This window comes from Furipterus horrens, unplaced genomic scaffold (assembly GCF_987537825.1).
Source record: "Furipterus horrens unplaced genomic scaffold, mFurHor1.1.pri manual_scaffold_1, whole genome shotgun sequence".
NCBI classification, from domain to species: domain Eukaryota; kingdom Metazoa; phylum Chordata; class Mammalia; order Chiroptera; family Furipteridae; genus Furipterus; species Furipterus horrens.
In genome coordinates, this window is record NW_028327171.1 from 12,643,815 (window position 1) to 12,715,903 (window position 72,089).

Consider the following 72,089-nt stretch of genomic DNA (forward strand, 5'->3'; position numbering starts at 1 on the left):
CTTCATACTGACAGGTTCCCTCTGTTAATACCCCTGTTTCCTTCATTTGATTTCTGTTGTTGCTGTTGTTGTTAAAGAAAGACATCTCATAAGCAAATAGATGAATAAAAATAATGACCTCTTTGCTTCATGCTTGGGCAGAAATAAGTCAGCATCTGAGTTGCATTAAAAACAGGCTAAAGATTATATAGTTAATTGTGTTTAGTAATTCACAACCAACTATTGGAAATTAATTCTCAAGCCATGAGTTAAAAGAATTCTTTCAGATGCCATTCAACAGTCACCTGAAACATCTGGGCCCAAACTGACCTGTGCCTCGAAAGGACTGATTACCTTTGTGGGCAGATGCAGTGAGGGAGGACTCCTTTCAGAGGATGATTTTGAACATCAGCTTGACTTTCATGAGAGAGAACCACAACCTTGTGCTTTCCTACCCACCTCTGTTGTCAAAAGAATTTGAAGCCACTCCCCTACCCCTCTTCATATCCCATGCCTGAAGGAAAAGGGGAATCTCGCTTCATAGCTAACACAGACTGGAAAGGGTGTGATGGCTTGGAAGAGTTTTCTGAAATGAGAAAAAGAGAGGCATGAAATCGAGAGTAGCTTTGGGGCAGAACGGGAAGAAAATATGAGCCATGATTAGTTCCTTGGACTGTAAATCAATCAAACTCCACTTCCTACTTGCTTCCTGCTGCCTCAAGCTCATCTGCCTTTATCTTCAAAGGTCAGAGGTGGCAACCTTGTCTGGCCTCTGGGGCATTTGAGCTAGTGGAAAGGGGAGAGTTCGGGTCTGGCCAGCTGGCAAGGGAAAAGGGGTCAGGAGGTTATTGTGACTGTCACACAGGGGTTCCTTCCTGAGCCTTCGGGTGGAACCTTCATTCATTCAGTCCCTAAGGTGGCCTTATCAGTTCCTGTTTTCAACATGATTCAGGGGTTGGGAAGAGGAGTATAGGAAGAGTGACATATCCTAAATAAAAGCAAAAACTGCAATGCCTTGACCTGAGACTCCATCCTCTTGTAGGATCATAACCTGAATGACTGCTTTTCCACCTGCATGTACCTCACTAGGAAGCTGTGTATTAAAGAGGTATAACCATCCAGGAGCAGTCATGAAAAAAGGACGCTATATCTCTTTTTTGTAAAACCATGCAACCAACTTTCAGTGACCCTGGTATCATGAGTGGGAGGCCACTTTATTGATTACGCTGCTATTGTTTCTATTTTCTTACCGGCCAGCGTGAGTGAGGAGTAACCAATAATGTTACTTCACTAATCAGCATAAGGCAAATGCAGTTCGTTGGGAGAGATTGGATTGTCTCCAGAAAGATTGTGATACTCCAAAGTTGAAAAGCTAATTGCAGAGCTGTGTTACAGCTCTTACCTGCTACAGTGGAAACTACAACTCCTAGTCATTCAGTAATCTGAAATCTTTCCTTGAATCTGCCATTATGTAGGAAAAAAATAACAACCTCAAATGTTTCAAATTATTCTAGGCTGGAAATTCCTGATTTTCCATGTGTTTCCAGTAAGGTTTGATTTTGAGATGGTTTCCGAAAAACAGGGGGAAAAGCAGAACTCGGGTCACTCATAAAAGCAAATAATATGCACATAATTGTGTAAGAAAAGCTAAAACAACATTTCACAGCTGCTCAGCATAAAACTGACTTGTTGGTTTCACTTTACCAATAGCACCTGTATGTCTTAAATAATGCACATGTACATTACTCATTTGAAGACTTTTAAGACAGTAGAAAACTCCTGTGTATAAGGAAAATGAAAATGTAGCTTTTCTGAACATTTATTTTCTTATAATATGAAATAAAACTGATTCTGAAGCATATGTTATCCTTCACCACAGATAGACTGTTCTGTAATATGTCCTAAGCAGAGAGCAGGGAAAATGTTCCGAGTTTTATCAGGAATGCAGAAAATGCCCCTGACAAAATAAAATCTCCACGCTGCAGGTCCCAAGAAAGTTTTCTTTGCAAGGAGCAAGGTGTAATTGGTAAGATCCCCTGTCCTGTTACCTCAGCTTTGATCAGGGTCTTCTATCCACCAGTCAGTACAGTGCATGGGGGAAACTGAGTTGGGGCGAGTGTGTGTGTGGGGGGGGGGGCACATGCACACTGATATATGCCTTGTGTGTCTAATGTGTGCGAGCAGGATCGCTCATGTGCACTGATGTGTCAAGATGCATGTTAGACCACTGTGGAACATAGGAGGAGACAGAGAGGGGGGTAAAGGGCTGGAAAAGGAGAAAGACTGTTCAGGTATAGTTCTGTCCCCTAAAAATTCAGGATTCATATCAAAGCTAGCATAGTTATCTATTCCTTTCCCTATTTCTAATGTGTTATCTTGGGCTTAGTTTGGTTTTGTGGTAAGCACATTTAACATGGAATCTACCCTCGACTGTGTTTGAAGCGTAGAATAAAGTATTGTTAACTGCGGGCATGATGTTGCACAGAGGATCTCTGCAGGTTATTCTTCTGGCAAAACTGAAAGTTCATGCTTATTGAATAACAGCTCCCCATTTTCCTGCCCCTGGCCCCTGGCCCCTGGCAACCATCATTCTACTCTCTGCTTCTGTGAGTTTGACTATTTTATGTGTGCTGACATGGTGAAGCTGAAAGATATTATGCTTCCTGAAGTACAAGCCAGCCACAGGAGAACAAATACAGCATGATTGCATTTATATGAGGTGCCTAAAATAACCTTTGGTTTTGAACAAAGCCTTCCAAGAGCTACAATTTGCAAAGCTGGGTGATACTGGAGGAAAAGGCTGACCCGGGGACTCTCAGGCAGCATTCAGGGCTCAAGCAGTAGTGGAGTGTTCAACCCCCAGCAGTCACCATCCTGCCACTGAAGAAGATGATGTTAAGGGAGCTCAAAATACTGCAAGGCCCAGGGTAGGGGCCTTGATGTGAGAGAGAAACACTACACAGCATTGAGACACTGCAATTCTCCTACACAGGAGGTAAGAAGTAGGTGTCTGCTTGGAGGGAAATATTTTATTGTCATTTACTTCCTCATTCCTACCAGTAAAATCATAGATTGGCAAATGGAAATTCCAGAAAATACAACTCACAAGGATGCACAAATCCTATGGGGTGAAGCTGTAGTGGAAATACACATCTTGGAGAACCTGCAGAAGCTATTCACTTGCCTTTTCCCCCTCAATACTTGCATTTTCCAGCTTGTAGTCCAAGTATCTCTTGGTACAGTTGGCTCCATCTCTGAACTGTGAGCTTCTCTGAACATTAATCATGGCTTATTCATCTTTATACGCCTTCAGAGAACCTCACTGAGCACTTTGCAGTGGTCCCTCAACAGATATTTGTTAAACTGGATAGATTTTAAGAAGTTTTGTAGATTGAATACCATTCAAGGGAGTAAAGGATTTAGGTTTTGGGAGAACTGGCCCCTGGTGTACATTTTAACCACAGGCAAGTCCCTTCAGTCTCTATTCTCAGTTTCTCATGAGTAAAGGGAGGGAGTTGCCTTAAATGACCTCCGAGATAACTTCCAACTATAATAGTCTGCAGTAAAAAGTCTCTCTGGCCCTGGCTGAGTAGCTCAGTTGGTTAGAGCATCAAATCAATATGCCAAGGTTGTGGGTTCAATCCCTGGTCAGAGCACGCAAAGAATGAACTAATGAATGCATAAATAAGTGGAACAACAAATCCATGTTTCCTTTTCTTTGTTTCTCTCTCCCACCCCCTCTCCAAAAATCAATAAATCAAAATATTTTTTCTAAACTCTCTTTTTGGAAAATATAAAAGTATATTATCAGATTTGATCATACAATCTGTAAATGCAGTGGAAATTCCTCATTAAATATGCACTAATAAAACTATTACCTGGAATAATAAAATAATAAAGTAGCAATCAGTTCACTTAAACATGGTTGCTAATGTATTTTATCTTTCTACTGTAAAAAAATTAAATATGAACTACTTTCATCCAATGCAAATTTCTTCTTTGGACTGACAGATATTAATTATTTCAGAACATAGCAGTTCATGCTAATCCACTAAGGTAATATTTTTAAAGTATCACCAAATGTACTTCATAAAGTATCCAAATTACCTTCACAAAAATAAAAGTTATATCCAAGTAGAAATTTTCTGAATATGTAAGGATTTACTCATTATATTTATAAGCAATATTGTGAATATATGACTCTAATAAATATTTAGTACTTGATATTCACATTTCAAGTTCTATCTGCTTTTCTCCTTTTCTTTGTTGTATTTCTAAACATTTAAATAATTGATCTAAGTATAAATGTCATTATTTAATTAAACTTAAAATTAAGCATAAAAGTCAGAGACCTGGTTCATGTGAGAAATGTAGCATTTTAGAAAGAAGAGAAAATTTTTCACTAAGAAGAATATTCAGTTGAAATTTCTTTCCATGCTAAATAAGAAATCTCTGGTCTGTCAATGCAAACAATTGTAATCAGTAAATTTAAACTACTGTCATCTAAAATGCCTATCATCAAAATGACCTTTTGAGATTAATAATGATGAAATGTTAAATTACTGAATCAAAATTGTTTTAGAGATGGTGTTTAGTGCCAAATATTGGACTATTTTTCATTGAAATTGTTAGGGGAAAAATGCTTTCTATGGGCACAAGGACCACAACACCTGAAGACTATGTGAGGAACAGAGATAAGGCTGTAACCTAGGTTCTTCTTTCTAGCCTGATCGTGAACATCTTTGGTTCCTCGGAATATTCAGCTGGTAGTATTGGTGGTGAGGTAACTAACAACTGAGAGACTGAGGGGTTGAGGAATTACAAGGCAATGGCCTTTAGCAATAGGAACTTCCTCCCAAGTCTGGAAGTATTTCAGAATCCAGTAGAGGGTGTTGAGTGGACAAGGAACCCAGTGATCACTTCATTTATAAAATGTGAACGAAATCTCAGGACACGTTTCACTCCCAGATGACTCCAGAGGGTGCACGGGGCATCGGCAAAGGTAATCCTTGCTGGGCAATTCTGGGATTCCAGCCTGGGGCTCATTATCACTCTGAGGACCTCCCATCAGTCCAAGACCCTCGTGATGTCTCCCTGAAAAAGTAATCAGATCTCTTAGCAAGGATCTGGGAAAAGCAGCAGCAGCTTAGGGTCCACCGAGGCCTCCACATCCCTGTAAGTTAAACAAACGTGGAAAAACAGAAATGTGCTAATTATACCAGATTCATTTTTCACTGATATATGTATTGATTCTCCTAAAGAATGAGGAGGAGGATGTTCCTGCCCCTGCAGTTGACCTTCTAACCATTACCAGATAATGGTTACAAACTCATCGGGTTTTCTTCCTTCTCTGATAAAGTTGGCAATTAGAAGAAGGAGAAGCCAAGGCACAGTGATGATGCCACTCATACTAATAAGCACTAACCTGCATCATCCCATCCCTCACCCCAAAACATTTTTTTCTAAACGGAATTTCCTAAACAGAATTAAGTCAGGCCCTAGAGCCGTAAGTGGTTGTTTTAAGAGAGATAAATACAAATATTAGTATCTATCATTTAATTATCACTGAAGACTCAGGAAGAAAAGTGTAGGTACAATTGTTTTTTTAATGAGCGCAACTTCCTTCAAGAGTTAACTCCTTCAAGCCCAGTCTTCAGAAAGCAAAGCGAAGGAAGTTTCAGTCGTCCAGGAATAAGTGACAGATTGTGGGCACTGATGCAACGCAAGCTAGGAAAAGGGGGGGAGTCGAGGCCCCAGCTCGCACACAAAGACGCGGAGTTCCCAGGTGGCGGGCGGCCCTGCTGGGGGCACTCTGGGTGCAGCTACGCGCCAGGAAGCGCCCGCAGCCCTCTGGCTGCCCAGCCCCTCTGCTGGTGGCTGGGAGAAGTTAGTCACCCGGAGCTCTAACCCTGCGAGAGCATCGGAGCACCAAGACCCGGGAATGGGGAGGGAAGAAACTCGGTACCGGGACGGCCGGGAGGAGGAGAGAAGAGCGCAGAACGAGGGGGGCTCCAGGGAAGCCGAAAGCCCTTTGCTGGTGGATGGAGTTGCAAGGTTTACGAGGCCGGAGCGCACGGGCATGCAAAAGGGAAAAACTTGCAGCAGGAACTTCCTACCGAGGGAAAGAAAAGCAGGAGAAAAGGAGTCAGGGAGAGACTTGAAATGTCCCAGTAACTTTAAAAACACACCAAACAGCCCTTCAGAAGATGAGGTAAGCCGAGGTTAACCAACCCCGATTCGTTGTGAAATATCAAACAAATCCGGAGTGGCTGTGGCTTTAAATGAGGCCAAGTGAATCTGTTTTTCTTACCCCAATACTTTTTTTCCCCCTTGTCCTTGCTCCCTCCCTCGTCCCTCCTTCCACCTCGCCGGGTCCCTTCCTCCTTTCTGGTCACCCCTTTCCTCGATCACCTCCCCCCGCGTCCGCCCTCCCCCATCTGATTAGGCGCGGACCGGGAAGGGTGGGAGTGGTGGGGGAAGCTCTCCCTTTAAGAGGCAGCTTGCAGTGACGAATTGTTGAAATTGCCATTGCAGGATGGCATGCCGCTATAAATTCATTGTTCCACCTCCTCGCATCTTCACAGCGCTCGCGCTGCTCTCTGCGCTCGCCACGGCAGACTGGGGATGACCGCGGGCAGGAAGACGCTGCACCCGAGGGGACACGGACGCGCCGCTTCACCGGCTCGCTGCAGGCCGCCCATTGCATTTTTGTTTTAATTTTTATGGCTTTTCTCTCTTTCTCTTTATTCTCTTCCTCTTGGTTTCACTAGAGTCAAGGAAACCCACAAAATAAAAAGAACGTGGGCTCCGGAGCTTGGAATCCCCGCTGCCAACGGGTCCCGGGCAGCAAGGGGGCGGGAGACCGTGCGCACTAGTTGCCCGCCTGGTGCGCCGCACCTTCTTTACTCTGCTGGGTACAGCTATAGCAGCTGCATTTGGGAAGGATTTAGGTTTTTCTCCCCCTTTCTCGTATTTGCTGAATCTCTCCAATTCGGCTTTTCTCCTTTTTAATTTTTTTCCTCTTTCCGGAGCACGAATCCAAACATTTTCCAAACCGACAAAGAAAAGTTCGCACGCTGGCACCGCGGCCCGGAGGGGCTGGCGTTGCTGCTGGGTACCCCTCCCTCAGACTCTTGACTCCACTTGCAAGTGTGTGTGTGCCCCCACCTCCCGCGCGGGTAACTTCCATAGCGAGTAACGAATACCCATAAAGTCCCCGCAGCGCAGCCCCTCCCCGCGGGCAGCGCACTATGCTGCTCGGGTGGGCGTCCCTGCTGCTGTGCGCGCTCCGCCTGCCCTTGCTTGCTGCCGGCCCCGCCGCAGCACCTGCCCAGGATAAACCCGGGGAGCCCCCGGCTGCTGCAGCGGCCGCCCAGCCCCGCCGGCGGCAGGGGGAGGAGGCGCAGGAGCGGGCCGAGGCTCCGGGCCATCCGCACGCCCTGGCGCCCCAGCGCAGGAGCGGCGGGCTCGTGCAGAACATCGACCAGATCTACTCCGGCGGCGGCAAGGTGGGCTACCTCGTCTACGCGGGCGGCCGGAGGTTCCTCCTGGACCTGGAGCGGGATGGTTCGGTGGGCGCCGCTGGCTTTGTGCCCGCAGGAGGCGGGCGGAACGGGACCCGGCGCCACCGGGGCCACTGCTTCTACCGGGGCACAGTGGACGGCAGCCCCAGATCCCTGGCTGTCTTTGACCTCTGCGGTGGTCTGGACGGCTTCTTCGCCGTGAAGCACGCGCGCTACACCCTGAAGCCACTGCTGCGCGGGCCCTGGGCCGAGGCTGAGGCCGGGCGCGTGTACGGAGACGGGTCCGCGCGGATCCTGCACGCCTACACCCGCGAGGGATTCAGCTTTGAGGCCTTGCCACCGCGCACCAGCTGCGAGACCCCCGCGTCGCCGCCAGGGCCCCGTGAACGCCACCCGCGGCACAGCAGCCCTGACCGACGCTGGACGCTGGCTCCGCAGTTCCTGGACCAGTCGGCTCCCTCGTCGGATGGGGGTCAGGGACCCCAGACCTGGTGGCGACGGCGGCGGCGCTCCATCTCCCGGGCCCGCCAGGTGGAGCTGCTCCTGGTGGCTGACACGTCCATGGTGCAGATGTATGGCCGCAGCCTGCAGCATTACTTGTTGACCCTGGCCTCCATCGCCAACCGGCTGTACAGCCACGCCAGCATCGAGAACCACATCCGCCTGGCGGTGGTGAAGGTGGTGGTGCTGGGCGACAAGGACAAGAGCCTGGAGGTGAGCAAGAACGCAGCCACCACGCTCAAGAACTTTTGCAAGTGGCAGCACCAGCACAACCAGCTGGGAGATGACCATGAGGAGCACTATGACGCGGCCATCCTCTTTACACGCGAGGTAGGTCCAGCCTGGGCGGGTGTTCCAACACTGACGGAGGTAGGTCGATGCGACAGCCTTGCTGACGGCTTTGTTTCTCCCACAAACCACCTGCCGCTTTGGACATGCTTCACTGCTTCTTGCAGGACACCCAGCCAGCCTCCAACTCTGCTCCTGTACTCAGGGTAACCCCACAAGGAAACCCCCGCCTTAATGAACCAGACCTGCTTAGACAGTCAATCAGTCAATCAGGCAGATGTCTCTAGTCTGAAATAGGGTCTCCTAGATGCGTAAATATAAGAAGGGACTTAGAATGCTTGGGGAAATGTAGATAGCTAAGTGGGAAAAGGGGAAAGCAAGTTTGTCTTTGAAATCAGGGACCTCCTACTTTCCAATGAACCCCAAAATAGAACTTTGTCCAACCTAATGGAATGGGCTTGATGGATATTCCTTGTAGTTACGATACATTCTCATCTAAACCTCTTCCACATTAATCGGAGAGAAGACTTCATGAGGGAAAGGCTCTCTTTTCAATCTGGCTTCCTAATGAAGTTCTTCCATGTCCACCCCGGTGGAATTTCACTCCTGGGAAGGAAGGAATGTGGGAGGGTGAGGAGGATATAGAAACCCAATCTTGGAAGGTTCCTTAGTAACTCCTTTGCAAGCACTGCCTGCTCCAGTGAAGGGTCATATCCAGCTTACATTTTGGGGTTTTGGATAACGTTTCTGAAGCCCCGGTGTAGAAAGATCTGGGCAAAGAGTCAAGGCATGGGGAAGAATGTTTTCCCAGGATTTCCTCTTTTAAGGAAGATGGTTACAGGAAGGAAAAGAAATTGATCCTTATAGGCCCAGAGGTTCTGGGAAGAACACAATCTCTGTTTGCACAGTCATTAGACCACCATGTGAGTGTAACATTCAGACACTTAGTCTGGGCTGGTGTTGAGCCTGGCGTGCTCAGAGCTCTGAGCCTCTGACTGGCAGTTATGCCTCTCAGATGACTGGTAAGAGTCTCCTTTTAAATCTCATTCTTTAAGTGTTTGAGATGCAAGATAGATGGAAGATTAGAAATTTTGAAATATTATGCAAAATAATGGGATGAAATGGAGCAACCAGAGCTAGGGTAGGGAATTCCATAATGGCTTGCAGGAGGTTTTAGAATCACAGAACTCCACAACCAAATTCTTCTTTTTTTACCAAGGCACCCCTGGTATGAAGGAAAAGTGTTGATAAATTGGGAGTGGAGAAACACTTGTGGTTTATGGGGTAGACATAAATGTAAACCACATGTAAACAAGGACACCAGAGGGCAGCAGTTTGGGGAGAACCCTGCAAGGACACCGTGCTATGCACAATGGAAAATCTTTCTCCTCATTGAAGTGATTCCCCTGGAAACCACCCTTTAATTTCTCTGCACAACATTAATCTTTGAAACGGAAGAACATCCGTTCTGTAGCCTTCGGTAAGAAGTTCTCCTGTAAAACTATTTCTTTCTTGTTTGGTTTCCAAGGTCTTTTTTTGTGCGTGTGCGAGCAACTTTCCATGTCTGGATTTCTTGCTTTGCTACATCACAAGAGGCTGCCAAGAAGGAGGCTTCAGAAAGTTTATGTAAGGAAGTTCTCTAAAGAAAGAGGAAAAAATACTTTTGTAGGCAAACTGCTCCAAAGAGTAGGTCATTTTAATGCTTCACTTTAATTTTTTTATTACAAATGCACATTCCATAATTTTTAAATAAATAAAAATTAATAGACAGCTTCAGTACTTCTTACCACCTGCCCTACAACTTTCCTAACTGCTTCCCTGAAAAAAGGAAAACTAGTCAGTGATACTAAATGACCTGTCTGTTGATTTTCCTGGATTTGTTTTTAGTTTGGGTAGCTACCATTTTCTATTTTCCAGGCTCTGAAACCTATCGGTGTATTTGAAATAGATAAAAACAACGAAGAAATATATTAACAGTCTATCTTAATTTTAGTAAGCATTATAATATTTATTTCACAAACTAGTCTACACATGGGAAGTATTTTACATGGGCCCTCCGTGGCCTCCTCACCAAGCAGAAGCACACTTTTAGTAAAGCAATTGTCATTTAGTTTGTGGCTGGCCCTCTGGTATATACATCAAACCTGATGAAAACCAAATATTCGAAAAGCATGTGCGTTAGAATACATGCATGTAATTTTTAAAAGTGCTATTAATTTGGGAGCTGAAAAAATACTGTAAGACCCTTATGCAACATTCACTGGAGAGTACTTCAAAAATGCAAAGTTAATCTCCACCTAATACTTCAGAATGTGGAAAGCACATTCTAGACTAGAGGAGAAATTATCTCAGCTCTTCTATCCTATGGAAATGAGATATCTCAAAACCTAGAGAAAAATGTTCATGGCTATTTTTTTTTTCAATGAGAAATACCCAGAGTTGGCACCAGGATCCTAATTTTACAACTCTGTTTTGATGTCAGAAACCCGTTGCTTAGCAGCCAGACGCCAAGCCATGAAATCCATGTTTTGATGGGCTCTGAGCTCCGTTCAAATTGTGTGTCCAGATGTCTTCTCCTAAATTACTTGTGTCTCAGGCATAAAGCAACTGTGTGAGGATATGTTTTCCACAACTGTTCACTAGCTGAGGCCACCTTGAGTGTCGTGTCTGGGAGTCAGCAGAATAGTGCTAGTAATTCATTTATCAAAACTCTTAACGCTTCGTGGTCAGTACTGTACACCGGCGCTCAGTGCTGTTCTAATTAGAGAGACTTTAGCACCAGTTAGTTTTCTGGCATATGAACCATTTTTTTCATTCCGGAATGGCATTTATGCTGGAATTCACACCACTTTTGCCATCGAACAGCAGAAATCCAGTCTCCCCAGGATTTAATGGTGCTTTCCAGAATCCTTTCCTTGCTCCTAGCTTCTTTTATTTGAACATATTGCCTTAAAGACAGACTTTGAAACCTATTTTGGAGATCATGCACTCCACTTTAGAATCCAAAGCCCCACCTGTGTGATAACCAAGTTGGCAATGTTGAACGTCCACTAACTGGCACAATGAAAGCTTCACTTGTTCGTGGATGGAAAGCATGGGATTGAAACTGAAGCAGCCATGAGGCTACGCAATGTAAAAAAGTTCATTCACTTTCATTCATTATCAGTGTGCCAGTTAATGGGCAATCGTCTCTCAGCTAACATCCCTCTGTAGGCTCTGCCCCATAATGCTGTGGTAGGGACTGCACAGATGGCATTTCTCCTTTCCCAGTTGACTTCTTGTTAGGTTCAGACGATAGGCGAGACTAGAGGCTTGGAGAAGGCAGAAGGATGTGCTATTTCTTATCTGACTGCTGACTGGATTGACAAAATCACCCTCATATTTGAGTTCAAATCCTATTTTAAAGCCAAAAGCAAATCCTTAGCAAGGTTTTATAGCCCATAGGTCAGCCTAATCATTAAAAAGCAAAATAAGAAATGGGAAGACTGAAGCAGCTTAAGCACCTCTAGTTGACATTAGAAAAATGGTTGTTGAATTGAACGTTGCTAACAGAGTAGATCTCGAAAGTTCTCAGTACAAGACAAAAAATTGTAAGTGTGCATGGCGATGAATGTTAACTAGACTTACCGTGTTAATCATTTCATGATATATACATATATCAAATCATTATGTTGTACATTTAAAACTAATATAAGTCAATTATACAACAATTAAGAAATAGATTGTGAAGAATATTCTGAAAAATCTAAAATCTGTTACAGACAATCTAGCACAGTACACAGAACCTATTTCATTCTTGTCTGTCACATGCAATACGTGCCAATAATGCTTTCTGTGAGTGAGGCACCATTTAGAAATCTGAAGATGGCAAGGTGGAAAATACTGGTCCCTCCCACCAGGGCCTAAGCCAGGGGAGAGGAAACAGATACATGTATATGTCACTCTAATGTTGGGAAAACTGATAAATGCTACAACTAAGCTATAAGCAAAGCCTGGGAAAGGAGAGGGAAGGGAACAATCTGTTCTGCCTATGGATCTTTATATAGGCTTTGTTGCAAATGTAGAATTGAATTGATCCTTGGAGGACGGTTAGATTTTATTTGGAATTTGCTTTTAGTGAGCATTTTTTACGTACTCTCCGTCATCATTAGGGATTTTTCAATTAATCCTTCCAACAACCTGCAACCTTAGTATCGTTGCTGTAATTTGACAGATAAGGACATTCAGACAAAGAGAAATAGAATAATCTTTTCAGAGTTATAGCTGATGAATGACAGAGAGAAAAGGTAGTCTGGCCTATACCTAGTGCTCTCTATAAACTAACAATATTATGGTTAATGTATTCAGATATTTAATATGCTCTTAATATGCAGAAAGAAATTCAGAGTTTTAAAAAGTGGCCCCTTTCCTAAGAATCCTTTCGAGGAAACAGACAAGGAAATGGGTCATTGTAGTACAGCATGATGACTTTTATGAAATACATGGTCATTAGATATCATGCAAGCACATAAGAAGGTTGCCTAACCCATCTGGTTCAATTTGGAAGAAAGAGTAGGCATTAGCCAGACTCATAAAGAGGAGACAGGCATGCAGACATACCAAGCTATTATGTACAATGGCCTAGAGGCAGCAAGGTGATTCTGTTTGATGGAGGGGTTGGATATGATAAGAGCCAATATCAGAGTGGAAGGGTGATAGATTAATCTAGAGAAGATAATACCAACCAAATTATATGAGATATTGTATGGCATATGTATTAGTCTGCTTGGGCTGCCATAACAAAGTACTATAGATTGGGTGGTTTAAACAACAGAAGTATATTTTCTCACAGTTCTAGATGTTGGGAATCTAAGTTCAAGTTTTCAGTTTCCTAGTGAAAGTTCTCTTCCTGGCTTGTTCACTGCTATCTTCTTGCTGTGTATTCAATGTCCTTGAAGGGCTTTACCCCAGAAACTCAGAGATGAGGGCAGGAGATGCATGGAGACTAAAGAGACAGACACACACACACACACACACACACACACACACACACACACACACAGAGAGAGAGAGAGAACTCTAGCATCTCCTGCTTTAGGACACTAATATTATTGGATCAGGGCCCCACTATTATGATCTTATTTATTCTTAATTACCTCCTTATGGGCCCTATCTCCAAATACAGTCACACTGGAGATTTAAGGCTTCAACATATGAATTTTGGAGAGTACCCAAGTCAGCCTATAGCACTGTGCCAAAGAGATTAAATTGTAAATTAAATTAAAAGAATATCTATGGAAGGAAACAGCACTTACCAGAGGTGTGTTCTGGAATAAACCTTCTGGCCTATGTAGTTGTATGGATCCAGAAATCAAGAGGATATTCAAGGTGGCCTAAATGAAAGCATCATCATCAGAAACAGGGAAATGGGGATCAAGTCAAGAAATGTTAAAATGAGGTGGATGTGAGTGAATTCATCTTTTCCAGCAGAAGGAATATTGAATCTGAGGTTTGGGGCCCAAATTTTGATGAGATAGGTGGGAAAGAATGAACAAGATGGACGGCGAAGGTGCAGTAGGAGCTAACAGGAAGCTTGGGTTACATTGTGCAAGGTTGAATGGCAGGCTAACGTTATTGTGTCTTTTAAATGTTGGAGGAATGGAAGACTCTTATAAGATCTGGAGTCTATTGTATACATGTTCCACAATTTTTTATCCACTCATCTGTTGATGGGCACTTGGGGTGCTTCCATACCTTGGCTATGGTAAATAGCACTGCAATGAACACAGGGGGACATACATTGTTTTGAATTAATGTTTTGGAAATACTGGGGCGGGGGGCGTATTTTGTAAAATATATGATTGTCTAACCACCCTGCTGTATGGACACTTGAAACTAATACAAAATAATACTGAATGTAAACTGTAATGGGAAAATAAGACAAACTTTTTTTAAAAAGTCCTGGAGTCTAAGGAGGTAACCTATCACAGGATATAGGTAGGGAAGTTACAGGAGGCAATGGGACCAGCTTTGGGTGTTAGTCTAGCCAGGAAGAAATAATGGAATGAATGAGAAAAAGAGGCCAGCTACAAGAGACTTCTGGTAGGTGGAGTCAGTGGCAGGTGAGAGAGGAAGAGAGGCAATGTAATGATGTCACCAGTTTTCTTATCCAGCGCCTCCATCTTGTTTTCTGGAACATCTTTCTCAGTGCATGTTGTGTATAGTATGCCTCAATTATTGAGTTTTACCAAACACACCATAGGGATTAAGACTATGCTGTGTTTTTTTTTGATGCAAAAAAATAATAAAGGAATTTGCTTGACTCAGCACAATTTATGAATGTAAGAGATAAGAGTAATGTTGAGAATAACATACGTGATCACCTAGTAGTACCATAGCAAAGTAGGTTCAGGGAATGGAGTTTTTAGACATAGGTGTGAATTTCAGCTACACGGGTCTCAAGCTTCCCACTTTGAATACTTATTGCCCCTGGGTTTTACTTTCCCCATCTATAAATTGGAGTTTTTTCATTTAATACCAACACATGTATCACTGGAAAGCTATAGAGATAGCCTAGTCCAGATTTCTTACGTTAATGATTAAGGAACTTTGTCTCAAAGTATATAAATGACTTATGTAATTATTCTTACTAATAGAGTTGGAATTAAAAAGCAATTGACTTCCTATTTGTTATCTCTAATTAGCATTCCTTCCTGTTCTCCACAATTATTCTTCAAGCATCTACTCCCCTCAAACTCTTAACTTGTTCCATCCCTTCTTCTCTTTCTTCTAACTGCACTTTAATCAGAGAAAATTTCCTGTCTTAGAACTCTGGGCCCAGACTATCTCTCCAGCTTCCCCTGACTTCCCTGCACCTAGCAAGTCCTGTATACTCCATCCACGACAAACTTCTTGACATTTCCAAAACAGACCCTGCCATTTACCATCCCCTGATGGAGTCACCCATCTTCCCTTGTTAGAATACCCCTCCTCTGAGATGGTCAGACTTCCGTTCATCCCTCAAGATCCAATTACCGCCTTCCAGACACCTTTATTGATTCCCCCAAAGAGCTCGTCGATTCCTCTTCTGCATTCCCCCAACAATCTGTTCATAAGAGCATGTCAAAATCTGCTCCCCTCATAGCATATCTGTTTTGCTCACTAGATCTTCATGTTTCTTAAGGGTCAGGATCAGCTCTTACTTTACTTGTGTACCACAGTGTCAGCACTTAGTAGAGTGTCTGGCAGATTGTAGACACACCATAATTGTTTGAGGAATAAATGCACTTGGATCTCTTGGCCCCTAATCTAGCTGTGCTCTCTCTGTGTGTGATATGACTGAGTTGTATCCAGAAGCATGGATAAAGATTGTGTAACATGGGTTGGACTAACAGACCCACTTAATGTAGTCTCTACTGAGATCCAAATCAAGGCCTTTATTACTGGGGCAGCCAGAAAGCCATATGACACTTCAAGAATGAGATCTACAAGGATCGTGGATTGGGGTTTGTAAACGTATGTTTGTGTAATACGATGACTAATATATGTTCCACACCAGACTAATTCTTCTATCACTAATCCCTCTTCATAGGAATTGCGTAGACCAATAGATAGACATCTGAAGTTAGTTAAACCCTCTTCTATACCCTTCCCTTGAGCTCTACACTTGCCCTTACCAGGTGGTGATATCTGTAGAAACAGGAGTTGCCGTTCTTTAACTCCAGATTCTCCAGTACAAGGTAGCATTCCTTAATCTTGGCTGCTGTTACTGCAGTTGTGATGATATCTGCTCTGATCAGCATGTGTTTCCTTTTAGTTCCTTTCCTTAGCATATTTATGCTGCAGAAGAGACCAATCTCCTGGGCAAGGCTAGAAATCATGCAATTCCTGTCATTGTTGCATGTCGCATGTTCACATCTGCTTCTTTCATTTTTACCACCCGGTACTGACCACTCCAAGTTGTACTATCTTCTTGGCACCTGCTTCTCAAGGTAGTACACTTGGCTGGCTCTCAACTCCAACTGCAAGAATAGGTCTGGGGCAGCATTAGTTCTTCTAAATTCTATGATAAGTCACAGATATTGCCGTATTGATTATGGCCAAACCATTATAAATGCCTAAACCTGGTGAATGGTCACTGTGCCCATGACCTCCCTGTCAAGTCTTCATTGGTTTTGCTGACCATTTTGGCTGTTTTTGAATTCGATATAGTATCCCAGTCTTGTCTCTTGGCCAACACCACACCACAGACCTGCTGGTTAAATCTCTGTATACTCTTGCAAACTCCACTTTTCATTAAATCTCCCATTGCATAACTATTTACACTGTGATGATAAGATATTGATCCTGCATGAAAAGAATCATCTTTAACATAACAAAGATATAACTTACCTTTAGGTCTATGCTGACCAAGCAAAACACCTCTCGTCAGCACTTCTAATTCATTTCCCTCTTATGTGATTACTGTATATGACTCACATTTCTTCTGTATCCCCTGTCCCCAGATGCAGAGATAGATATAGATAGATAGATGATAGATGATAGATAGATGCTATTGCCCAAATAGTGTTATTACTCCTACTGTGAATAATAACAATTTCTACAAATTTAAAATAAGGTTCTAAACTGTAAATATTGTTATAAATCACCACCAAAAAAAGACACAAATGTAACGTGCTATATTCTTAATAACTGGATGCATAAGTTGAATTTTAATACATTGGAATGAACATTGGATCACAAAGAAATACAGGCATTTATTGTTAATCTTGGTGATGAAACCATAACTGGGCTGCCAAGGTTTGAGACTGTGTGAATTAAATGGAAAGTTTGCCAGTTTCCATAATTAAAGTTACAGAAATATAGAGAGTGTGGCTCTGTAGTCAAGGGGTTTAATCAGTGTGTTTTTTAAATAGCGACTTCTGTTCATAATTTTGTCACATGCACACATTTCCATGGCAAAGGGCCAAAGGCATTTAATGCAATTCAAGGATGACAAGGAGGACTGATGGCCTCTAATGGGCAATTGATGAGATATTAAAATCCCAGTTTAAACTTTGTTCAGAAGAGGAGGGTCATTTCCATTTGCTGTGACTCTTCAAGCTTATGAGTGAAGTAAGAGTAAGAAGGGGAAATGATTCTTGAATTTTATTATTCTATTTGAAGATAGAACCCCGATTATGAATTTAAACATAAATCTTGGTTTAAAAAACTATATGTGTGCAGAAATAACTTAGAGTGTCTAGTAATTCACTTAAACCATGAACTGGGTCTTTGGTCTTAAAGCTACTAAACTTATTGGGGGAGAAATGGATTTAAAAAAATGAATTGTACTATATTATTATCTCAAAGACTGATTATTATGCAAAAGTGTGTTCCAATTTCAATTTTAAAAACTACTAATTTGTTCTCAACAGCTGTAATTTGAGATCCCATGGGATGACATGTAAGGACACACAGGAAACTTTGGTCGTCTGTTGTTGGTTTAGTGACTTGATTCTCCAAGGCTACTTGGCTGAGATTTCTACTGCCTGAAACTATAATACAATGACAGCCACAGTGTAATTCATCACAGCTGGGGTCTCACAATACATGGAACACAATAAGGACCTGAAAATGTACTAGAGAGATCATAGGATTTATCTTTTAAATATTTTTCACCTTGGTTGGGTTTTTATGCTGCAAAACAGAGAGGAGTTAGGAGCATATGCTGATAATAGGTAGGTGGCATTATTTAGGTAGTAAGAGCATCTTGTACTGGCTTCCTGAAGTCCACTGAGGTTTTACTAGCATGGAGCGTGCTAAAGGTGTGTGAGGTCTACATGGCATCTGACTATACATCACAATTCCCTGCAATTAAACAAATGTTTGTTGAGTTCGTATCATAAGCCAGACATTGTGATAGTGAGGATACAAAGATAATAACTGTAATAGAAATAGCACATGTTATTTAAACCAGTAAATTGTCATTTTTCATAGTAATTAATACTTTTAAAACCCCTTTCATTCTAGTTATTTACCTATAACTTACTAGGATACTACCTTTTTTTTTTTAGATATAAATGTACACATTGTCAATTAATTTTTATTGAATACAGTAGTCAAACATAAGAAATTCTAATGTCCATTGATATTCAAGTTTGTCATGATATAGCTATATATCAAAATTTTGGCTTACATTTTCTCTTTATGTTTCTAAATTTTAATTTATCTTGATGTCTCTTCCATCTAAGTCTATAACTTGTTAACCATTATTAGGAGTATAATCATGTTCCCCTTTGAGAATCTCTTAAAATAGAACTCATGAGAAAAATGTATACACTCACTTATATAAACACAATATATAACATGTATTTTTCTGAGGATTGATCAGCTTGAGAAATACTACATTAAATACAATGAGTAAGAGTGCATACTTTTTTGAAGATACAGCCTGTGAAATTACAACTCAATTTTGAACTTGAGGGAAGGTCTTTCAAGAAATTATGCTTTGGATTAAAATTTAGTTTCCTACCAAAATTTCTGCTAAATTTATATTCTGCCATAAAAATGTGGTTGCATTTTGCACCTGTGATGGAAAATAAATTGTTAGGCCCGGCTTCTGGTACAGTTAGTATAAATTTAGGCCAGAATATTAAGGCTTTCCTGAGCATGACCGTATGTGGAAGTGATCCACGACATATGTGTCTGCATACATGGAGTACACACACCTTTGTTAAGGCTCCAGCTGTTACTATAATGGACAAGCTACAATCCCCCGACATCTTTTTAAATGTAATTGAGTTGCCTCATCCTTCTGTGCTCCTGGTGCTCAGAGGGGCTGAGAAAAGTCGATGCCATTCATTTGTCTTTGGAACATTTCCTGAGCTGAACAGGTGATGCCAGAAACATACCCCAGTGTTGCCTTTCGTAGCGAGCAAGTGGCTCTCCAAGGTGGCTCCTCCTGGATGCAGATTGATTTTAATGATTTCTTTCTTTCTCCTGGGAAGGATTTATGCGGGCATCATTCATGCGACACCCTGGGCATGGCAGACGTTGGGACCATATGTTCTCCGGAGCGCAGCTGTGCTGTGATTGAAGACGATGGCCCTCACGCAGCTTTCACTGTGGCGCACGAGATTGGTATGCAGTGCCTTTTCTCTCCCCTCGCCAAACCAAACACTTGGAGCAGCTGCAACGGGAACCGAAACACTTGGCAATTAATTCCAGATTTCTCCCGGTTCAGCTGTACCCTGGGGGATTAAATTTGTTTCTATTTGCACTTTTAGGGTTAACTAATAAGGGAGAGGGAGAGGCAAAGTCAGGCACACAGTACATGTTCCATGTTAAGAGAAATTTGCTACTGCTACTGTCTTTTAAGCATCCTTGAATGACTCGTAGAAGAAATTTGTCACAGTGGACGCTGGAATGCAAAGATGTTCCTCTTAGAAGTTACTCAAGACCCTATTGACTCATCCAGGGCTAAGCAGTTTGCACACAACTTTATCATGTTTTCTTCCATTGTGGGTGATAATAGTCTGGTCCTGTCAAAGGTAATTAATGCCAGTCCTGTTTTAAAGAGCAAAGCAAATGAATCCAAGCTCAACAGTCAACCTGCCTTGCTTTAAAATGTCACAGAACTGATTTGTTTATCATAAGAAACACATCTAAATCCTAAAACCAGAAGTTTAGGACTGACTTAATTGTTGAAAAAGATCCCAGCAATTAGGAATATGTGTTTCCTAATCACTGACCCAGGCTACTATGTATATGGGAGATCAATTTAGTACTTAGGATTAGATGTTAGACTTAGACATGCCTAGGTGCAATTCTTGCTAAAATTAACTCTCTACCTGTGTCTTATTACTTAAACTCCCTAAGCTTCAGTTTCTCTCTCTGAAACATACAAATAACAGTGCCTATTGCTTGGAGTTATTTTCAGGACCAAATTGGGTAGATTACAGATGCCATCTATTATTGATAGCCACATAGACATCTGTTTTGCTTTTTAGCAAAATAGTTCATTTATATTTTTTAAATGTATGTCTCACCTTTTAGCATTATCTTTTGGACGGGTAAAGTATGGTTTGAAAAATTATTGTAATTTTACTGTATTGTATTAAAGAGATTAGTGTTTAAGCTAAAACCATAATTTTTAAATAGAAATTAAATCTTTTTTTTTTCACATTTTTAGTAAACAGAGAATATTCCACCAGGTGTTGATTTCTAGCTGCCATGTATTCTTTGAGGAGTTAAAATAACTTCAACTCAAAGGTGTAATTGCATGTCAGGTATTGCAGCAGTAAAATAGAGATCAGTAGATAAGTTTCAATTCTTATGTATCAGTCATGACTTTAATTTTCTTAACTGATACTATTCTTATCATCTAAGCAAAAAATGTATGTATAACATAAATAACTATTCAGAAGCACCTCATGAATTGAGCATCTTTAGCTAAAGGAGCCAAAGATCTGAGGTGAAGTCCCAGCTCTGTTGCCATATTCTGTGTTTTATGTCAGGCCAGTGATTTAGACACTCTGAGAACCCTTTCTTCCCTGTGAAACAACTGATAATGGACGGGGCTGTGGCTCTCTGATGTGCTGTGCTAAAAGGGCTGAAAGCATTTTTTAACACCCATATGCCATTTGAGCTTCAGGGATAGGATTATGTCCTCACCTGTCTCTCACTCATGCCTATTAAAGTAACTGATTAAAACTGCAGCCTCATACAGATCCTTACTCAATATTCATTACATGTCATGTGTGTCCATGAGTGAGTAAATAGAAGAAATGGGAGAGCTGCCCAAGAACTGGCAACCTTCCAACTCTGCATCAGAATCTAGGAGAGATTAGTCCAAATACTCAAGAGGATTATAATTGAACAGAGAAGATATTAAAAGTACACCAGTAATTAATCACTACTACTCAGAGGGAGAGAAGTTCCATAAGAAAGATTTTAAATCTCTGGGTAGGCGGAGGCTGGTTCTTGTCAGACTTGGGTAGAGGGATGGTGAGGAACAAGGAAGAGTTGAGTTGTGGCCTCACCCTTCCATAAGCTTATGAACCAAATTCTGATCTTCCAAAGAGGAGCTTATAAATTCCTTGAAGGAAGGACTATTTCCTCCTTCGATCCCATAGTGTGATCCCTTTTTACACATTGACAGCATCTGGGAGTTTTCTCTGCAAGAGGAGCTTGTGGCATAAATGCGTCTTCTCTGGGGCTGTATTGACTCAAGCCAACGGGGTTGGAGTGAAGAACCTTCTAGCATCACCTTTCTCAGCCCTCCTGAATTCCTACACCAAAGGTCTTGGGTCACACAGGTCGGTGCAGCAGTCTGAGAGGAAAGAAGCCAGATGTTGATAAGAACAGATGTTTTGTTAAAACCAAATATGCACAAGACAAACTTTTCTTAATAGTACAAGAATATCGGACATAGTTTTACAAGACAACAATGTAGGAGAAATGTGGGCTTCTATGTGAAAAATCAAACCTGAATCTTTGACCTATGACCACAACCTTGAGTCCCCTTTAATTTCTTGGTAAATCGCCTCTATTTACTTCCTTATAATTCTCTATAATACATTCTCCAATCAAACTCTGCTTTCTTAATTTCCCTTTTTGCCTTGTATATGGCCCAATCTGAGAGATTTAAGGTCTGGGCATAGACAGGTGTGAATTTCATTCCCCTTTCATAAAAGGATCTGGCTTTCATGCATTTTTCTAATTCTTTTATTATTCTTTAATTCCACTTTTTTGCCTAAAAATTGTGAATATGTGTTATAAAATATGAGCCTTACTAACTTTAGAGAAGATAACCTTACAAAGTATTTCCTAATCATCTGTATGTGATTATAGCCTTGCCTCTGCACCCAATGTGTTCTTGGATAATACCCCTCCTGGGTCTGTTCCCAGGGCTTTGATTTTAGGTTGTTGCATGAAATCTTGCAACAAGCTGTTCATGCTCTGGATTCTAATTCTACTCTACCCTTTTCATGCAATTTCCTCCCTTCCTTTTTATTAGACATATACTACTTTCTAGGTTTGGAGGTTAAAGATACAGGCTACGTATGGTGATGACATTGATCTTCTGAAAGCCTGCTTTTTGCTGGAGTGTTTTGAATTAACTTGAGCCCATCTCAATATGTGCTATTTGCTTCATGCACAGAGACTGTAAAATATGTTACTAGGATCAAAACATAATCGGTGGAGAAAACTTACAGGCTGTTGCCCTACTTTTTCTTCTTTACTTCTTTTAGAATATGGAATGGATATATTTGGTTAAGAATAAGACTTTCATTAACTGACTTAACATTTTTCAGAGAGTGCCCCATTGCATATTCCTTTTATATGTAGAGGCTTAAAATACAAAGTCATTGTACTTGAATCAAAATTTTGTGTTCTCTTACCTCCTCCATCTAAAAAAAATTTTGTGTGTTGAGAAATAACATGTAAGATAAAGAAAGGCCAGGCTGAAGTCCCTTGTGACACCTTTTCAGTCCATGGTGTTAAAGTCAGAATGAAGTGAGTTAAGTGAACAATTATTCAGAAAGCAACTCTTTTCATGTCCCGCATGTTAAGTGGAATGCGTCTCTTTTCCTGCTAATTCTTTCTAAGAAAGAGCTAGCTTTTGGAGGTGCAGACTCAACTGATGCCAATACAGGCTTCTGGGGAATAGATTTTAATGACCTTATACTCTCCATAGACAGCAATTTTTGCCTGCCTCCTTTCTATGGTATGTGCATGTAAACATTGACTAAATTGTTAGGACATTTATGAAAGTGGCTTTAAACTCTCAAGAACACAGTCCCCATCCCTGTTCCTTGAATGGAGGCAAGAATGTGGTTACAGCCATTTTACAATCCAAATGTGAACTATAGAAAGTTTCAAGTGAATATAGGCTTATATTTTGAGTTTATATTTTTAACTTGTCAATCTTATATTATTGGCTTGTAATAATAAAGATTTCACCTGCTGCACACATGGTTCTTCAAAATAATAATTTTATTGATGTTGGGCCAGCTTCTAATACAGCAGGGAGAACAATCTGACTTTATTTAGGCCAATGAAATCCATGATTTGCAAACTTGCCGAAGCTTTGCTTTATGGTCCTAAATTATAAGATGTGCTAAGTGAATCTCTTCACCATGAAAGGTTCCAAAATGCTGCCTAAGCTAAAAGCAGGCAACTGAAAACCGGGAGCCAAATATTCAGCTGGAGACTTAGGAAGTGGTGGAGACGCAACAGCATGGCTGCCTGCGTTTTGCTGTGGTAAGAGTGAGTTCTCCGGTTGTGTTGATCTGCCTGTGACTGCACTCCCATCGATGATTAGATTAAACAAAGCCATGTTTTGAAAAGCTGCAGAGGCCCTCGAAACACCAGAGACCAAAGCCAAGTGCACAGAATCAGATGTCAGGACTGGCTGTGAGATGTGAAGGGCAAGGAAGCTAGGATTAAATTTGGTATTTACCCCCAAACCCGTAGCTTTAATCAACACGAGCTGAACATGTTTTCTATCCAGTCTGGAGCAGTGCCACGCTGTGTCTTTCTTGGCTCCCAGATGAAAGGTGGGAATAGGTCTTTGCTCTATGTCTAGCGGTGTTGAGAGATTTAGTGTTCAGTGTCAATTTTCTTAAAATCAAATTCCAATTCATAATTCTTCAGGGGAGGCCTATAGATTTTCTGCCATGTGTGGAAACCCAACAGTTGAAGGTGGCCCGAAGAGTAAATATATGACACACATAATGCGTGATTGTTCTCTTCTTATGATTAGAACTATGCCCTTCCCTCCCAAATCAAGAGTGTTTAGTAATGTCAAGATATATCAAAACTACTGAAAAACTGAAATACCCGTAAGTAAAAGCATAAAAAACCCAGGATACCAGAGAGAACAACAGAGTAGCTAGCAATCACCGGGCATTGGGTATTTGTCAAGCCTATCTTCTAAGCACCTTGGATCTCTTATATCATTGAACCCTTACAAAATGCCACGAGATGAGTACTTTCAATGGGTCACCCAAGAGAGGAGAAAGCTGACACACACAGAAACTTCTAAATGTGTCTAAGGTCAACAAACTAGTATACTACTAAAATTCAGACCCATTTCATCTTGTTCCAGAGCCCAAGATTTTGTCACTGTCCTCTAACAGTTTGTTGGTCTTTATTTTGAAGGACATAATCTTGAATTTGATTCAAAAAGATATTGACACAGCTAGCTATAAAGTGAAAAAAACTTACTTGTTCTTTCTTCCAATTGACACAACACTTACCATTTATGTTTCATGTGTTAAAATGGGAGTTTAAGAATTTTGTTATTTTTTACATGAGAATTCGCATTTGAGTAAACATGCACACTCCAGTTACTGGGGCTCCTGGCTCTCTTCTCCAAGGATTCTAGATTCAAATCCCATGTGAGCTATTGACTCACTTTCCAACTCCTGGCAAGACCTTCTTGCACCTCAATAATCCCAGCTGGAAAATTAGGTGAAATAAAAACATGATTTCATTAAGAGACAGATGCTTCAGCTAAGCAGTACTTTCTTAAGTAAACACATTACAGAGCTTCTTGGGACATAGTTTTAGGATGTGGCGCTGTATCCCCTTGTCCGTTGGTCAGTCTGGGGTCAGGGGACGAGAGCGTGAAATGCTGTTTAATTTGCAGACCAAAGTTTAAAAAAACAACCATTTCCTTCCCAAGGGTAATGTTATAAGTCAGCCCTGGTTGTACAGTAATACCTGAGTTGAACAAGAAGCTGAACTAACAGTTTCCTTTAAAGTAATGAGTCTTCCCCAGGTGAACATTATCTCAGATTTTCTAACATCGGATTCACTTGTGAATTGAGGGAGGCAATAAGATTTTTTAAATCGATATCTTGAATATTAGCGATGAAATATATTCAATAAAATGACACTCATTTGCCCATTTAAAAATCACACTAGAAAACTCTGAACTAACAATATAGCTCAGACTCTTACCGGGTAGTCTTTGCTTTGACATAATTTACCATGAAATTCATTTCCTTAGCAGAGTTAAAAAAAACTCTTTCCTGCTTTTACTTTCGGTGATGGGCAGTTAATTTGCATGACTTGCATTTATGATGTGCTTTAATATCTATTAAGAATAAATCGGTATTTTCTACAAAAACACAATTTACACCTCGATTTTAAATAGTAATATACAGTTGAGATGGCTGCATTACTTGGTAAAATATTAGATTAGATACTTACATTATTCTCTACATTTTACTCTGACTTCTCTCATACTTTTTTTTTTCTTATTTAGTATATAAATACAAATGCCATTAACAAGTGCATCCACTACACAAGTGTATTTAGTCTTTAATTGCCTCAGGATTATAGATGAGAAGGTTCCGATTACATCAATTGGCAGTTAGATTCACTAAGAACAATAGCAATGCAAACAAGATTGCTTAACTTAGTTAAAGCAAACTTAACTGTTCGCCATTCTTTTGCATGTCTACTAATTATAAGTGGCCGCAAATACAAATACTAAACTTTCCTTATGTAAAGATTTTGGGGCCTCTACTTGAAATCCTGACGGTGAATTGTCACCCTAAATCCCTAACTGCCTTGTGTCTCTTGCTAGCAGTTTTCACTTCCTGTTTTACTGAGGAAGCTTGCTTCCTTAATCTCTGCTTTTACCCTCCCAAATTGCTTTGAGACCTCTTTACCTTTCTTTCCCTATACTTTGCCTTGGGAGAGATGTATGTACCTCTCTGTCTTTCCAAGTGTAACAATGGTTTTTCTGTGAGTTTCTGGAATCCACCCCATGCCTCCTCCAAGACCTCACCCCTCAAATAGCCTTGCTCTGCATTGTTCTAAAAACTCACCATAAAATACATTTTTGGTGAAAAAAAAAACAATGAATCACTTTAGGAGTTGTAAACATGTTTCCCAACATGCCGTTGCTTTCTTCATTTACTGTTTTATTCTCTGGGGCACATGTGTGACTACCAGCCATGCTAAGCCTGCTGGAGGCAGCTCATCAGAGAGATGTTTTATATCCCATCCAAATCTGCAAGTTTAAATATATCTGAGAGTAATCTATGAGCAAACTCTCACTGGGAAAGGTGGTGCCCTAGGCAGTCAATGATATCATCATAAATTCTGATTCCCCTTCACAACATGTACTTGAATATATTGTTATCAGCTAGAACATTGCGTTTTAAATTTCCTAGATTCTGGATTTTTTTCTGTTAATCAGCTTTTAGTGTTCTAGTATGTTCTAGTATCTTGTCTTTACTGAGAGTGTCCCTTTAAAATAGCATATGCATTTATGTGTACCTTGCCATTTTAGGGCTCCAAGATATTGGCAGATCTCATGCCTGACATTAGATGGCTTAGCACAGTGATAGGGGACCACATTTGCAAATTACCACTGCTGTTTCTGCTCACAGCCTTTAGTATGTGTGTCACGTCTTTCCTGAAGAGCATCCAAGCACCCCTCACATTGATCTTCCATTTTCATTCCTGTCTAGCTCCTGCAGAGAAGTCACATGGGTCTCTCTTGCTGTGCCCTGGTTCCAACTACTGTGGAACTGGCTGCTTGTTTCTTCAAGAATTTTAGGGAGGATAGAATTCACTATAATTTGCCAAGTAGAATGCCAAAATATTCATAAAATTATACCAAAATCTCTTTAAGTAAACGGCTTTGCTTATATAAATGAAATCTTTAATTATACGCCTTACCATTCTATGAAAAAAAAAATGAAGGTAGTCTCTCAGGCCCCTCAAAGTGAATTTAGTATCTGCCACCTGGCCTGCATTTTAAATCATAAATCTAAAATCTACCCTCCAAATGAGCTGACAGTCCCTTAATGCAAGAATAAAGTGCATATGGAAGTGCTATTTATTTATATAGATTTGGAGGGGAAAAAAAGCTATCAGCCCATTAAATAAACATGACTATCTTACAAAATAGAATGCAAAAACTACACTTTTTTAAAATACAAAACCTGGATTCAAATAAATATCATGTTGCAGAGGTCACCTCAGGCCACTTTTCCTCTCTTCTATGCCAGGGGAAAAATACTCAAGTGTGAAATGTCCCCACAAATCCCAGTGTCAGCTGATAAAGACTCTACCTTGGAAAAGTTCAAGAAGCACAAAGTGCATTCTCAACCCGTGTTTTATGTACTACGCAACCATAAGCTATTTAAAATAGAACATGAATGAAAGATTCTGTTTTTCTGTGAGCTGTTGGTTCCCCCCAAAATTCAACATACCATCCCCAAACTGGATGAGCCCCTCTAATCTTCTTTGGCCTGTTATTTGGGGTGTATTTTGCAGACTGTGATGCACTTTCACGCTACTGACCAAACATATAAAAACGTGACTGTGGTGGCTGTTTTTCCCAAAGAAAACTTGCTAGCCTGGTGACTGCTATTGAAGTAAATAATTGCCTAAGTAGCATAAAAATGTTCAGCCTCGGAAGGTCACCAAGTCCTAGCTGCTTAATTTCAGCCACAGCAGCAGCCAGCTGCGTGGTGGACAACTGTGGTAGGAGGTGTTGGTGATTTAACAAGTTGGCCAAAAGTAGTTGGAATGCAGGGGGAAAGATTTCATGGCTGTTGGGTTTTTCCTGGTGCACACAGGACTTCTCTGGTGGAATGACCCACGTTCTTGCCTTTGGCATTCAGAAACCAACAGAAAATGCGATGATCGCTTTTTCTGTAGGATTTTCTACATTCTTGTATACATTTCTGCAAAAATGCTACTAGGATATCTGTTTCCTGCTTTTCAGGGTGTCTACACTGCTGTCGAAGATTTATTTTTAACAGCATTTTAGATGTGTTGGATAATGTCTTTTTATCCTTAGACTATTTAAAAATTAAGTTTATGTGATCAAAGCCAGTGTAGCTGGGTCACAAGAACGTGGTTATGAACTCTGTGATATAGCGTCTACCGTGCAGAGGGGGGATGGCGGTCACCGCGAGCCCAGAGACCATGCTCGACAGGCGTTAAGCAAAAGTACCACCTAGCTGGGTGGTTTTGTAGAGTCACTTACCTTCCCAATTTTTTTTCTCTTCAAGCTCTAACCCTCCATGACGGGCACCTTAGGATTTTTGGCATTTCTTAAATGTAAATGAAAGTGTGTCATTTATTTGTGAGACTAGGAAACATTCACAACTCACTAAATAACAAAGAGAAATGAAAGAGTGAAACAGGCTTACATTTGCATGGAACCAGAAGGTTGTTAATTTTACTTCTCTTTCTTTCTCACCCCACTCCCAGTCATCTCTTATATATCTACCTATTTCCTTGGCTGAGAAAATAGAAGTCATCTAGTAAGCGTTTACAACTTGCAGAAAATTAAGTACAGAGGATTCAGCCATCAATGGGGTGGCGGGGGTGGGGGTGGTGCTAGTTCTCTGATCTCATGGGGATTATGGTTAATCAGAGAAGGTGGAAAATTAGACAAATAATCACAATAATATGTAGTGAGGGCTATGACGTAACTGCACAGTTGCCTTGCAAATTCTTGATTCTAAATAAGGCTGCCTTTCTATATATCATTGAGCATATGTGATCCAGATGGATTATGGGAACATCCACTCCTTAGTGTAACTTTTCAGATTTCCTCTAAATGTTCACCAGAAGTGACTGCTTCTAACTATGCGCAGCTTTAATTTCCCTGGGGGTCCAGTCTCTGCATGAGAAGGCAGTAAAAATGAACTCCTGTACAATTGGGAAGGGAAATCAAGGGCTAGTATAATTACCACGGAGAAGTAGAAAGGCAAAATCACTCTGATTTGCACTTCCTGTATTCTTTCCCTTAGGACATTTGCTTGGCCTTTCCCATGACGATTCCAAATTCTGCGAAGAGAACTTTGGTTCCACGGAAGATAAACGTTTGATGTCTTCCATCCTAACAAGCATTGATGCATCCAAGCCCTGGTCCAAATGTGCCTCAGCCACCATCACGGAATTCCTGGACGACGGCCACGGTATGTATTGTGAAGGACAACAGAGGCTCAAAAAAAAAAAAAAAAATTGAGATTACTTTGAGCTTTACTTCATTATATCCTCATGACATTCACCTTGCCTCCTAAGATATGGTTGTTTAGATAGTGTCAAAAAAGAAAGAAAGGAAGGAGGAAGGAAGAGAGAGAGAGAGAGAGAGAGAGAGAGAGAGAGAGAGAGAGAGAGAGAGGAAGAAAGAAAGAAAGAAAGAAAGAAAGAAAGAAAGAAAGAAAGAAAGAAAGAAAGAAAGAAAGAAAGAAAGAAAGAAAGAAAGAAAGAAAGAAAGAAAGAAAGAAAGAAAGGGACTGTCTGTTGGTATGCAATGCCAACGTCCTTGGTGGCATTATAGCGATGATATTTTTGCTTTTGAATTGAAAAGTTCAAAAGAGAAGCAGTGTGGGAGACCACACAGAAGGCTTAGCTGGTGCCCTGAAATCCTGGCTTTTATTTCTTCTTTCACCACTAGCTTCCTGTGAGAATGCTGGCAGACATCTTGTATCCCTGCTATTAATATGACTCGCACAATTATTTGTTACATGCCTATTATAGGGGTGTGGTGAAGATGTGGGTGACAATTCTGTCAGAATCTTTTTATGGCAACAGAAACCAGGAAAGGAAGCTCTTTAGATTTGCACTCACTGGAAGAATTTGGTTTCATCCTGACAGCAGACTCTCCTGAAAGTAGAGTAAAAACTGAAGACCAGGAATAGGAAATCAATCTGAATGGTGAAAAAACACTTTAGAAACTTCAAAAGAAACTTTTTGGCTTTCTTTTAGATACAGTCCAAGAACACATCATGCTGTATTAAATTCTGTAAGTCAAGGATTAGTGAATTATATTAAAATATTAAGAAAGTTACGGTTTTAGGAAATAAGAAGTTCTGACCCATAAGTAGTCTTTGAAACCAGTGGTTACAAATTTCCTAGCATTCCTTATTATTGAAAAATACTATAAACACTGGAGAATAGACTCAGAGTTGAAAAAGAACTTCAGAGAGACCACATAGTTTGTTCAAGTTTCTCATTTTACACAAATGGGCATATTCTCATTTCTTGTTGTTGTTGTTTTTTTTTCTCTCTCTCTCTCTTCAAATGTGTCTCTTTGTAAAATTGGTTGTTGAATCGAATATGACAGAGAATTATGAGCATAATTAGTGTCCAGAATTTAACTCATGATGTGTGATTCAAAGTTAGGTAAAGAGAATCTGTGATATAAAGTTTATGGCTCCATAATGTCAAAACAATTAAAAATTCAGTTCATCTCCAACAAAAAGAAATTCTGCCATATATTTCTTTGGTATCTTGTAGACAAAATCTGTTCACTAACTCATTTTTTGCTCTGTTAATGGCAATGTTTTATCCATTTGGGACTTTTAAAATGCCCTATTCCTAAATATAATCCATGCCCAACTTGGTTTAAAATTTTCCTCAATACAAAATACATGTTCTTTGTTCATTGAAAGGACATCTCGATATCTCAAAGATTTAGAAACTTCACCAAGAATCAAGGAACTAGGCCTTTCCTTTAGACTACTACTAACAAAGTGGTAATTTTCTGTTTAGCTCAGTTTACAAGGTTGATTAAATGTTGATAAGGCCCCCAAATCAATGTTTACTTAATTATCTGCCTGTCTATATGATCAATTTGATCAAGTTGCCCTCTTGGGTGTAATCTTACTCTCTATATTCTTAATATTGCTTTTGCTGGGGTTTTTTCTCAGACTTTCTGAAAATGAAATCACATTAATGTTTTATTTCAGCATCACACGTTACACATTCCAAAAGGTTGAGCTAAACTTTGAATCACTAAATGAATGGATTTAGTTGCTAAGGCAGCAAATACTTATGGCTAAAAGGGGACCAGAATTTTTTCCTGTGCAAGTATTAGGTCAGTTAATTACAATGCTGTGCAGATTTTGTTTCTTATTGCCATAATTTTGGAATGATTCATTTATTTCATGTTTGTGGAATCCATGATCTTACTTTCTGTGCAGTAAATATGCTTTAGTATTATCTTTGTTTTTAAACATTATTTCTGTATTTAAAAGAGCCCATGTTGTTAAAATTTTTCAACAAATTTACATATTTTATATATGTTTCTACATTTATTCCGAAGAACCTCATGGTCTATAATATACTTTTAGTAGAAGGAAATGTAATTCACTTGCAGTGATAAAATCTTATCTTAATTTCTCACATATATATACATATATATATATTAAATAAATAAATTCAATTACCTAAATTCTTTGGACAACAAATTCTCTTAGTTGATGTATTAGTTCATTTCATCAAACCTAGACTCTCACTTTTGAATATGTTGGCTAGGCAGTCTTGTGTTTTAACAGCAACAAAAAAACAAACACCTTTATCCGTAGCCTACAATGAATGAAGTAATTTAAGAATAAGGAAAACCAAAGAAAGCTCCTATGATACAGTGGCAAAGCTCAATTATGTTCGCTTAAAAATAGCATGCACAGCAGTGCTCTTTGTAGTACTAACATTTAATGTGAATTCAAGCAACATAATAACTTCTAAATTACAACCAGAAAAACTGACTTAAGTGACATTGTGGCAGTAGGAACTAGTAAATGCAATTTCCAGATGTTGAGGTTCTGACATTTTCACTTCAGAGCTTAGGAAAGAAGCAACAAGAAAGTCAAAGTCCTGGACAATAGAGAAGCAAATAAACAGATGCACTTTTGTTGGAAGGCTGAACTAGTACCATGAAACCATATCACAAAACCCTTTCACTTAACTCATAGGGAGCTACTCAGGCTTCTGTCCAAGCCCATTGATTCATACTTAGTAGAAATAATCTACTATTTTTTGCTCTAGCTTTCTAGGTCACCAACAATTTTAAGTAATAATCATGGTGGAGATTGGGTGTACTTCAGACAAATAAAATGGGGACAAGAAATACTATCCTTTGACAATAAGGGAGAAGCCAGAAAAGCTATAGAATTAGCCTTAAAACATTAGAAGTTTAGAGATCTGGCACAATTTTACAAAAGGTCAAAGACCCAATCCCACCAGCACAATCCATAAATGTACCTCTATATTTCAGCATGACACCAAAAAGATCTATATATGGGTAAAAGTGATTTTCCTTTATTTAGAGAGATTAAATTTTGACACCAATATAAAGGGAGCAAAGCAATTGCTCTTTTTAAATAGATACACTCATAAAATTTATACAATTTGTACTTGGTACCTAAAGAATTCATTATCTGGAAAAATCAATTTTGGGGTAAATCTTTTTATGGGTGAAATAGAGCTCATCCATCTCCCTCTCACCTCTAACAATGCTGGAGAAATAGGGTCTTAGAGTATAATTAAATTTAAGTCATGTGACTTGTTTTTTAAATTATTAGCCATAAGTATCTGGACATTTATAGCACTCAACCACTACCAAATTTAAATTCATTAATACTGAGTGTTTCCTGATTTAGTTCCAACAAGACATATGTAGCAATTAAGTTATGGTTGAAAAGTTAGTATGCACACAGGAAAAGAGAATCCGTGTCTCATGGGGACCCCCAACCCCTGCCAGCCTGGCCAAGATACTTACAGACATTCTACAGTGTTTATACAAGTTAGCTCCAGGCAAGCTGGCCAGGAGTATGACCCTCAAAAATAAAAGGAATCACTGGCAGAGAAATTGTGCAATGAAAGCAAGTTATTGAATTTCCTTTCTTAAATGCTCCATAACCTTGAAGCCAAAAATGATAGTTGTCCCCCCAGGTTATATCCCTAAGTCACAATAGCAGGTGATGGGAAAGACCACCACCTATGTAGATACCATTCAAGTACACCCATGACAGTGGCTGCTAAGAAAAATCTACAAAAAGCTTTGAAAAAATAACTTGGAGCATATTGAAAGATCTCAGTTTACAGCCACTTACTGAACACAGCACTTTGGAGATAAAATGGTATTAGAAAATCAATCCTCGAAATCCCTTCTAAGTAGAGACTATAAATCTAGTAATATGATCTTAACAGTCAATTTCTTTTCATCCTGATCAAAATTTATCGGCATAAAGTTGTTTATAACGTCCTCATTATATTTTTAGTTCCTAGTGCATCTGTACTTATAGCTTATTATTTATTTTATAATTTTAGGGGTTTTTTTTTACATGTACGTATAGTTGGTATACAATATTATGTTATTTTCAGGTGTACAATATAATGATTTGATATTCATATACCTTAATATGTGATCATCTCACTAAGTCTAGTAGACTTAACATTTAGTTTTTAAGGTAGTCCTCATCAATTCAAAGTCCATTATGATTTTCACCATAAATGTGTTCTTTACTAGAGTCTACAAATAAGACATATATTTTAAGTCTGTGATGACTTACGTGTTTAAAAAGTTAGGCTTTATCTTTTCACAAGGAGAATTTTTAATCTAATTTCATTGGTGTTGCACCTGCTAACAAGTGTTCCTAAAGTGTCTGACAGTTTCACAAACAGACTTTTGAATTACTTTTGGTCAATGACAATTGTCTTCTCTTCCTCGGTGCCCTTAGTAGTTTATCTGTCCCTAGGCCAGTAATGCATCAGTTTCTCTTTTAATCTCAAACATTCAAGTAAAGACTAAAAGATGAGTTGCAGACCAGGGAAATAATGATAAGAAGTGAAGGGGAGACTTCCGGCCGAGATGGAGGTGTAGACAGACACACCGCATCTCCCTCCAAAACTAAGAAGGAATACAACTACCTCAAAACTAGAAACAACCAGAAGTTCCAGAAAATCAAACTGCATGGAAGTCCAGCAAACAAAGATATAAAGAAGAAATACTCATCCAGATAGGTAGGAGGGGTGGAGCCGTGGTGGAGAGGATGCGGTGTGGTGGTGGCAGTAGTGGTGGCAGCCGCAGGCCGGCAGAAAGCACAGTCACAAGTTTTAAAAAATCATGTTTTAAACCTGGGGAGCATTCTCAGCTCCTCACCAGACCTCGCAGCCCACGGTCCCAACACTGGGGAAAATCAAGCTTCATTGCTTCTGACTGTGCAGACCAGTGGGGGTTGGGGTGGAGGCAGAAACTGCGGGTCTCTCGGCAGAATCCTCTTGTTTAAAGGGCTCCCACAGTCCTAGAACATCCGCAGACCCACCCACTCTGGGAACAACGGCCAGGGCAGCAGCTAGAGAGGCGCCAGTCTGGTGCGGAAGTGGGAGAGGTGTCTGGAAAAGGGGCAAGTGCTGAGCAGACAGCATTGTTCCCTCTCAGACCCCTCCCCCACATACAGCACCACAACGTGGTGAAACAGGTTGCCCTGTACTGACAAATCCCTAAGGCTCTGCCTCTTACAATGTAACAAGAGCAACAGCTCTACCTGGGACGTGGAGGCAAACAAACACAGGACCTTGTCAGAATGAGGAGATAGAGAAATATGCCCCAAAAGAGGAAATGGATCAAGGTTCCAGTGGGAGAACTAAGTGACGAGGAGATAGCCAACCTAACAGATGAAGAGATAGCCAACCTAACAGATGCAGAATTCAAAACCCTGGTGATAAAGATGCTCACAGGCTTGACAGATATGCTTGAGTACTGCAAATTCGTAAGAGAAGAAGTGAAGGCTATGATAAGTGAAACGAAGAAGAATCCACACAAAACCAATGGTGAAAGGGAGGAAACCTAGGTTCAAATCAATGATTTGGAACATAAAGAAGAAATAAACAGTCAACCAGTGCAGAATGAGGAAGCAAGAATTGAAAAAAAGGAGGAAAACTTCCCAATTTTTGCAAAGAAGTTGGACATACAGGTCTGGGAAACACAGAGGGTCCCAGGCGAGCTGGACTCAGAGGGCACCACACCAGGACGCATCATGACTGAGATGCCAAAGGTGAAAGATATAGACAGAGTCCTGGGGCAGCAAGAGAGAGGCGGAGAGTTGCCTACAAGGGGGGTACCTATAGGACTATCAGTGGATTTCTCAGAGGACACTTTGCAGGCAAGAAGGGACTGGCAAGCAGTATTCAATGTGATGAAAAGCAACCTACATCCAAGATTACTCTATCCAGCAAAGCTATCATTTGGAATGGATGGGCAGATAAAGTGCTTCCCAGACAAGGTAAAGCTAAAGGAGTTCATCATCACCAAGCCATTATTCTATGAAATGTCAAAGGGACTTACTTAAGAAAAAGAAGATCAAAACTATGAACACTAAAATAAGAACAAACTCATAACTGTCAACAACTGAATCTAAAAAATAAAAACAAAATTCAACTAAGCAAACCAGAATGGGAACAGAATCATAGGTATTGCGATAATTTGGAGGGTTATCAGCTGGGAGGGGGAAGGGGGAGAAATGGGGAAATGGTGCCAGGATTAAGAAGCATAATCATCTGGTACAAAATAGACAGGGGGAAGTTAAGAATAATATAGGAAAGGGTAAAACCAAAGAACTTATATGCATGACCCATGGACATGAACTAAGATGGGTGGGATTGCTGGAGGGAAAGGGGATACTGGACAGAGGGGAGCAAAGGGAAAAAAATTGGAACTACTGTAACAACATAATCAATAAAATATACTTTTAAAAAAAAGAAGTGAAGGGGAGAGTTCGTAGTGTTGTTAGGCTCCTCTGAGTGAGTTTCACTAGGGATATTAATTGATTTCTCCTAGGCCATGAGTATTTGGGCCAACGTTTAATTTCACACCTCTATAGTGAAAAGGAAAACAGAATAACTACAGCGTTAGAAATAGGGAAGAAAAAGTGAATAGAATAAAGAGTAATCAATGTTAGTCCAATAATTGCCATTAATCCTTAATATGGAGGACAAACAATAGTGGAAGTCAGATATAAAAAAAGAAGCCGAAGGTGTTTCTGTTGCATTTCCTCAAACGTGCCGCCGCTCCCCTCACCCTACGTGCACCTGTAGCAGGCCAAAGACCATTCTGTCCTTTAATTGTCCATCCCAGATCACTGCACTTTACTTTTTAATTTTTACCTTACTGGTGGAGCTTAACTTAACGTGGGTAGTAAAAACAAACAGACAGCATGCACACATTTCTATTGTCTTTCTTTAAAGGCCATCCGTTTATACGTAGTTAACGTTAAAAGGAAGCAAGAAAGGAGGCAGGGAGAGAAAGGATGGAGAAAGGGAAAAGCAGCTTGGCTGTCTGTGGAACACGGCAAACAGACAAACGTTGGCAGCGAAGCCCAGATAGGATTTCCGATGAGAGTAAATTAAAAAACACATGAAGTGATGTGAAGAACTGGCTGAGGATACAAATAAAACAGATCAAGAAAAGTCAGCCGTGGACTGGATGCTTTTAGAGGTCCATACGAATGATACTAAAAGACTGATCAATTTCCTCTTTCAACCCTCCCTGAAAATGTACACAGTTTAAAAATTTTTTAAAAATCTATATCCAACCCACTATTACTGAGATTTTAAATATTTTATACTGCAAGATTCAGAATAAGGCTTTTGATTGATTTTTTTTATTGCTCTGTGGCACAAGTCTGCCATTTGGTAGAGATGCCTGTACCTATTTTATACCCAAAGGACATAATTTGACATAGAGATGAAATTGATAGGTTGTATATTTCAGAGTAGAAAGAAACTAAGGCAGCAATGAATCTTACTGTTGAGAACATTGGAGTAATATATTAATGGCAATTCTGAAATTAATCATTTTTTAAAAGAAAAGGTCAGCTCCAGGTAAGCTCTCTGGGGATGGCATGCAGCTGAGGTACCAAACTTTTAATAGCAAAGCAAATGTTTTATTCATTTTTAAAACTCATACTTTGGTATTAAGTTTCATAAAGAGATACCACCTCTTGAACTCACCTTTTCGTAAACTGATTTCAGATTGTCTGCATTATCCACTTCTTTTCACTCATCATCCACTAGTGGGGTAGAGGGATGTCGGTGGCTACATGTTCATAGAGAGGAGATGAGTTACTTTGGCTGGGGACATACCAGGTAGATCCATGCACCACACATGTAAAGACTTCCCAGCTAATAGTTACTCAGTCCTAGGGTCTGTGTTTTTTAGTAAAGTGAAAAAGTGTTTTTAAAACAGTACTTTTAAAAAACTGGAAAGCATTCTTGCTGTCTCGGAGATTTGATGACAGTCTTCTAACGCCAGCAATCTGTTGAGTGTTGATTTTACACAATGCTCTTCTTTATGTAGCAATGAAGATTGCACTCTCCCTGGAGCTCTGCGGTGCCCAATCTTACTCTGTCTTCTAAACAAAGCTTACTGAGGTTTTACTATCATTCTTTCCTATTAACTTGATGCTGATGTTTTTCTTTTAACTTGATGTTTTTCTCCCAAAGTTCTCTTTGGCTGGATTTTTATTTTTAATGCTTTTTCTGGCTGGCCTTAAGAAGCTTTACCTCTTCAAACGGTCTGGCTCAGAAGTTAAATAGGAATTTAGCTCTTTATTCATTTTCATATAATGCCTCCATCACAGATTGACAGATTCTAAGGTATTCACTTTGAAGAAGTTTGAACATAGTACTTGTAAAAACAGTCGCAGTATGTTTTCAATGTGCTGAATAGTTCATTTCGTGGTGGAAAGTGGGATTTAAATATGATTATCTTTTGTTGAATAAAAGGAATAACTCAAAAATATTTAAATGGTAGGCATTGTTTTGTATTTTTCTGGTGGCGTCTTACACCTTCCTTAGCTTATTTTTCCCTTATAGTATCGTAGTAAAAAGAGAAACATTTCAAAGAACTTGAAAATAAATTAGGGAGAGGTTAACTAACTTGGCCAACAACACTCAACCCTTTAGTGTTTTGTCAGAACTAGACTTTAGCCTGGGCGTTTCTACCATTAGGCGTGATACCCACCACTTAAAGGAACCCTAGCACGTTTGCTCTTCAGCAATAAAACAAGAAATCAGTCCACATGCTAAAGCAGAGGTACAGATGGGAAATGATGAGGAGAGCAGGCTCTGAGCATAAAGCTCTAATTGCTACATGACCTTAGGTAAGTGATCTGTCTTTATGTTCCTCCATTTCCTTAAGTGTAAAATAAAGAAAACAATAGAATCTTCTTGGTAGAGTTCTCATGAGGATTAAATAAACTAGTACATTTAAATAACTCAGAATAGTGTAAGTGTGTAAGAAAGATTTGGTATTATTAGTACTTTTAATAATCAGCAGGTAAATCCTAAAATCAAGGAAACAAAAAAATTCAGCAAGTCTTGGGCACTGTGCGTGCTCCCATATGGCAGGAGAAAATTAATGATATTAACTCACTGAGCAGGGATTCTTGGGAAGCTTTTTGCAGGAAGGTGAGGCACGTTTCAGCTTCTGAAATTGCATCATTTGTGTGGGGTGCTGCTTCTATTGATCCCCAGCTCACTATATGCTCCCCATATTACTCATCAATGAGGGCACCAACTTATTGGGGGCAGACACACTCCAAATACCCAGCAAATGGTAATTACATTAAAAAACTCACACAAAGGGGAGAAAAAGAGGGAGAAGAGTAAAAAGATGGTCCTCGGCCCAAGTCATCAAAGATTCTCTTCTTCTCCCACCCCACCCCATCTATTCTGTGACTCTTGAAAGCTCTTTATTAAAATTCTTATCAGTCTGGGAGAAATACTTTATTTAGTCTATTTCTTTCACTGTTTTGGGAGGCCTTGAGGGGTGGATTTGGGTCATTTTTTTCTCCAACATCTAGTGTGTTTGCTAGCACACTGTAGGTGCTAACCAAATGTGTGGGCATTTATACCCACTATGATTGTTTTCAGGGAATGCAGGGATGAATGAGGTATCACCCTGTCACTTGGAAGTGGCAAATGGGGTATAAACGGAACGTCAAGGACAAACACTGTTTCTCCATGTTGTAAATGCTTGTATGTTGTTGTTATTGTTACATCCATTATTTTACTTCCTCTGGGTCTGCCCCAATTTCTTTTAGTCCCTCAGCACAATGTCTATTTTCACAATTATTACAAAATGCTTTTATTCAGTCATACCACTGCCATCATTATAGACATCCCAGAGCTAGGAAGTTACCCACTGAAAATCTTGGAGGGTGTGGGTGAGCCCACAGAGACACCCAGCCTCGCCCCTCCCTCCCAGAGTCCCCTCGCCAGAGCTCACACTGCAGATCTGTGGGCGTATCACGCTTCAACACGAGCTGGAGTGCTTCATTTTAAGATCCATGAGTTTAACGGTTTGCAACCTAAACGCGGAGCAGCGGTCAATCTTGGTTACTCTTTCAGGTAACTGTTTGCTGGACCTGCCTCGCAAACAGATCTTGGGCCCCGAAGAGCTCCCAGGACAGACCTACGATGCCACGCAGCAGTGCAACCTGACCTTCGGACCCGAGTACTCGGTGTGTCCCGGCATGGACGTGTGTGCCCGCCTGTGGTGCGCTGTGGTGCGCCAGGGCCAGATGGTGTGTCTGACCAAGAAGCTTCCAGCTGTGGAGGGCACGCCATGTGGGAAGGGGAGGATTTGCCTGCAGGGCAAGTGCGTGGACAAAACCAAGAAAAAGTACTATTCGGTGAGTGATTTTTCCCATCACACAATGCCTGGAGACTCGAGACCTGAAGTACATTCCTGTGACCTGCAGGGATGGTCACCAGAAGGCTTGGTTTCCTAGTTCAAATATTGTTTCTTGAAAGATCTATTTACTGTGACCTCTTATAACCACGGGAGCCATTTCCAGTCATCAAAACATGGAGGAAAGGCAGACCATAGGAACTCTTCCCAGATTCTATCTACTTAAGGCCCCAGGTAGGGCCCAATTTTGGACGTTTCCTTTCAAACTTGTCTCACCAAAGTTAGCAGAATACATTCCTTGGAATTCATTAAGGAAACAGCAGAGCTGACACATGGTTCTCATCTATGTTTGGGAGCTCCCAATTGGTCGTTTCTCCCTCATTAGCAAGCCACTCTAACCTTTGGAGCTGAAGTGACTTATGCCTGCTCCCAGGAAAACACCTCCACCCACCCCATACACTCCACTTTCATGTCAGCAACTGTCAGCTTACTTTTTCAGGCCCAGACAAAGCTGGTTTATTTTTATGCCCAAGATTTTCAAAGCCCCGAGAAGGATGTTGCCGTATGCACTTTGCCTGTATCTTCAAAGGCTGCCAGCTCCTCAGCTACCCTGAGGCAGGCAGCCTGCAGACGTTCTTCCTGCGTTACCTTGGCAAAGGGGTTCATAACACTCCTCCTCTTGGAGTCTCAGCTACCTGCTGTGACGTGTGCGGAGTAATAGACCTGGGGTCTCAAAGTAGGCTCTTCCTTTCCCGTGGTGGGTGTGCACCTCAGCATCCCTCACATTTTCTCTCTAGGGTCTGAGACTCTAATCCAATTAGGAATTAAGCCAAGCCCATGTCAACTACATGTATACATGTGGCAGAGGGTCTCTCACAGACAGGACGTGTGATGTCCACGAAGGCACTGTAGACCTCTCACGCTGAAGTGGGACAAATGATGCAAGTACAGCGAACTGGTGCCCGGTGTCATGCCAAACCTTTAGCATCACACATTTTGTTAGAGGTGCAAGATCAGAGTGGACAACAGGTTAGCCAGGGTTCAGTGGTGACTAACAGAAATATGCAACATCAGAATGCATAAGTTACAATGGCCCAGAGAAACCGGGGGGGTAATCCTTGCAGTGCGCTAAGTCCTCAGGCGGAAGCGCGCAGAACCTCTAGTGCGGGGGCGAGGGGAAGCGGAAAAGATAAACTGCTTAGCATCAGAATCACACTGTAATTCCAGAACATGCAATAACTACGACTGGGCTAAGTGCACTGAAAATGTAACTCTCTGATGAAGTGTCCATTGTCATCGACGGCAAGTGATTTCCAAATGTATATTTTGTATGTTTTCCTCCCTTCGGAGTTAAAATACCTTCCCTTTTCCGTTTCAGACATCTAGCCACGGCAACTGGGGGTCCTGGGGGTCCTGGGGCCAGTGTTCTCGCTCATGTGGAGGAGGAGTACAATTTGCCTACCGCCACTGCAATAACCCAGCGCCCAGAAACAGCGGCCGCTACTGCACGGGAAAGAGGGCCATCTACCGTTCCTGCAGCGTTGTGCCCTGCCCGGCCAATGGTACGCTGCTCGCCCGTGTCTGCAAGCCCCATGCGTCGCATGCACTTTCTATCCGAGCAGTAATAAGTAAGCCAGCCTATAGAAATAGCCTGTGAATCTTGTACGGCATAGTTCTACCAGTGTGAAAATCCATACTGTACCCATGAGGGATTTTTTAATTATTATTATAAACAATTGAGTATTCAGGGAGTAAGAAGGAAATGATCGCTGTTTCAACTCCGCATAAATAAAAATTCTTCAACACTGGTGTGTAAAGAGGCTCTAAAAGAAAAAAAAAAACGTAGCATCTTAAAATGATTTACATGTACAAGAATATATGTAAATTTCAGAACAGTTGACTAATAATGTGACATGTTTGTTTTTTAGGTAAATCTTTTCGTCACGAGCAGTGTGAGGCCAAAAATGGCTATCAGTCTGACGCAAAAGGAGTCAAAACATTTGTGGAATGGGTTCCCAAATACGCCGGGGTCCTACCAGGGGACGTGTGCAAACTGACCTGCAGAGCTAAGGGCACTGGCTACTATGTGGTATTTTCTCCAAAGGTAACTGACTGCACCCCGTCTGCCCGGACACAGTAGGCGTCCGCAGCGGAAATTCTTTGGTAGAAGGAAGCCTACAGATACCAGTGTAAACAATCATTATTTTTGGGGTGGCTAGATTTTGAAGGGTTTTATTTTCATCTCTATAATTTCTATATTTTCAAACTTTATACAATGAATAAAATTTTTTGTAAACAGAACAAGTAAATGTTTTAAAAGCTATTTTTGAAAAGCGTAACTCTGTCAAGTCAGGTGAGATGTGACCTTAACTTCAAAATAGCCCTGAAAACAACTAGTATTTCCAAGGCACATTTATAAAGGGGACTAAAAAGCAAGAAAGCTTTTTTGAAAGAACTTCCTTATGAATTTTGTTAGTGATTCATAAAGACAGTTTTCAAGATCATTGTCTCTAGACTTTTAAATGTCTTGCACCCTTAATATAAAGCAATGTCCCTCTAGTTGTACACATACTACATGCATGTGAAATTATCCCTTATTTTTCACAGAACATTTTCTAACTGACGTCAGCTTTACTTCTCACAATCAATATGACGCAGCAATTATCTAATACTGTTTACCTAATTTGCAAACAAGTGCTACATTTATTACTTTTTTTACTATTGTTTTTCAATTACAGTTGTCCTATTTTTCCCTTACTTTTAAAATTTATTTATTTCTTCCAATTACAGTTTAGATTCAGTATGATTTTGTATTAGTTTCAGGGGGACAGCATAGTGGTTAGACAATCACATACTTTACAAGGTGTTCTCCCTGACATTTCCAGTGCCCACCTGGCAACATACATAGTTAGGACAATGTCATTGACTGTATTCCCTGAGCTGTATTTTACATCCCCATGACAACCTACTCAACAGTTGCCACACTTAAAACCACCTCTGTAGCTGGCCTTCAGATATTTCTGACATATTATTGAGAAATAACTTCATGTCCAACTAATGTAATTGACCAAATATTTTACCTTTTTATGACAAAACAACATATTTTCACTTAAAAAAATAGTACAGAAGAATAAAAACAAAAACGTCACCTGGAAATATAACCATCTGCAGAGCTGTTAATCTATTGAAGTATATCCTACTTCAATTTGTACACATACATGAAGAGTTTTGTATATACACAGATACAAAATCTATATATGGCATGTTATTTATATACACTGGCATGCACAAACGACGTGTAGTCCACATCCTGTATTATAACTAGCTTTATAAATATGTTAATTCTTTTATTTAAATATATTCATTCTCTTCCAGTAAGTAGTTCTCTCTGACTTCCCCAGACCCCTCTTCCTACACTAATTTGCCTTGATTTCATCATCTGCCAGTTTGACACCACAGGGAATGCTTTCCAGCCAATACAATGTTTTGAATGTCAGGTTTAGATTTTCAAATTTATTGATATAATAACAATTATGAGACAAAGAAAGATCTCCTGTGATCTAGAACCTTCTCATATTCTGGTGTTGACACATGGGACAGACAATCCCACAGGCTAAGCGAAGATCACTTCTCTCGCTGTGCTAAGGTGACTCTGTGATGTGGGAACACATGGTGCATACCGGAATGGAGAGGCACAGCTCGGGTGTCCCGGCGCATTCAGAGTTAAGCTCGAGAAAGCAGGTGCATAACCGAGACTTGTCCCAGGTCTTCTTCCGCCAACGTGGAAAGGATTTTTCCATTAGATACTCCTGAAAACTCACTTTTTGATTCTTTGTGTATTTCTCAATGTACTCTCTATTCCATTCAAACTCAAAACTCACAAATCAAAACGTGATCTTTTACCGAAGAAACCAAGTGCCTGGATACAAGCACTGTCCACGGCTAATGTTGCCTCTCATATTCAGGTGACAGACGGAACTGAATGCAGGCCATACAGTAATTCCGTCTGTGTCCGGGGGAAGTGTGTGCGAACTGGCTGTGATGGCATCATTGGCTCAAAACTGCAGTATGACAAGTGTGGGGTGTGTGGAGGAGACAACTCCAGTTGTACGAAGATTGTTGGAACCTTCAACAAGAAAAGGTAATGTGATAGCACATTTGCCCGTACGTGAATGGACTGAAGCTTTGAACACTTGCAAAGTTGATCAAGGAGGACGCGTGTTACACCATAAGCTATCTGTGAGAGGAGGGTGAGCAGGGCCCTTTTAACACATCATGAATGTGAGCAGGGAAAGAGTGGAGATGCAAAAATACTCTGCTTGTCGAGTGGTAACTCGTGGTGCCTCTGGAAGCAGATGAGCCATGCGGTGGCCATGAGGTCAAGATCGTACAGTATGAAAACTGAAAAAGAGGCAGAGACATTGTACCTGAGCCGTATCTTACTGGTCCATCATTCTTGAAACATAATTTAGAAAAGGATGACTGCTTTCCATCTTACCTACTTCTTTTTTCTTTTTACAAACAAATTCTCATTGGGATGCATTTTTCTTGAGAAAACATTTCTCATTGGAAAATGTAAGTTCATTGCTGTGGTATAGATGGTATAGACATCAATCCCATTTTAACTATCCTGGTTTAAATGTACTCTATAAAGAGTAATGTCCTCCCTGCTTCTTTAAGCGGCCCTCAATTACACTCTTGCTTTAAACACGTAAGTTGTTAAAGTACCATTTTCTTGCATGAAACATTATGCTGTCAGCCAGGATGGCTGAGTCAGCTAAAGAGTCTGCTGGATGCAGGATTGTTTTTCCTCCTCACCAGACCACTCTTATGCTGAGTGCCGTTGGTGAAGCATGCCTGTTGTCTTGATGTATGTGCTCTGTTGTCTTTAATGGAGGAGTGATAGGCAAATCAAATTAATGATAAAGATTTATTTTAAAAATTGCATGCCATGTAAATATAAAAAATTATCTTTGATGTGAAAATGCAGATGGTTGCAGAATTTATTCTGAATTAAAATATGCATTGCTAATCCGATTTGGTAGGGATACAATAATTATTCATCTAATTGTGTTAGGTAGAAAACCCTGCAAGTTCAATTATATCCTGCATTTTTAAATATATTTCAAAGGTGCAAGGTACCTTAAAAATGATCAAGTTTAACTTTTGTTTTACAAATGAGGGAACCGGGTCTCTGAACATCTAAGAGTTACCTAATTTTACATGGTTGGTGAGTGCCAGGGTAGAGGCTAGAACTTAGGTCACAGAATGCACAGATCATTTTTTAAAAAGGAAAGAAAAAAGGAAGGCAGATGAAAGAAAGAAAGGAAGAAAGAAAGGCCAGGAACCAAATGACAAATAATTTTTTTAATAATACCTTATGTACTATACGTTATATATTCTTCCTACATAATCTTATAAACCATTTCAAATGCTAAGTTTAGCATTTTAAGTTTTTTTGTATTGACAAACAACATCTGAGTGTTTGACATCACAGGAAGAGATGAAGAGATTCATGATGTCAACAAGTGGAATGCAGCATCGCTGCTTACAGATTGACTTGACCAACATTATGTTATGTGATACAAGTTGCCTGTTTAGGTACCCCAAGTTAATTACCTTGACTTAGTGTGATTTATTAAAAGGAATATTTGCAGTCAAGCTCTGACTCAGTGATGCACTAGCCATGAGAATCTTGAACAGTCACTTAATTTCTTTACTATCAGAATTCTTGACAGTAGTAGAATGATAATGATATTAATGAATCTTTAAAATTAATGTTGCTTTGAGGATCAAGTGAGGTAATGCATATGCAAATATTTCATCAGGTTCAGACCTCTTCAGAAATAAGACCCTACTCTTAACTCACTCCTCTCTCAATTTTCCTTGTGTCAGTAAATGTCAAACTCAATCCCGCCACTGCTTTAGGTCCAAAAGTCAACTTTCACTCCTCATTTTCTCTCAAACCCCATTTATCTATCAGTATGTCCTGTCAGTCCTACTGCCAACTTATATTCAGAATTTGATTGCCCTTCACCACTAGCAAGATCACTACAACCCCAATCCAGTGATCATCCCCTCCTACCTGGACCAACCCAGAAGTCTTCCCAAAGGTCTCCAGGACCTTGCCCTCCAAGCCTCTTCTTCACAGAGCAGGGAGAGCCATCATGTACTACCTGTCAGAGATCATGACATTCCTTGACTCGACACCCTCCAGTGGCTTCCGTCTCAATGTTTTGTAACCAACAAAGTGCTAAAACTTTGGCCCTTGCCCTGTTCTGCATCTCTTCTATACCGCCCCTTCTCTGGATCTGCTCCACCCACACTGGACTTTCTGAAGCTTCTTAAATATGGCAAGCCAATGTGTGTGCACTATGTCCTCTGACTAGAACCCATTTCCCCAGTTTATAAGCCATGCTTCTTCTGGAAGTCCTTTAGATCGATGACTGCCAAGTGTTACCTCCCCAGGTGGTGGCCACCCTGAATGCAGACTTCCATCCCTGTCATTACTCTCTGTCTTATTATGCTGCTCTGAGTTTCTCCACAGCTCTCATCAATATATATTGTCACATATTTTGTTTGGGGCGAGGAGCCAGGGATCTGACTGCCCCCCACTAGAATGACATCATGCTTAGCATGCAGGAATGAATGTATTCCCCCCATGGAAGGCACTGATCTTAGTGCTGTGGGCACAGCCCTGAACCAAACCAGAGTCCCTTGTCCTGCTAGCCATGCTTCCTAATAGTTCCATGAGAACAACTGCATTCATTCACAGCAGCCAGGGAAGCTGCTTAATGTCCAGAGTTCAAGTGATGCCCCGCACAATGTAAGAAAATAAACGAGTATTTTACTAAGGCACTAAGAAATCAAGACACTAATTTTTATGCTTGTCTTGTGAGCTCAGTTTGAAAACCTGGTACAATGCTGACAATCCCCAGTGGTTCTCATGAATATGACACAGGCTGTAAAGAATAAGATGAAAAAAAGCTCTCCTACCTGATTCCATCATCCTTCCGTCTTTATTTACATCATCCGTTTGGCATCACTTCAACTCAGTATAATCAGAACTTATTTTCATTCAGGTTTTATAAAATATAAATGGCAGAGGGTTATATGGATTGTAAAATACACATTTGTGAAAGGAGCACAAATTTGGAGTCAGGAGTCCTGGTTCCTACGCCCTGCATTACCATTATATTAGCCCTGGATTCAACTTGTTCAAATGTTTTAATATCTCTCCACCATATATGCTTTTTATGTAAGATAAGAGGCCATCTTCAACATCTCTCCTGGCCTTGTTTGAAGCCATTGTAGGACTGCATATTATCTCTTGATATTAGATACTTCAAAAGAAAGTCCTGTAATGAAGTGTAATACAAAGTATATTATAACAATAAAAAATAATGGAGAATAATGGATCCAGTTGAATGGATAAGGAGAATTGTCAGCATGGCATCTTCTGTCTTCAACACAGTAGGAAGCTCCGATACCTGTCTGGCAATCGGTGTAGACCAGATGTCTAATAGACAGGGGCTTCCCTGGGGAGGCGCCTCTTCTCCAATTCAGGGAAAATGTTTGAGTGGGGGAAACACAGGTGGATTTTTAGTGCATGAATCAGTTACCCCAAACTTCTAAACCTTAGTATGAATTTGAAAGTGATTAAAATGTACAGACATACATCAATCAAACTGCACAAGCAGTTTATTTATTCCTATTTAAATAACTAGGAAAGGAAAACAAAGGGAGACTTAACTATGAAATTACTAATAGAGGCAAAGATTTTGGCAATAGATGACTCTTTCTCTCTGGTATAGTCCTTTGCTGCTTAATTAGCATTTCTTTCTTAGTATTTACCACAAGCTTATAGATATTATATATATTTATGCCTTTGTCCATTTTCCTGAGCCAGTGATGGATCTTTAGAGGCCTCTCTTACTCGTCACCCACAATAAAGCCTCACTCGTTCTATCACAATGTTTCACGGACACAAAGGATTTGGGGAAATTTGCTAAGGAATTAAAATTCTTTTTCTTTTGATGATACTGGTAAGCGCTGGTTACCCAGTTACAGAATTTCATGTCCCATTTTGTGTCCTGCCCAGGAAATCCAGAGTTCTAGGAGAAATGGGCTCAGAGCCTCTCCTCTGTCTCTGGTTCACCAAACTAATGAAGTCTGTGGTTCCCCTACTAGTTAACACATTTGGAACAAAAAGCCCCGGGATTCCTGCTGCCTGCACCCCATCCTGAAAGTCAGGGACTTAATGGCTCTGGGGTCTGGGGAGTAAAATTTGTAAAAGGTCCCCAAGTGATTCTGATATGCAAACAAGTGTGAGAAGCATGTATTTAAAGACTTCTATGAGCTTGAGGGCAGATTTGTGTTAATTTGTGTTCATGTTTACCCCAGTGTGTGCCAGGTGAACATAGCTTTGTACAGATGACAAGGTTTAATAAGGAGGAGTCATGTTTCATAAATGAAGTCGGTAGAAATTTTTAAAACAAAGGCATGTTGCTAACATTATCCTAATTTTGAACATCATAATAACACTGTATATAATAAGCTAGGCTAACTGCAATTGTTGTTACAAAATTAATTTTCGGAGCCAATTTTAAGCTAATCTCTTAACTACACTGAAACTTTGTGTTACAATCAGATGAGACTTATAGGGGATTTCTATTGGTTTATCCATTTACTAAGTATTTACTTATCTCTCTCCCACCCTCTCTCCGTCTCGCTCTCTCTCTCTCTCCTCTTCCCCCTTCCTCTCCCCTGTGGACATTCCCGCTTCCAGTAAGGGATACACTGATGTTGTGAGGATCCCCGAAGGGGCAACCCACATAAAAGTCCGACAGTTCAAAGCCAAAGACCAGACTAGATTCACTGCGTACTTAGCCTTGAAGAAGAAGAACGGTGAGTACATTATCAATGGAAAGTACATGATCTCCACTTCGGAAACCATCGTTGACATCAATGGGACAGTGATGAACTACAGCGGCTGGAGCCAGAGGGATGACTTCTTGCATGGGATGGGCTATGCTGCCACGAAGGAAATCCTAATAGTGCAGATCCTTGCAACGGACCCAACTAAAGCCCTAGATGTCCGTTACAGTTTTTTTGTTCCCAAGAAGTCCACTCAAAAAGTAAACTCTGTCACTAACCATGGCAGCAATAAAGTGGGATCGCACACCGCACAGCTGCAGTGGGTGACGGGCCCGTGGCTTGCCTGTTCTAGGTCCTGTGACACCGGCTGGCACACCCGGACGGTGCAGTGCCAGGATGGGAACCGGAAGTTAGCCAAGGGCTGTCTTCTCTCTCAGAGGCCTTCCGCATTTAAGCAATGTTTGCTGAAGAAATGTTAGCCTGTGGTTATGCTCTGGTGCAGGGATAACTGGATGATTGATCACTGATCAGCCATGGTGAACAAGAGGTCCACCTACAGCACAGAAAGTCACGCTTCAGTGTCATTGTCGACAGGAGTCCAATTATGGGCAGAATCTGCTCCCCGCGACCAAATGAAGATGTGCACTATTTCATGTGACAGCGGTGACCCTGGAATATAGAAAAACTTGGGGGTTTGCAAACATCCCCCGGGCCTGCGAGAATGAAAAAAACACTGATGAATGTAGAATCAGGCGACATTTGACAAAGGAAGAACAACGGTCTCCCCCTTGTCACCTACCTCTTATACAGAATGTCTTCAAAGACATGGTAATCATCTTCATCCACAGTACACAGTAGCTTCTTTTTACTGTTTGTAAATACATTCTCCCTTGGTATGTCGCTTTATATCATTTGGTTCTATTAAAAGTATATATGTATATATACATTTCTATAAAAAGAAGTGTTTGACCAAAGTAGGTCTGCAGCTATTTCAACTCCTTCCAGTTTCTGGAAAGAGCTGTGGATGTTTTACTGGAAATTAAGAATGTGCTGCTGTTTTAATAAGATGTAATATACTTTCAGACAACAGGAGATAAAATTTGAGTCAAAAAACATTTTGACAGCAAGCATCTTCTGAGAAATTTTGAAAAGGAAAAGGATCTCAGTGTGTCTAGTCAGTTAAATACACACACGGGTCTATGACACTTGACGGCCTGCATTTTTTCAGGCAGCCAGCCAAATTAATGCATAATTAGGTTGTAGAAGTAGTGTTTGTGTGTGTGTATGTTATTGGTATTCAAAAGCCTAAAAATTAGTTTCCTTGTGTTAGAATTTAAAAGGAAAAAAACATACTCCACTGTGTTTTCCATTTATATTTTTACAATCACTCTCCCTTCCTGTGGCTCTCCTCTGATTTCTCACAACGTGTAATGTGCACACAGCAAAGAGTTTGCTAATCACATCTGACACTCTCAATACTGGTATACCTCTTACCAGCAAGCCTTTAAAATGTGTTCGCTTTCGCTTGTTTGTTTTGTTAAAGGGTTCTGTAAGACCTACAAGGTTTTCTACTTCTTGTTGACTTAGTTTAATAGGAATATTAAAGATCACTTGGTAGTTAGCCACATCTAGAAGTGATTATCATTTATGTGGCTAGTGAAAAAAAAAAAAAGTGGTTATTCATAAGACTGTTTCCACACCCTACAGGCAATAATTCCTTGTATTAAAAAAAAAAAAATCCAAGTATACAGATACTGCACTTAAGATTTTTCCCAATTGGAAAGCATTTGGTTGTACCAGTATGTGTTTGAGTGATGAGATATGATGATTTTTGAGAAGTTTGTTGCTTTTATTTCCATAGCCTGTCTAGGTAGGTTGTAAGTTTGAATAATAAGGCATAGAAAAAATTTTCAATTACATGCCTAAAAATGTCTTTTTAGACAGTGAACTGTCTCCCTTCATGCCATAGTTCAGAAAATCTAAAGTGTTTTGTTTCATTGGGATTTCTTTTCCTTTGTGAAATATCACAAAGCCAATTGTTTTCGTAAAATTGTATAATAATCATACCAAATGTGCCTATTGTAAAGATTTGCATATAAGAATGTTAGGGGACCATTGTTTGAGTTCCCTTAACCCCATGAGAGTTTATTTTTATTATAAGATATTTTTAATATAAAAGAATTAGGTAGTTCATCTTGCTATATCACATTCATTTCAGTGGGCCAGGGGAATGGATGTCTCACTGTTTTAAATATTTTCTTAAGAAATTATTTGGTAAAACAAATAATTGTTTTATAAAACTGATAATCATCTTTTGGATTTTTATAGACTGACTTTGCTTTAGATGTGGTCATTTTTTTCTTAATAAATTATCAGTTAGTGAAATGAGGCCTATACAAGACTGGAAACCTACACTTAATGCAGGTAAACCAGATATCAGGGACAAGGGACAAAGCTATTCAAATTAGTCAAGAAAAAAAATTAAAATTACAACCAACCATTTGACTATGCAGAGAGAATTATTAGAGAGGTCAACACTATTTTTTCCAATTTCCAAAATAATTTTAATCAAATAGTCCAATTAGGACAAAGTTTTATTTTATCTTTTGTGAATATATTGAAGGCAATATTAAAAAATAATTGAAGAGCTAACATGATTGTCTCCTATTCTGCTTCTCTATACTGGATTCATAGATATTTAATATGACTTATCAATGATTCATTTTCCCCCAACTAATGAAGTTTTACACTTTTCATTGGAACAATCCTAAAGAGCTTAAAATGAATAAACCACTATTCCATGCTTTTAAAGAATTTTCTTTAGTTTTTTTTTTTTTTTTATGTACAAGTATCAATAGATTGACTAAGGAATGTATGTCTAAACTCCTGAGAAAAATGATATAGACTGGAAACTGAAATTCAGAGAAATTGATATAAAAAATGATAAGTAAAGGAAAAATCCTCTGTAACACAACCTAATTCAGTCCAGTTTGATTTTGGACTATTTCTTTCACCCTTCTGTAGTTGCGCCTTAAATAAAAAATCTAGGATTCGTGGTGTTAGGGGCTATTTTCTCAAAAATAGTTTATCTGAAAATGCTCAGGTTAGTAACAATCTAACCTCATTCATAAAATGGAACACTTCAGATTAAGTTTAATTAAATACAAAGGGAGCCCCCCAAAATAGCGTTTATTTCTTCTAAATCAGAAAAGATCAAATTAAGCCCTGCTTTGTTGTTTAGGGATTTAAGGGCATTGTTGTAATTTATTCAACAAATTCATCTTACTTTGCCTTCCTGTGGAAACAGTTTTATCCCATTAAACTAAGAATTAAGGGATTAATCACAAACAAAAGAAGTTGCAGCACTGAAAAAGAGTAATTTATTGTTTTTTGCAACTGGTATGTGAATTTGTGTGATAAAATTATTTATTCTTATTTAACAAAACTATGTGCAAATTCTATATTTAAAATATTTTGCTGTTGTCCTACTTTTTAATTTATGCTTCGTGTTTGTGTATAAAGTACACTTTGTGAGTTTACGTGATATATAGCACTGTTTGCTTTTGTAATTTTTATGGAAAGCTTTCTGTGTGAAACAGGTGTATATGTATATATTCCTCATGTATCGTTATTCTGATACTGTAGTTTCCCTTTCTAAGGAAGTTTTTAACTTAATCTTTCATGACTAGTAGTGTCCATTAATTCTAAATTTTCCAAGTCACAAGTAAGAAAAACACTTACTCAAACAACTATGATCCAAGTTTTAAACCTGGGTCCATAGAGAGCCTGGCAGCCCATTGAAGCTAAGACACAGTTAAGAATCAGATCTATTCATTTCACTGATTTACTTGGACAAAGAGCTGTTGATGGATTATGTGAAAGTTGTATACACATACCCTCCAAGTGATATCAATTATAATAAAACCAAAAAATGTCTTCTGCTGCTTTAGAAACACTCCTTAAAAATTAATATCACTTAGTCTCTAGTAGCTGTAGGATTCTATAGATGAAAGTAAACAGATTGGATTTAAATGATTCCAATGTTAGTAGTCATAACTGTTTCTACAAATATGGGGTCTCCACTGATTAAGGATGAATTTTTACTACTACCAACGTCTCTCGTGGACTGATAATAGGACTTGGGACAGGGAGGGACACCTCTGATCACATCAGCCTGCCTCTGACTACAATTTCACAGTCTGGTCACAACAATAAAGCAAAGCACCCTTGGACACACAACTGACCAGATTAACCTCTGGCTCTAATGTTTCTCCCACAGACTCCTTCCTTATTATCAAGATCACTGTCATGGTTCCCATGATGACAACAGCCAGATTCAAAGAAGCCCAGGACATGTGCTTGACTTAGAGTTCACTGTTTGTGAAGTAAAATTGAATGTAATAATGACCAAATTTTGCTAATAGTTTATGGCTGACTGTGAAATCTCATTGGCACAATTGGTGAATAGTACCACTCTATAAATAAACTTGAGACCATAAAAATACCTTATATTTTTCAACATTTCAAAGCTACAAAATAAATGAGTAACCATGAGTATAGAAATGGGCATCCAAAGTTATAATAGAACCAAGTGCAGTGTCAAAATGACCTATCACTTAAATGCACAGAAAAGGAACTTGGTCTTTTCTCTATTATTTTCTCATTTGCCAACAACCTGTAGTTTTAGACTGTCTAACAGATAGATCAGCCTAACTCACTAGTTCAATGAGGAAAAAAAAAAAAAGCAATCTTCCTAGTAGCTTTCTGCTAACAGGAACTATAGAAATGGCTTCTCAAGTTATATCATCATGAAACATATCAATCTATAATGCATAATTGTGTTCTGGTCAGTGGATGTATAGAAAGATATTGAAATAAAACCAATAAAATCCATGCATTAGTGAAACAAAATGGTGTCCAGACCAGAAAAGCATTTAATCTAGTAAATCTTTCTGGTGCCATGATAACATAACTCTCAATGCAGGTTTTGTGGAAAAAAAAAAAATCTGTTGTTAGAAGATGATGGTTTTAAAAGAGAGTAGGAGTGCATGTTAGCTAACCCTGTTAAATTCACACTCCTAATATAGTAGCACTTTAGCAATAAGTCTGCACTCTGTGGTCCTTGTCCCATAGCTCCAGCTGATCCATGTGGACCACCACAGGTCAAATGAAAAAGCAAATAATGGCCCATCATCCTATAAGACACTGTCACATCAGAGTGATCCAAGTCTAACACTGTGAGGAAAACTGTGATTTATAAGTGAAACAGGGCATTCTTTATTTTTTCATTTTCCTTTGGCACATCCAGCGAACAGTTCTAATTTTTTATTGAGGTGCTAACATCTTCAGTGATCAACAGTCAAATGTGGTATTTCTGAGTTGCTATTTTATTCTTTGTGATTTTTCCATTTTAAGACAGAACTAGGTTCATTGTTTTGTTTTGTTTTGTTGTTTTTTGCTGGTTTTTTTATTTTGTCTAGGCTGGGCACAACTTGATACTCAAAGTTAGGGAGGTCGCCTCTAACAGTCATTCTGATCAGCAGTGTTGAGTGACACAAGCAACGTGGCCATCGAGGGTGTTTAAGATGACATCAGAACTTGAAGAGTGTCAGGCTGGAGTAGCTGAATTTTAGATGAGTCATGTTTCATCACTTACTAAGATATCAGCATTCTTTCCAAACATTCCTTTTAAACAAACTTGTTTGGTTCTTACACAGAAGAAAACTCCTGAATTTATTTTGCCTGACTTTGTTGAATCTTGGCAATATTTTATGTCCATAAGTAAGCACTTGGCTACTATATCTCAGTCTTTGCTTTTAACAATCCACAACATATTAGAAATGCTTCACCCCCATACTGAGAGCATATTGAGAATAATAGATCGTACTATGTGTGACTTTGTGAGGTTAGAATTTTGATTAAGAAATAGGCATTGTCTCTAGATGATGTTTTTGCATTATACACTCAGGCATGACATAAATGTAGGAGTTGACAAATACTGCTTACATTTTAGTATTACATATTTGTCAAAGAGAACAATTCACGTGCTTTGTAAACAGACTCCAGATAACTCAACAGATTGCAGAAATATGTTCAATTTGATGTGAGCAGTGGCACAGATATTTGATCTCTGTATTAGAGTCTGTGAGTAAATTCAGGTACTAAATCTAAGCAGGTAGAACTCAGATTTTTTTAATCTTGAAAGGTGCTTTCAAGGTAGAGTAAAACACTGAAGATTTGCATATTGTATATAAGCAGTAAAATGTAAGCTGCTTTTCCCCCTAGTTTTTCACTAGTACTGACATTTTTCAGTAAATGTAATCCAGTTGAGAAACCAAACATCTTGGAAAACTAAAATAGATCTCATTTAAAATGTCTCTTCAGCTTTGGCAAACTTCAAACTGAAATTGTCTATTGAAAGCATTACTGCGTCTTACAGCCTGCATTCCATCACAGCTCTGCTCTTCCGGCAGATCACCTGAACTGGGTCATTTGGGGCCTGTACTGTAATATTTTTCATTGAGGAACAATATCCTATTTTGTAAAGCATTTTCCTATGTGTGACTTTAAACTGTAAAATTAAATACTGCCTTTGTGGTTTCAGTGAGCATAATAAATGTAAACTGTAAACTAGGTTAAAGTATGTACTGCATATAATGTTTTAGAGTTGGAAACTTGTCCATTTATTTCATACAGTCTCATAACAGCAGTAGAACCCAGCCAGGTCTTATGAAAGCTCCAGGATATCTATAATTTCTACCATCCTTATCTACTTCGGCACAGACAATTGATACTTAAGTACTATGGAACTATTTCTTCAAATCTTAGTTTGTCTAGTATCAAAATTTTGGTGTAACTTAGAAAGAGCAAGCAACATAATGTACCTGGTTTATCTACGTTTTTAAATATAAACTTTTTTCTAGATTTAAAGTTAAAGAGTCTAAATGATAATGCATGCATGGAAATTCAAACAGAATTGACATTCACTAGCAAAACCCTATTTTATTTATTAACTAACACAATTATGGCATTAAGGTTCCTAAGAATACCAATTCCTTCCGTACCTGAAATCATCACTGCTTAGCATGCATCGCAAACATTGAATTTCTCATATCAAATAATATTTCAGAATTGTGACCTTTATTTTTTCCTTTTAGTAGGATGTTTACTTTTTAAGAAGTCATTTAAAACACCTATACTTTTAAAAACATCATACATAAGCAGCCATGATAAGTGGCTGAGATTTGCTGGACCTCTCTTTGGATCAGGAACTGTGGTAAATACCTCACCAACTTTCTCCCACATGTTCCTCTCCCTGACCCTTTTGACCTTGGTCTTAAGGTCCAATATATGGATGATTATCATATCATAATAATACCTGTTAATGGTTATCTGCCTATTACCAAGTGCCAAGCACTGTTCTAAGCACTTTGGATAAATATTTTCAATGAATGGCTTTTTAAAACATTGAGAGTCTTAAATCCTTATCGACTGTGAGTCTGATAGATGGATTTGGAGGCAGATGGAAGACTACATAAGTGTGGAGAAGTGAGGGAGAGAGTTTGGACGCCCTGATGTGTGGGTCCCCCTGTGTAAAAGCAAGAGTGGTCCTAACATCCCAATAAAAACGGCAAGGAAACGCTGGAGAGTCCGGCGGGCAGCAAGACCAGTGGCAAGAGCTCAGAGTGTACAAAGGACTGTTGTTTGAGGAGGGAGAATTTGATTTAGAAAACTAGTAAATTGCTCGGAAAGATTTTTAAAAACTATGGTATTTAACCTTACAAACTCCTTCACAGTTAATAATGAGCTGCTTCAGACAAGGTCAAAAGCATAAAAATGGCCCTGGGGGTAGAATTTAGATTAGAAGAATGAACAAAGAAGAAGGTTAGAAATAGAACTATAGATGTCTGAAAAGTCAAAACGGGCCTTTAATTTCTAGATTCTGTGGGGTGTTCCTTGATATATTATTGTTTTATCTGTCCAATTAAACTCATGTTTTCACACAGAATGAAAGATTATAGGCTTTACTATAGATACAAACAAAGGGGTGTAGCTTTGTTATTCCCAGCTTCCTTCCATGGCCCATTCATCATTAATAGAGTCAAATCCCAGAATGATTAACCCTCTGAGGCAGTTCCCAGGGATGGAAGAAAATAAGAAGCAGTTCAAGTACCTCATTGTAACATGAAGTCATAATACACATTTGCTGTAACATAAATTACTCTTTCCACTTCTAGATGCCTACAGCAATCTGTCCCCCTATTTCATTTTTCATTGGAGTTTGCCTTGAATTGTAGTTCCGGGCCTTTTGCTGTTGCTGTTGCCACTCGTTACTAAAAGCATCTAAATATTGGACAGCAGGAAAGCATCCTTTTTCGTTGCTTGCAAGTAGACTCATTACAAAAAACAGTGGCTGAACTATCTTTAAGTTTAAAATTTTTTTTCTTCTCAAAAGTGTTGGGAACCACTAACGGATTCATCTTCCAGGTAAGTGTAACACCCATTAGACATTGTAGGGAATGCACCAACTGTTTCTTCACTCTCCAGCTCCTTTGCCATCTCTTTGCCAAAATGTCAAAGATGTTTTCTCTTGCTCCTTGGATCTTGGTTGTGTCGTTGTAGACGGTTTTGAGATAAGAGCTCAGATTTGAAAGCTGTGTAAGATACAAAGACACAAGGACCTATATAAGCGAAGTGGCTGGAGACATGACCCGCTGTAGGTTATGTCAGCCAGAATATTAGTGTACAGAAATAAGGAACAGATGTCCCTTCCTTCAAGGCTATGCTAAGAACAGCCACTTCTTAGCTCTGCCACTGCTACCACTCCACTCCAAGCCACCAATGTCTCCTAAAAGGGCCCCCTATTTTCTTCAGCAGATCATTCAACTTCTTTGCAAAAAATTTTCCAATGCCTTCTTATCTGAGAATAAAAGAGGTTACTCTCCATGACCTTCAAAGTCCCTTGGAGCCAGGTTCCCACCTCCTCTCTGACTTTCTCCCCTATTTACTTGCCGATGGTCCAGGGCTCCAGCTGCTTTAAAGCATTGCTGTTACTTACTGTACTAAGCACGAACTTTGTCCAGGAAGTTTTGTTTAGAATATTCTTCACCAGATGGAGGCTTGCTTTTACTCTCCCTTCATGTCTCTGCTTAAATGTCGTCTCTCAGAGAGACCATCCCTGACTAGAACTAGTCTTCCTTCATTGTTCCTCATATCACTTATCAACACTTGAAATTTCATTGTATACTCATTTGTATATGTCTGATATCATTTATATATATGAATATACAGAAGCAAGTGTACATATCAATACTTGGAGGGCAGAGTCTCGACTTTTTTCACTGCCATATTGCTAGCTACTAAAAAAGGTGCCTAGAATATAATAAATATTCAATAAGAACTTTTACAATGAGTGAATGAGTGAATGAATGAATAGCAATCCAGGCAGGTAATCATTATTAAGAGGGTTCAGAAAATGGTCAATGGTGTCTTTGCAAGTGGACCAAATACAATAATGGGAATATTTTAAACATGTAACACTGATATGTTAGACAAAAAGCAACCCAGGGTTAGGCCAGGAGAGCAGGGAAACCAGGACAGATGGGTGGTAGCAAGGACTCAGCTCCTTGATTTCAAGACAGCTCTTCAGTTCCTAAGGTGACATGTTGTGGAAGGCAGAATTCCAAAGATGTGCCTCCAGAATTCTCATCCCTTCATTATTGAATCAAAAACTATCATACTGTAAAAGTATTTTGCAGATGGAATTAATGTCACTAGCCAACAAACTTCAGAATGGAAAGGTTACCCTAGATTAACTGGGGAGGACGGCAGGGCAATGTAAGCATATGAACCCTTAAAAGTAGAAGAGAAAGGCAGAAGTCAGAGAAATTTGAAGCATGAGAAGGACTTTGAACTCAATTGCTGTGAAATGGAACCACAAGCGAAGAAATGCAGGTCATGTCTAGAAGCTGAAAACAACCCCCAGATCACAGCCATCGGGGAAACAGAGATCTCAGGTCTACAACTGCAAGGAACTAGATTGAAGCAACACCATGAGGGTGGTTGGAATCAGATTCATCCTCAGAGCCTCCAGAAAGGAATGCAGCCTTGTTGACACCTTGAATCCAAGCTGGTAATACTCAGAGCAGAGATCCAGCTGACCCACACTGAGCCTAGACATCTATAGAACTGTGAGATAATAAACTGGTATTGTTTGAAGCTGGTAAATGTCTGGCTATTTGTTACAGTACCTACAGAAAGTGAAAACAAGGAAGGATCTCAATTAACAGTGGAGTATTGGGCTATCAGGTTAGATCTATCCTTAAGTAGAATAAACAGGTGAAGACCCAGTTATCAGGACCACACACAGTATAAGGGAGACCTTAAAAGAAATACAGAATCAGAGTTACTAGAACTGGCAAAACGTCCTGGAATAAGAGCTTCTAAACTAAATTTGATAGGGAGTCAGTTGGCCTTCTAAGCAAGAGGTGCATATAAACACCCTGACTCAAGGCCAGAATTAGCTAATAGCCTGGTCTAAGCAAGAATCTGTAGCCACAATGATAAGAACAAACAGAAGCAAGATTGAAAATGGGGGCAACAGGGATAGGAGTTTGTGAATGGAGGAATCTGTTGCCTGGAACAGTGTTTTCCAAAATGCAGCTAAGAAATCCTTCTTTGTCAATAAATAAATGAATAAAGGTTTTGATCAATTAAATTACAATTTTAACAAAGGCACTCTGGTTATATATTGCCCTGAACAAATCATCCTAAAATTTAGTGTTTTAAGATGACAATTTATTGATTTTGAGAATCAAGGCTTAGTTGAACCATATGTCTTCCCTTGACATTGCCCAGGGTCTTTTGGTGAGATTCATCTGATGGCCAGCCTGGACTGCAGGATCCAAGACAGGTTCACCCGCATACCTGGTTTGCTGGTAGCAACAGCTAGAAGGTCAGTCTCAGCTGCGCCCCGGCCTTTTCATGTGGTCTCAAGCCTTTTCTTGTGGTCTCTTCAGCAAATTATAGTTAGTCTCCTAGAGAGTGGCTCAAGGTTCTCAGAGCAGGTGTTCCCAGAGTACCAAGTGGAATCTACAGTTTTCCCAAATATGTTCAGCCAAATGTGTACAATAACATAATAAATTTAGTCATCTGCAGGGTACTTCTTGGGCAACTAAAACCCCTCTAATTAGGATGATGAAGACTTGGGAAATGTATTCCTTAGTACATGTGTCTTGCTCCTTAATTTGGCTCTCTTTAACGTAGCCAGGACCAAGTATCTGTTCCTTTAAGGTGATACACCTCACTCTTAAATCCCACCAGTTTCTCTCCCATTGGTCCTATAGTGGGCCAATCAGATATTCAATGAATCAGTATAAATCCATCAGGCATTTGGTGAAAGTGGGTCTAGAGCCTAAAGGGAAGACAATTATATGTTTATCCTATTGATAGAATAAAACCATTTCAATATTAGTAGTGTTTCTGGAGCCTATTATATTTATACTCATAGTCCATTAGGGATTAGACTCCTAAACCTTTTTTGGATTTTGGCATTGAATAGTCTCCATTATGTGAGTTCAGTGACAGAATTTGACATGAAATCCAGGACTGTCATTGAAGATGCTTTTATGTATTCATTTCTTAACTTGAGATCATAGGAAAAAACAGAAATCTCTCCAAGATAGGTTTTTTCTCACCATCCAAGTTTCCTGAACCCATTTCTTCTCTGAGTATTTTTCCTTTGATCTCCTATTTATCCTTTTTTGAAAAGTCTATATTGCATGAGGACTTAAAATTTCTTGAGCCAAATACCACTTTAAGACCCTGATTGAAGCTGTGGTTCACTTCCTAAATGCATACAAAATACTATATACAATTTCTAGAGAATTCATGGACCTCCAGAAGCTAAACAAAGAATTCCAATGTAGCAAAAAGAAAAATAAATATGTTTTAAACAGAAATTTTCTAATAAACAACTTCTTGTGAGTGAAAATTTTGCTTCTAAGGTTAGAACATATTGATATATACATTGGTAGTTTTAAAAATACTTTTAGTGATTACTATGTATATAAGCCGTAATAACATTGGAGTGCAAGAGCAAACAATACCGGGTTCCAATACTCAAGGCTCTAAAGCCAGGGAGAGACCAATTATGTTGTAGTGGAATAGTAATTGGGATGCAGTTACGTAGGGTGTTAGCCATGTACTATAGTTGCCAAAGAAGCAACTAGGCTATGCAAGAGTCCTGATACAGTTACATGCATGCTGCATATATACAGTGATTCTTTTCCCGGTTTGCATTGATAACATATGCTGCAGACACCGTTAATGCCGACATCCTTTCTGCCCTCCCGTTTTGCTCTGTATGAACAATGGTGGGACAGGTGATCAGTGAGATACGGGGTCCTGGAGCAGCTGAACGAATGCCAACAGTCGGCCATCTTTGAAATTCTTATTTTGTGAGAACATTTTTAAAACATTTAAATTCCTACTGGACTTTCTTGCAGACGAAAAGATTTCTAATTGATTCAAGTTCTCATTTTTCTCCTGGGAATCATAATTTAAGAATAATATAAATAGACTGAAACTCCATTAGGGGAAAATAATTAGAAAGATGAAGGAAGTTAAAACTACATCCTATTTTCGATGATTAAAAAAATGTTGGAAAGTGACTTTAGAATGATAGAGTACATTATCAAATATTTGATGGGATATCAAGGGGAAAAAATTATAATCATTTTACATAACCAGACGGTAGAATTAAAACCAATGAGTTGGTCAGAATAGGGACCAATGAGGAAAAAGTTTCTACCACTAACCCACTCCTGTCCTGCTCTCCTGTGTGGTGCACATTCTCCGGGGGCTTAATTCTTACCTTCCAATTCGATGTGAGTCAGCACGCCCGTGGCTCTTCCCTCCTTGGTGCTATAGAAGTGGGCGCAGCAGGCACTGGGGGCCAGGGCTTTATTCTTGGAACATTGGCACTTGGCGTGTGTTTCCTCACACAAGAACCAAATAACCTCAGAGAGGCTATGAGCTCTGGGCATTGTTGGGACAGTTGATGGATTGTGCAGGTGAGCACGGAATAGGCTGATGACAGACAATTACTGTAAATCACTGCTGGCCTTCCAACCACGTGCAGCTGATTGCAAGAAGTGCAGGGGAACCAGCCCTGGTCCACCCATTTGAGAAAATGAACACTGTGCTCAAAGCCAGGTTTGCACATTTTCTCAATGAGCTAAGTGGAATGTTTTCCATATAGCCAAATGAGGAAATGGAGAAGAATGAAAGCTTTGTTCCTTCAAGGGCATTTTTTTTTTTTAAAGATTTTATTTATTTTTAGAGAGAGGGGAAGGGATGGGAGAGAGGGAGAAAAACATTGATGTGTGAGAGAAACATCTACTGGCTGCCTTTCACACGCCCCCAGCTGGGGACCTGGCCCACAACTCAGGCATGTGCTCTGAATGGGAATCAAACTGGCGACCTTTCAGTCCGTGGGACGACGCCTAACCCACTGAGCCACACCAGCTAGGGCTCAGGGACATTTTTAGATAACATTTTATTTTAGGAGCAAATAGCACTTGTTTTTAAATTGAAAGCACTGTAAGTAAACATGTAGTTTTTAGAGAATTCTAGATGTAGAAAAACTAGGAAATACAAAAACACAGTCATACAACAGACAATTCGCAGTTCAGTTTTTACATGAGTCACTAGCTATAGATATTACAGTGAATTTTTTTTTTGCCTGATTTGGTTTAAAAATCTTTTTGTTCAAGAATAAAAGTTATATGAAGTTTTTATATAGCCAAATTACATATTCTTAAACTTGGTCATTTAGAATAACCCTAGTTGTATTCTAATTAACTAAAGAGAAAAAAGAGGGCTTTTCTTTTTTTTCTCCAACCACAATATCCTAACGTAGAAAGAAAATCACCAATAATACAATAGATAAGAATTTGATCAAAACCAAAAAGAAATGACAATACACAATATCTTAGAGGTTAAGTAGAATGTATGTGTATGTGTGTGTGTGTCTGAGAGAAAGAAAGAGAGAGAGAGAGGAGAGTGGGGGGAGACACAGAAACACATGCATTATGGTTAAGGTCAGGTAAGATCAGGGGAGGACACACTATGAAATTTTGCTTACATTTTTATGAGCTTATTATTCATTTTAGATATATACAGTGTACTTGCCACTGGATTCCATCATGCCAAACCAGAAGGATTCCTGAGGTTCTCGTTTATTTCTGCTGTCTAAAGCCATTACCTTCCACCTCTTAAAAGACTCAACACCACAGCTTTCAAGTCAAGGCCAAAAACACTACATCTCCAGAAGCAAGTGTACAATTTGAAAAATGATTGCTCTTTGATGTGCTTTGTTTTTCTCTCACAGCAATTATTTTCAGTCATAGGAGTCAGCCTTGGCTTCATTCAAAACCTGATACACCGTGAATGGTGTCACTCACGGGCCGTCAAAACTAAGGGCAATCTCTAAAAATGTGTTACCTTTGTTCTGAATCACTGGGCATGTGATAGAGATGGGCGGATGAATAATTACTTTTGCCAGTTCAAAGCTAAGTTCTAGAGGCAGCATATTTTCCTCGATGTTTAACTAAAACTTCTTGGCTAAGTTTACCAGTTCAGAGTTACCAACTTCGAAAACACTGTGGCATTTAGAAACTCAGTGGATTCCCATTTGTGGGGATTCCGAACTTTAAAGAGTGTTTACAGCTCTGTTCTTCACCCTAGAGGACCAGACTCTGGAACCTAGCAAATGATGGCTACTCATAACATTCAAATTCCAATCAACGTCTCAGCCACAAGCCCAACACAACTATTGTATTGAATCATACACACAATTCTGCCACAAAAGTTGTGTCCTTTCCTGAATTTTCCATGTCCCCAGCCTCTGTGCCATTGCCACTTCATTCCTTCAGTTTGTCTTTCCACCATCTCTCCTAACAAAACTCGACACAGTTAAAAGTCCCATTTTCACGAAGAGTGCCCAGATCTACCACACAGGCACACATACACACCCGCACACAGTCAAATGCCTTGTCTTCTAAATACCCACAGTATGGGGACCTATATTATTATACTCTCCTATTTTGCCTTGACTTAAAATTAATTACATATGTCTGCTTCTTCCCTCAACCGACAGACTTCACTACCCCATGTTAGATTTTAAGTCCTTTCAAGGCAAAGGCTGTGTTTTCAACATCCTTATATTTGCAATAATTCCAGTTTTATTATATGAATGATTGCATAAATATGTATTTGAATATTAGCTTGAGAAAACACTATAAACATTAATTTATACTAAGCAAATCTAAATTTTAAAACATAACCTGTTTTTACTCAGATTATTAATATTTTATTCATCAGAGATGTTTTACAGTGATTTTGATTTTTAAAAAATGTGACACTAGAATTTTTTCTTAATTACTGGGTCTTAAGTCACCTCCCCACCTTAAAGTTGGTACTATAAGCGAGTTCTTCACTCACCTTAAATCTGGTGCTGGAAGAGCCGTGACATCTAAAGTAACTGCTGAGAAGTTAGTAGAACATACTTTCTGTGTCATTTATTGTGCTCAATGCTAATCAAATCCTAATACTGAAAAAGTAATATTATAGTGTATAGATTAGATAATTAAGGGAGCTTTAAATCATATCGTCTGCCCTCTTCATTGTACAAATGAAGCAACTGAGGGCCGGAGAGTTCAGGAGAAAATAGTCCAGGAAAACACTTTTACTTCCTTTTTGGTTAGCAGTGCTAGGTCTTAAGGGAGCTCTTTGGGTTTTGTGACCATGAAGAGAGCCCAGTCAGCCTCCCTGTACAATGGCCCAGGTTCAAGGTCTTTGTCTTTATTCGTACTGCTCTCTGTTAGTCTAAACTCAACCAACCTTGGGATAACAATGCATTCTAAATTTTAAAAGAAAGAGAGAGAAAGTTTACCTTTTGCGACAGCATGGGTGGAACTTTAGACTGTTATGCTAAGTGAAATAAACCAGTCAGTAAGAGACAAACACCACATGATCTCACTTACAAGAGGAATCTAATGAACTAATAAACTAATGAACAAAGGAGAACCAGAGGCATAGAATCATGGAACGGACTGACAGCTGTAAGAGGGTTGGGGGGAGGTGGGGACTGGAAAAAGGTGAAGGGATTAGTCAAATAACATATATGAAGGAACCATAGACATGGACAGCAGTGAGGGGACTAATTATAGAAGTGGGGGTGGTCTTGGTGGGAGGGGTGAAGGAGGGAAAAAGTAGCACAACTGTTACAGCATAAAAAATAAATTTTCAAAAAGCCCCATTTAAAAAGAAAAGAAGTGACCTTTGATCATATGCAATTTCAGCTTATCTCGTTTGCTGTTTGGCTCTCATTTTTTAATATAGGAATGTATTTCCTTGAAGTATTTTATAATATACATATGAAAGGAAACTTTCCAAGAAGGTAAGAGAAGGTTTTCTTATTAAAGGTTTCTCTTCTACCTGATAAAGAATCTGCCATTCAGTGAGAGGAACATAATTGTGGAGAGGTGTTCTTGCTAAGTCAATGGTTCTTAACCACTTCACATTAGAGTTACATGGGGACATTTTTAAAACGTACCAATGTGCAGGAAACTCCACACCTGTCATTTCAGAAGCTCTGGCATTGAGGCCCAGGTGTTGGTACTTTTCTAAATCTCTTCAGATTTATCATGCAGCCATGTTCTTGGTTCTTATTCTGTATTTTCTTACCATAGGCCACATGCTTTTATTTGGTTTAGTTTTTAGTTGCTCATCTTTAAAGTCTATCCATACATGATTTTTGGAATGTAGAGGACAATCAGCCTCTCTCATAATCCATTTGAATGCTGGGAGTTTTCCTTTGAACCTAAAAGCCAAGAGGAGGTACATAATGCTTTGCTCATCTTGTGGACCATGGCAGGATTTATATATCTGGTGGGTGCATGGAACTGAGTTTGTGTCTTCTTCAACACTAATAATAGTAGGTTGCACTGCCAATGCTTGAATTGAATACAGGTCACAGCTCTTCATAACTTCAGTGTGCTACTGGAAACATTTCCCATTTCTGTTTACCTTTGGTACCATAAGACTCGTAATTCCTGCATGACCAACAAGAGAGAAGTGGATGCATGTACACAGAAGAAAAGAGGGAAAGAACTGGGCTCTGAATTTCAAGAGTTTGGAGTTTCTAGCTTGCCTAACACTTTCTCTCCATGGAGCTCTACTGAAAACTGTCAATGTCTACCAACGGCCAATTATTCAAATAAAACTCCTCATTCTTGCATTCTGGGGTATGCACAAGACTAATTTCTTCTTCTTTTGCTTTTGTCTTAACACCATAAGGTCACTCTCTCTGGATGAAAGAAGGTGAAGGGATTAGCCAAAGAATATACATGCATCACCCATAGACACAGACAAGAGTATGGTGATGGCCAGAGGGAAAGAGGGCAGGAGCTGTGTGGAAGTGGGCAAAGGGGGGATGGGGAAACTGGGGACGTCTATAACAGTGTCACCAACAAAAAATAAAGTAAAAAAAGTGACTTGGCTCTCAATGTATCCTTGAATTTAATGATCCCATCCCCTGTGTATGGGAGAACTCTAACCCATCCTTTTGTTATTGAAATCAGGCCCTTTCTCTAGAGCCAATTTAATTGCCACTCCCTCCGGGAAGTTAGGAAGACCACACTCCAAAGACATGTTTCCAAATTTAGGGGCTAAAATTCATCCCTTGCTTTTTAAAATCATAAGTCAAATAAACCAAGAACTTATTTGAATTCACGTTGGAGTCAACAAATGGAAGAAGAAAATAAATGTGCCAGGAAAAAGAAAACATGCTAAAATGTTTTTAATTAAAAATCTGATTTTTCATTCCTACACTTTGTATTTCTAATTTTAACCAAGTCAGATAAGCTAAATGCCATTTGTTTCATTTCAGTTTAACCTTTTCTCACTCTGAAAGGAAGCCATGTGTTTACATTAATTTTGTATGTAGATCAAATTCTTAGATCATTGAAGGGTCTGGTATACATCCTGTTTGCAAACCAAGATTTCTTTATGAATGAAGACTAAAATGCGCATATGCAGGCTTGAAACAGAAAACTTGCTTTGTTGCACTGCTATCAGTTCCAATATTTATAATCGGCATCTCTGAAACATTCCACTTTCAAAGTACAGAGACTGTTTTCACAGTTCTCTCTCATAAACGTGTTTTTCTAAATGCACTCTAGTTTGATGCCAGTAAGTTTCTGTTGTGTTTATTATATTTTGTCTTCTCTCCACCCAGGCCTCCACCCTCAGATCCCACATTGTGAGCAAGCCTTTGAGTATAACCAAAAGCTTATTAACAAATTTTCCAGCAAATAGAATTTTTGGGGATTTTTTCCACCTTGGGTTGATGGGCTTCCACTGAAGTAAACCAGTTATGTTTGTGCTAAACTTCTAAGGGAACTTCACTTCCAGTCATTTTAATGAATAAATGACAAACTGAATATAGCAACAAAATCAAGTCATGAGCAAAAATAGAGACAGAAATACATTGAGTAAAACAGAAAGAATGTGAGAAGGAAAAGTTGGGAAAGGGAATGAATGTTTACTCCTCTGACTTCTGTAACAAAAACTTAAAAACTGTCGTTTTCCCTAAATTGACCATGAATATGTAAATATCTGAGAGGATTACTTTCAAAAAGTTATATCCTTATTTTATTTTCAGGAAGATATTTTTCTTAACTATTCACCCTCTCAGATGGCATCATAAATTGTTAATGTGTGTGTTAAAATCACAAAATGAACATGAGATCACAATTAATTTAATTCAAATATTAAGTAGATACAGCCAGTTGAGTTGAGAAGTATACAATGACCAAGCCTCATAGAAAACATCAGTCAGAATGAGATCTATATTTTTTTACATTTTAAAAGTTCTGAGGCCTCAAGTACATGCACTGCTTGAGTTTTTGTCATTTAATTTCTCTGTATTTTTTATTACCTTTTCAAAAAGTACCAAAGTATTAGCTTTGATCTAAAATGGATAACAATATCAATAGGAAAATGAGAAGAAGAAAAGAAAACAACCAAACAGAGAAAATAACATCTTCACGCTCACATTTCCATCCTCTAAATCAATTTTCATATCTTGGCTCAACCCATAACCATTTATTGTCAGGCTCATTGAATTTAGTCTCAAGGATCTGAGAAAACTTGAGAGGATGATCAGCATGTACATCCTGATCCTGGATAATATTAACACCTAACATGTTCTAAATACCTCAGAATAATTCTAAACCTCAGGTTACTACATAAATGATAATAGTTTCTTACACTTAAAATAGTAATGTGTATTTTTTATAAATGCTTTCAAATACAGCATCATATTTTGTCTTACTGATGTAACCATGCAAAAATTTCATTTCTTTAATATGATCTTTTATCCTTTCTTTCCTTTTGATTCATACTGGCCTCAACCAGCACCCCAACTCACCCATCCCCTTCTCTTGCATGCCCACTTCCTTAATCATTCAGCCCTCAGTGCAATGAGGTTCTGATTAGCATAAAATAATCTCAGGAACAAAGCTTCCTATCTGTTGACCAGAGACAGAGTTTTAGTCTGACTGGAGATAACATCCTGGCCTCAGTTGTGTTTCAGCTCCAGACCCAGAAGAGCAGAAGGACTCCACTGACCCACACCCTTGCAAAACCAGACAGTGAGGCCAGGACTGACATCAGGACCGAATGCACTGATCAACTACCCCTAGTGCTGACCATTCAATAGAGACCATGGCCCTGGCCATGACCTTAACTCCCTTAGTCCCCTAGAAGCCATCTGGGAGCCAGGTTTTTGAGCACAAGCTCACCTGTGACTCTGGGCATGGTGCTACTTCCTTAAAAATAAACCTTTACTTCCTTGGCTGCAAACTCTTGTTTGATTGGGCATTGATACATGCAGGCAAATGGATCCCTTCAGTCCAACAACACTGACCCAAGATAGTTAGACTGAGTGCTGATTCAGTGCTTGATTAATTGGCTAAAAATATATGGAAATCATGTGAGAAACTCATTAGTATTATGGACCTGAGAAAAGAGAAGGCAAACTAAGTGTTAGGTTGGAGACAGTGCTTGGTTTGTACGGAGCCGAGTCAGAGCTATGGCCCAAGCTAGTTGGAAGAGTTGACACAGCAGAACAGCCGAAGTGAGTTTATTTACACGTGGAAGAAAACACAAACACAGAGAAGACCAGAAGCTGGTGAGGCCAAAACTAATGAGCAAATGTGGTCACCTGCCCTGCTGCATTGTTATGGAGAGAGATCAATAAATAATTCATGACTAGAAGTCAAATAACCTGCCAGTGCTGTTAACAGCAGCCTTTCATCTATTGATTCAAAGGATCTAAGTCTTCATTCATGTCCTCACAACACTTTGGATTTCCACACCCTTTGGTATGCTCTTCCACAGCCAGTGTGGGGCCCTGCCCAGCCTCTCTCATTGCTCCCCTCCCACCACAAGCACTAACCAAAGCCAACACCTCTTTGAGATGCAGGGACCCAGCAAGTACACAGAACTCTGGCCCTCGCTAGGAAATCTGGAATGCCCCCTCCCCCCCCCCCCGCAAACCCCTGTGCTGCCTCTGTGATGTGAGCTCTGATTTGACTCATTAGCAGGTAGGACAGAAGGAGTGAGAAGAGATAAACGGATCAAAGCAAGACTGACCAGAGTTAGAAGCATTGATTATATATGTCTGTGAATGGAAGGGGGTCTCTTTAAAGTACAGTTTGGGGACGGTCACTATTTAGAGTTTCCAAAAAGAAACATTGAAACATCTTTATCTATTATATGCCAGGGGGCACTAATTAATGTTCAGTTGTCCCTTTTGTGTAAGTTTACTCGCATGAAAAAAATAACTTAAGAAAAGAAAAGAAAGCAAAAAAGTTTACATTCATACTGGATTGTATGTATGTGCATTGATATTCTCATTTTTTTTTCTTGTCTTTTGTTTATTTGCTTTGGAGTTTGATGTAAGAATGTGATTCCAATATGTAAAACAAGATAAAATATGAAAAGCTTCCAGCAGTACTAGTTCAATCTAAAGAATATGAATTTTACTCTGAAAACTGTTGAAAAACAAGACAAAACAAAACACATTTCGCTGCTTTGAGGATGCTTTGGGGAATTTGTTTGATAAAAGATTTTAATCTTCAATGTCATTATCAAGATTGAAGCTGTATTATTATTCTGACAGTCAGAGATATGTAAGGATTCCCAAAATAAAAGCTTCTATTACTAATTCCACTTACAACAGCATAAATGACAAATGTGGATTTTGAAAGAACACTATCATGAATTATTATTTTGACATGTTAAATTTCAAAACAGATATTAAAAAGTTAACAAAATACTGTCACTTCTTCCTGTGACACAGTCACGGGAACTGAGCTTGCCTTCCCCTTCTGAATGAGAAAACTCACAAAATACACGAAACCGCTGCTCTCAGGCATTGGACAATTGGCAGTTACCAGACTGTGATCCCTGACAGAAGGGAAACAAGTGAGGTCAACCATATGATCAGTGCATCTTTCTTCCTGGAAGCACTTTCAAAATTTCAAACCAGGGAAGAGAAATCCAAGCAAAGCATGGCAGTCCTAAGGAGTTGATGGGACAGGGATTGAGTCTGGAAAACATGAGGCAGCTTGAGTCACAAGGCAGAGTACTTGACAACGAGGAAGCTTCCTCAGAAAGAGCTCTGTGTACCTGTAAAGGCCCCGTAGGACCTTTGCTGAACACTAAGCAATACATGCATAGGTTAAAACTAAACAATGCATAGAGTAAAATGCAAGAAGGCTGCACAAAAAATAAAAATCTACTAGCGAGCTATTAGATTAATAAATCCAAAACTCATGCAAGAGTAGAAGACTTTTGTATGGACCACCCAAACTGGAGAAACCTTGTGGAATGCCAGTGGCATTCAATACAGGCCCCCAAAGAAGTCCTCATTGTAGAGTTACCCTATACCATCCTAAAAAAGCTGAAAAATAAATTCAAAATAATCCACAAGTAGTCCTGGTTGGTGCAGCTGATGGATTGAGTGACCGCCTGCAAACTGAAAGGTTGCTGGTTTGATTCCCAGCCAGGGCACATGCCTGGGTTGTGGGCCAGATCCCTGACTGGGGATATGCGAGAGACAGCCAATCTATGTTTCCCTTGCACATCGATATTTCTGTCCCTTCCTTCCTCTCTCTAAAAATAAATAAAATCTTTTAAAAAGTATCCACAAGTAATTCAATTTCTTGTCAAAATATACATCAATACTCTGAATAAAGACAGCAAAATCCATACCCTTATCACTATAACATTCACAATATCTACAATTATATAAAACTTACTGAATGTGGAAAGAAGCAGGAAAACGTAGCTAACTCAAAATCAGGAAAAAAATGTTCAATAGAAATAACCCGAGAAATAGCAGAGACGATGTATTAGCAGGCAAGTAAATTATAACAATATTATAAATATCCTCAAAGAGTTAAATAAAAATAAGAACACAAAGGCAAGAGAAATGAATGGTTAAAGAAAATAAATGTGATTGTTAAAGTTGACAAACATAATATCTGAGAGGGAAAATTAACTGGATGGACTTATTAGCAGATTAGACGGGATGATGAAAAACTAGTGAATTTCAAGATATAACAAAGAAAATGCAAACTAAAGTATGGAGGGGAAAAAATTGAAAAGTAAGTAAACAGAACTGCAGTTATCTGAGGAACGATTGGATTGCCAGGAGAAAAGGAAGGCAAATAACAAAAGAATGGTCGAAAGTTCTCTAAATTATTTTTAAAAACCACTTTATGGTAGTATGATTGGCCAACAGAAAGCAGTCCATGTTTAATGTATTACAAGCTGATGAGATTGGAGATAAGTGCACATCTATGAAACCATCACGAAAATCTATGTCATAAACATATCTATCACCTTCAAAAGTTTCTCTCACACTTTTTGTTTATTATTAATATGATGATGATGATGATTGAGTGATAAAAACACATAACATAAGATTTAATCTCTTAGCAAATTTTTAGTATGTGATACAGTATAATTATCTATAGGTACTATGCAGTACATCAAATCTCTAAGGGCTTACTCATCTTGCATGACTGAAACTTTGTACTCTTTGGCTAATACCTCTATAAATCCCCGGATCCAAGAAACTGAACAAACAGGATAAAGACAAAGAAAACCACAAGTAGGCCTTTCTTAATCACATTTTTGAAAATCAGTGGGGATATAAAAGGAAGCATCCAAGAGAAAATGTCCTAGGCTCTAATGCCTTCACTGGTAACGTCTATTAAACATTGAAGAGAGGAAAAGTAAACTTAGATAAACTTAGACATTAGAGGAAGAAGGGATAATTCTCAATTCATTTTATGAGACCAGTTCTGCTCAGATACCTAAACATACAGAGATATTTTTGGAAAACTACCAATATTCCCCAT

The 72,089-nt window shown here is 39.5% G+C and overlaps 1 protein-coding gene across 1 annotated transcript; it reads left to right on the forward strand.

The window, feature by feature from the left end:
• Positions 1-6,505: 6,505 nt before the first annotated feature.
• ADAMTS5 (ADAM metallopeptidase with thrombospondin type 1 motif 5) lies at positions 6,506-50,218 on the forward strand. The gene is made up of 8 exons (XM_090272592.1): positions 6,506-8,333; positions 19,259-19,391; positions 29,045-29,212; positions 39,432-39,715; positions 41,093-41,276; positions 41,643-41,818; positions 43,680-43,855; positions 48,503-50,218. Exons 1-8 carry the CDS (start codon positions 7,230-7,232, stop codon positions 49,068-49,070), a joined length of 2,793 nt encoding a protein of 930 aa, XP_090128718.1. The 5' UTR covers positions 6,506-7,229; the 3' UTR covers positions 49,071-50,218.
• The last annotated feature ends 21,871 nt before the right edge of the window (positions 50,219-72,089 follow it).

Excerpts from the sequence above, each read along its gene's own strand:
- ADAMTS5 (XM_090272592.1), top strand. The coding sequence starts at position 7,230 with ATGCTGCTCGGGTGGGCGTCCCTGCTGCTGTGCGCGCTCCGCCTGCCC. Across the intron at positions 19,392-29,044 it reads CACTGTGGCGCACGAGATTG|GACATTTGCTTGGCCTTTCC; the intron begins GTATGCAGTGCC and ends TCTTTCCCTTAG. Across the intron at positions 41,819-43,679 it reads ATGTGGTATTTTCTCCAAAG|GTGACAGACGGAACTGAATG; the intron begins GTAACTGACTGC and ends TCTCATATTCAG.